At 36.5% G+C, this 72,089-nt stretch overlaps 1 protein-coding gene across 1 annotated transcript; it reads right to left on the reverse strand.

Moving 5' to 3' along the window:
* Positions 1-3,974: 3,974 nt before the first annotated feature.
* hcn4l (hyperpolarization activated cyclic nucleotide-gated potassium channel 4l) lies at positions 3,975-53,280 on the reverse strand. Its single transcript, XM_056451285.1, has 8 exons — positions 52,843-53,280; positions 42,291-42,452; positions 37,725-37,943; positions 24,293-24,439; positions 23,433-23,673; positions 11,705-11,869; positions 9,974-11,320; positions 3,975-4,120 (listed from the first exon to the last, which is right to left on the reverse strand). The coding sequence occupies exons 1-8, from the start codon at positions 53,278-53,280 to the stop codon at positions 3,975-3,977; spliced, it is 2,865 nt and encodes a 954-aa protein (XP_056307260.1).
* Between the last annotated feature and the right edge of the window lie 18,809 nt (positions 53,281-72,089).

Below are 72,089 nucleotides of genomic sequence, written 5' to 3' on the forward strand. Positions count from 1 at the left end.
CGCTGACCCTTCATACTGTTTCATTTAGATTATTTGCATATGGGGTCGCTGATTGGACAACCGCATGAACCCGGGTTTGGCACAAGAACATTTTGTGCCACTGCTGTTGAGTTTCTGCGAGTAGTTTAAGGAGTAGAAAGGTAAGAGTTAAACAGTCTCCACTCAATTTGACAAATTTGCTGTAAGTACTTAATCCTCAAACGATAGCACATTGTGACAATTATGATTGTAACTTCTGTTAAAACAGTCTAGATTTAAAATATGGGTACACTAAATTGTTATTTTCTTTTCACAGTTCAGCAAACGAAGCCATTGAAGTCATATTACAATGAACTAATCAGCAGACTCCCAAAACAGAATATCCATTGATGTCTGACAATGTTGTAAGTTTAAAATAATTTAATGAGAAATGCCTTGAATAACCCTTCTGGGAGGAAAACTGCTTAAACCAGGGGTTTAGCTGGTCGACCAGCCTGGTTTTAGAGGGGTTTTGCCATTTTCCGGCTGGTTTCAGTCATTTCCAGCCTGATTTCAGCTGGTCAGGCTTGGAAATTACCAGCTAAAACCACTTGGTTTAAGATGGACATTTTGGCTGCTCTCCCAGCCTGGATAGCTTTGTCAAGCTGGTTTCAGCTGGTCATCTCCCAGCCTGACCAGCTAAGACCAAGCTGGAAAGGGCTGAAACCGGCCTCAAAATGGCCCAAACCCCTCTAAAGCCAGGCTGGGCAACCAGCCAACTAGCTTAGGCTGGTTAAAGCTGTTTTTTTCACCAGGGAAAGAAGAAAAGAAAAGAAAATATCTTATTAAATCTCATCCTCATAAAATTATTATTTGTAGGATTTGTATTATTTTGTAAGTTCTCTAAACCGGAAGTGAAACCGAATTTAAAACATAAGACACTTCCAGAAAGATGGCTGATGTGCAAATAAGTATGCAATTGACTGTAATTGCTAAGCTGCTAGCCTAATAACCCAGGTTAAGAATAAAAATATATGTAATAACCCAAATTATCTTCAACTTCATTTAACCTGGGCTAAAGGGAACACATTTGTCATTTTTAAAGTACGTTTAGCTCTGCTTTATACCTTGGGGCGTTAAAACATCTTCTAAATTACAAATGAGAGACATTCCTTTTAGCCTGGCTTTAAAGCAGTGCTGAATGGCGAAAACCTGGGTTAAGTGCAATGTGAAAAGCCTCCTTGAGAGCCAAATAGTTTAATAATTTTTAATCAGTGACCACTAGGGGTCAGTGTGTAATTGAACATAATGCACTGCATTGCACATTATTAAAAACAAAGGCACATACTGCTGTTAATTTTTTTCTTTATTATATTCATTTAATTTATTTGGATAGTGATAAATAGCAAAACACATAATGAAAACACCTAGAGTGTTTCTCAGGGAGGAGTGTGCTGGACTTAAATAAAGTCTTCTCATCTTCTGTGCAGGATGCAGAGTGAGTCAGCAGTCCTGATGCGCAATTAAAATTCATAACATACTGGGTGACTTTTCAAAGTTTCACAAGGGCCCACGATTGGGGGGAACTTCACAGCATCAGGTTTCATTCCAGACTGGGATCCATTTGGCATTAATATACCGGGATCACGCTGTAATTAGCAGGGCTTGCAGTCTGGGTGTACCTTGGCTGCATTGTCAGAGTGACAGGGATCAGCTGGTCAATTTGTATGCAAATAGGGTGAGGCTTAGCCAGGCTTTGATTCGCCAGCAGGGCTCGCTGACATCAAGCCGCGATGAGTGGAATTCTTACGAAGCATCAGCAGCAGTGCGGGAATGAAGTATAATAGCTGTCATAAACATCATTTCACCCTTTGGTTTGTTCTGTCAACACTCTTTTAGAAGCCATCTCGGCTTGGTTTCATCCTAGGAAGGATAATACTCCAGTGAGCACCAGATCTGAGAGAAGCATACAGGTTTTAACGCTACGTTTCATGATGATACTGATATAAGGGTTAAACAGTCAAGCTCAGTGGTGGATGGAGAGAAAGACAGTGGGAGATTGATCCACTGCTGTCTCAGGGAAGTGGACGATGGTATCTCAGTTCACCACTGGAGCTACATCGTGTTAGAAATGCTGGAATCTAACGCACAATAAGTGGGAGAACAGTACATTGCATTCTCAAGGACATGACCTTGGCATTCTCTTCTTTCGAGGCAGTGTCAAAAAAAAATCTAATTTTGTCTAATTTTGTATATATATATATATATATATATATATATATATATATATATATATATATATATATATATATATATATATATATATATATATAAAGACATGAAAATCCTCTTCTTATCTTCTCTCTTCTTTTGTATCACGGATGACGTTTTTGAAGAATGTGTACTAACATGGAAGATGATACTCACTATTTACTTCCAAAGTCAATATAGTATATATATATATATATATATATATATATATATATATATATATATATATATATATATATATATATATATATATATATATATATATATATATATAGTATGCAATATAGTATAGTATATATATAGTATTGTTATATTGTTATGCTTCTTTTTCTTTTGCTAGTCAAATTAAGTCAATAGTAACATCAACTGTTGTCAACTGTTTAGATGCCAAGGTGTGAGGACCTAATTTAAAATGCTGGACTCTGCAGTTCTCATTTTCTATCAGGTAAGTTTGTGCTATGCTGAATCATACACTACTCTTTTTTTGATTGCAGCAATGATTTCAGCAAAAACAGTTAAATATGGTTAATTAAACTGTGGACACTGAATGCTTAGAATTAAATGTAAAAGTATAAGTCCACATACCCTGCCGTACAGGTGCAGTTCTCTGTCAGAATGCAGTTGTTTTACTTGATGATTACTCAAGCCTTGTACAGTTTCATCTTTTTTCCTTATGTTTGGCTAGACAGCACCATGGTTTTAGCACTACAAAGTGTTGAATCTGGTAATCATGGAACATTTCTTGCACATGACCACACAGAACTAAATTGTAGGCATTTAAAGACTTGTAGAACTTCAACTTTCTCTTGTAAAATCAATTGTACTTTAGTTAATTCTAGATGAGTTGTATATTTCAGGCTGGATGCTTAGCAATTTCGTCTTATCCAATATTCATTGGGAGGGTGCTATCGCAAATGGACCTGTCAGATGAACGCCGCTCACTTTAACATTAATTTTGCCCAATAACTGGGCTTATCACTGGGTGACAAGCTGTTATAATATGCTGAAAGCATTATGAAAATAATATTTATACATATAATATGTAATCAATATACTCAATCTCTAATAAGCTTATCTAATAAGCTCTGGCGTTTAGATCAATATAGAGTAAAAAAGTCCAATCACACAGCAAAAATGTACAACAATGGGAATCTAAAAGTGTGCTGATATTAGAGATGTACCACATTTTTGGCCACCAAAATTTTATCGTCCGAAATTTTTGTTATTGTATTTTGTTATTCAATTTTCTGTAAATTTGTATCTAAGTGAAAATGGTAAAAACTAAATCTTTCATGATCAAAGGTAGATTTAAATGCAGCGATTTAAAGGATTAATAAACATTTGCATGTTGCAATCATTTATAAATTAGGTTGTGTTGTTTGAATTGAGAGACCAATCTTTTAATGATTAATTAACAGCTATACACTGAATGCATTAATGCAGGCTAAAGAAGTACTGACAGAAAACACCTTTAATAACCTAAGAAAGCATTTAGGTGCCAGCACCACAACTTCTTCCATTATCGTTATAGTTTAAAGCATAGCCAAAAAGTTTTCACACATGTAATTTTAATGACAAGGGAGGTGATCCCCCATATCCTCATAATATGACAAATCAGGACACACAAGCTACAGTACAGTGCTCTTAAGAGTACTCTGTTTCTGCCGAGCACTCTTTGGTGAAGGTGCTCTGCAAAGTGTTTCTCATGGTTCAGGTCTCACTCATGCCAAGACTGAGCACTAGCTCTAATCTTGGGGTCTACAGATGGATCTGGAGGAGGGGATGGTGATGGGCTCTGCTCTTTCCCTTCCTTCACCCTCTAGATCCACTGCTTTTTTTGTCCGAAGCCTGCACTGTGGGTTCTTCCCATCTGGATGAAGCTCACTGCATCCTGAGGATTTGGACGAGCTGAGCATTGAAGCTGGTGAGTCGGAGAATAATAGACTTTGACGATGAGGAGGTCAGCCCAGACACTATTATAGAACTATGTCAGGTCACAGATTTGTCTCTATGAGCAGTGAAACAATTGGGCATCTCTGGCTCAATCTCTTGGACATAAATGAGAGGGGAAATCTGCCAGAAAGTTTTGGGAGGTAATCAGAGCTCCACAAGTTCCTTGTGCATAACCTTTGTTATAAATTCAAAATGATCATACTGAAAACCTATGTCTTGTTTCTGTGTCCCAAATCAAATCTGAAGATTGGACTCATACTTCCAAGTACCCATCCAGTACTTCCAACCCACCCCCTTGCTCCAGCTCAAAGTATCTTAGTGCTTTCTTACGTCTCCTGTCTGCATCTGTATTGTTAAAGAAAGAGTACCATGCAACTAAACAAAACTTGAGCAGTTGGATTGTTGAGACCTTTGCCTGCTTTCTGGATTACGCTTTGGATTTTTCCCTTTTGTTGCTGTTGCACCTGTTGACTCTTGCCTGTACTACCATCCCTTGTTTTCATAAAGCTGCGTTTGGAACTTACTCTGTTGTCCGCAACATTCAAAACCTGCATGTCTTCATGGACTTGCTTGGACATTCCAAGAAGCAATCTTTGCTTTGTGGGAGGCGGGCTTTATAGCTTCTTGGTTACAACACCACACATACTGCATCATGACATATTTGTGAAATCCCACCACACTAGTAGACTGATTTAACAAGTGCTTCAAAAGTTCACACTTAGATATTGCTTGATAATGATAGCAGGTTTGGCATGCTGTCCCTGGAGAGAACCCTGAGCTCGAAGATAACTGAGCCCAGGGCTCCCGCCTGGTCGATGAACATGTACAGGGAGTACGAGATCAGGTAGTTCTTGTAAGCTCCCCCTGGTAAAGGAGGAAAGGGGGAGATGGGGTGGATAGGGGGTTTCTTCGGAAAATGAAAATAAGGGAGTAGTTTTAGTTGGGCTACTTATAGTGAGTTTAGATTAATCTGATTGGCTAACTAATGATTGTAGCTGAGAGACCAGCTGCGGTCATCATAGCACGCGCTCCTCTCAAAATTAGTTTGTGAAACTTCACTTCATGATGCAATCACACAGAGGCATTTCCAAAGTGTTGTGTTCCCTCTCTGAACTATTGTTACATACACAATCTGAGATGTTATTGTCTCTGTGTAAACTACAAATATGCACATTTTTATAACACATAAGGGATAATGTATATCCAGCTGGTTGCTCTTGCAGAGGAATAAAGTCTGTCATGCTAGACTGAAGTGCTTTATTCTGTGCAAACAACCAACTGAATATACATTATCATGCTTACACATTGCCACAAAAATAAACAATTAGACATGAAACAGATCGGAGCTTTAGTAAAACTTCATTAGCCACTGTTGGTAAATTAATAAAAAACAAGCAAAGTGTAATGCTGCATTCACACCAGACGCAGATAAAGCATCAAGCACTAGTGATTTACATGTTAAGTCAATGCAAAAACATGAATAGACATCCTGCGGTGCGTGAGTTGAGCGTTTTGCTCACTCGAGTTGAAAAATTTGAACTTCAGCGGACATTTATGCCAAGTTAACCAATCAGGAGCTTTCTCTTGTAGGGGCGTGATTATGACGTATCGCCTGTTGTTGGTGTCCCGATGGGAAATCCTTTTGGCAACACTGGACAATAGTTCACCAAACTCGGCTCAACTCAGTTGGAAGCACTGCTGAAAGCCTTCATCATTCAGGTATAGTTTCTGGAAGAGTTGATGAACATACAAGATCTGGTAGTTTGAAGTGAATTTGACACACAAATGAAGCAAGTAAACCCAAAATGATTACACATCTATTTACACTTGAATAGCGTGATTTATTCGCACGTACCGTGTCTGGTGTGAACACAGCATAAGACCTCCTTTGGATCTTCTCTGTAAAGGGAATAAAAACTGCGGAATGATTTACCTGTAAGTAATATTTACTCTTACTTACTCCCACGGACATTTTAATCCAAGTTGAAATTTAGCCTCTCTATGTTGGTGTTTCGTAACATCTAATTTTTTTTCGAGGTGGGTCGTTAGCCCAGCACTCAACCACCAACCTGGAGTACCCTGCAAGTAATATAATATAATATAATATAATATAATATAATATAATATAATATAATATAATATAATATAATATAATATAATATAATATAATATAATATAATATAATTAATATAATTAATATAATATAATATAATATAGAAAAACAATAGTATAAAAAAGTGATTAAAATGGTTAATAACAAAACAGCAGTGTTTAAATAAATAGTCTTTTATTAGTTTGATGCCGAAAGAATTGTAATGCTGTATATGTATGTATATATATATATATATATATATATATATATAGTGTAATTCTAATTATTGTGAGGTCCAGGTCAAAAGAAAGGATAAATGCCTGTCAATGTGTTAAACAGTAAAATTTATTTATGTGCATTGCAAGCCAATGCGTATATGATAATGATAGAAATTTTGCAGCATAATGTAAACGATTGTATAAACTTTTAACAGCTAAAATAACTGCAACCACAAAACCATTTTCAACTAAAAACTGAAAAAATCTTCGTTTTCACAACATTTGGGTGTCTGAAAATCCAAAGATTGTGTAAACGTGTTTTTTTATTAGAAAAATTCCCTTGCCTGCTATCATGTTAAAATTGAGATTTTTATAGTTCTTCTTTTCAACATCACAGATAATTAAATGGTCATTGTAAAATCTGAAAAAACCTAAATCAGAAAGAACCTTTATCCTCAAGGTACTTGGTCAGGCAGCTAGAATAATAACAGAGACTTTACAAAGGAAAGCAATAAAATTTAATTTTTTACAAGTGTTTATCGATTAACATAGTTCAAATGAAATATCATATAGCTATACTCATGAATATTCGTACATACATGATTATTCAGTATTCATGATGAACATTATATTCTGTAGTATTTTGATTCTGAAGCATGTTAGTCATATTACATATTGTTACCATAATTATCATGATACAGTGAAACACTGACCAAATATGGCAAGACTGGTCATCTTCCAACTCAAAACAAACAAACAAACTAAAATTGTTCATATTTCATGTGAATATATTGCACTAATATGTGGGTTAGGGAGGAGACATATTCCAGGAGGAAGATGGTTAGGATGGAAGAACAATTTGTTTTTGCTTTTTTTTTTTTTTGTTCTGTTTTGTTTTTTGATGAATTGAAAGTGCACTGTAGACTGATGCATAATGACACAACTTGTCCATCGTCGATATGCCATATGGCTTAATTATTTTGCCATACATTGATCATAAATACTCTTTTGGACAATTTTTAAACCAAAAGGATTGAAAACCCTTTAGGAACTCATAGGTCACCAATACTTGACCACCTTTTAATGAAGTCAGGCTGTCGGTAATGACATTGGTGGGCTTAAAAATGCTACTGTAACACATTCATTAATATTACCTTACTTTGGTAATGATAAACAATAAATGCACAGAATATTGTAAAATGCTACAACATAAATGCACCGAAAAACACGCATACACACACACACACACACACACTCAGAGTCAAAAAAAAAAAAGAAATATTACACTATAATGCATTGTGTGCTCTGTAATACTAACAGAAAGCTCTTTGATGCTTTGATATTTTACCTCATTAATATTCAACATCACATATACCACTCTCATCTGCATTTTGCTTTGCAATTTTATCCGACTTCAATGCAGAGAACAATGCCAACTAGAAAAAAAACAGAGTCTGAAAATTAAAATAATGATATGATAATCAAATGCATATTGCAGGAATGGAACGGAATTGAAAGTGGAAGGACCAAGTGATGCATAATGACACTATCTGTAGACTGATGCTGACAGTATATAGATTAAATCATGAATATATAGATTAACAAAACAAACACATACACAATAAATAGATATATACATCGACATGTATTATAAAATCATAGAAATTATACAATATATAATAACCTGGGACAAATCAGGGGGTTTTCTTGGTCAACCTGTGTAAGATTTGCTCAAAAGGAAGGACACTTCGAAAAATACTATTCCTCCTTTTACCACCAGCCACATATGGCATATTATAGCAGGTGCTAAGATAGCTATTCTGTTAGCACTTTTGTTTTAAGTTAGTTTGCCGTACTTCTGCTCTAATACATCTCAAATGGGCAAAAATTTTAAACTTGTAGATACAAAATTTAATACAAACTAACCAATAATGTGTATTACATAATCAGAAAGCATATACAACCTCATGCAAATTGCAGGGTGTAGGCTTACTGCATTTTGCAAAATTAACCGTTGAACCATAGGTCTCAAACTGGATTCCTGGAGGGCCGCAGCTCTGCACAGTTTTGCTCCAACCCTAATCAAACACAGCTGATCCAACTAATAAAGGTGTTAAAGACTACTAGAGACTATTAGGCAGGTGGGAGTTGGAGCTAGTTGGATCTAAACTACGCAGAGCTGCGGCCCTCCAGGAATTGAGTTTGAGACCATTGCATTGAACGGATGCAAAACAGAAAATTAAAACATTAACCAAATTCAGACATGACTTTGCAATTGCAGGACTGAACTCAGAAGCTTTGGTAACTGCAGTGGGCTTTTTTTATAAATGCGTCTTATTATTAGTGTCATTGTCACAATCACCCAATATCTTTTGTTTGATTGGAAGAAAACTGCAATTTACAGTTCAACCTCTGTGCATGTACAAAAACCAAGCATACCTTTTATTGCTTAAGTACTGCACAAGTTGACATACAAAGCACATACAAAATGATTGCAAAACATTCTTAATATTCTCGGTTCTGTTGTGGAAGTGAAGGTGTCGTTCCCTGGTGTCCAGACACTAAGGCAGTATTGTTAGAAAAAGGAAAGGCCATAGATACTGAGCAGTACCTCTTTGTCAGCAAGGAGGGGTATGTATAGGGTCAAGGTCTAGCTGAAATATCCTACTAGGTCTACACTGTATAATTGGGATGTTAAGGGCTAGGTTTGATTGTGCATGTGTGTAGGTTTGTGTGCACCTGTGTGTTTGTTTTGTGTATATATCTGTGGCACCTGCCTGGAGAGACATGCACGGCGTGTTCTTTCACAGTGAGAGATGATGCCCGACTGATGAAGTGCGACAAATGTTGCTTTACCTCCCTGACCCAGCATAATTCCCTCCTTTGTAAAGAGCACACTTTTATAACATGACAAAAGCAATCACTCTCTTATGCGTACACACGACCACAAACATACAAACATCATACATCCTTTTATATTATTACTTTGAAGTAAAGTATTTTTTTATTAGTTGTTTTTTTTTGGAAGTCATAATTTGCATATCCCTTATCATCAGACAATAATATTGCAAAAATTACTGACAGAACTTGGAAGACAAATTTAAGTCACACCATTCTTCAGTCAGTTTTGTTTGTCCATTCCTTTTGGCATAACAAATAGGGAAGTCTCTAGACCAGTAGAAATCCAAGTAGATGAACGTACACCCTCCTTCTCTAGTGAGAAATGTCTTTGACGTACTTAAAAATGTTGCTCACTCGTTGTAGGAGGGTGCATACCTTTCTCACAAGTTTGATGGAAGTTTGGGGTGCAAGCTTGGTGTCCCAGGGGTGGACCTGTCACTTGACCCATGGGCTGGTGATCCACCTGAGGACCCAGTCTGAGTTATGGACAACTTGGAAGTTTGTCTTGATAAGACAACATGACCAGGTATTGAGCTAAATGGTTTCACAAGGGGAGGGGGGGATGGGAGTGGTGAGTAACCTGAAGTGGATCCTCGATGATGAGATAAGTCTGGTGGTTGTGGTCCTCTTCCCACAGCCCTGGATTTTTCAGCTAGTCCTGGAATAGGGAGGGACATGGAAATGGTGCTTAAGTCTTGTGAAGGTAGATCAACTAGAGATCCACCCCTTTCTCTTGGTTGAGGTGGTGGTGGAAAGAGTGTCTGAGGGGTCAGGAGTGATGTTTGGGATCCAGAGATGCTAGAAGGCTGGCTATGCACTGACATCCTCATTTTCTCTGCTGTTGGACTCTGGCACGTTGGGCTCCAAGCTGAAGGTGTGCTACATGGCGATGCATTTCCAGACCCATATTGTGCAAGGGAAGCAAGAGCAGATGGTTCTTGAGCAAGCTGGGAAAGAACATCCGGCTGTAAACCAATCTGTGGATGCTGGGACTGGACACTTGTTGGACTCGGTACTTGTTCAAGAATGCTCTTGGAGTGGACTGGGGACACTGTTACTGGAGACTGGGAGGCTGTCCTTCCAGTTTTATTTAAGTCTTGACTTGGTTTTGTTGGTTGAGGATTTGAATGAGCTGCATGTAGCTGGGTCAGAATGGGACTTACAGAGTGCGCTATCAAAGGAGTAAGGGTGGATGCAGGGGGAATCGCTAGATGAACAGCCTCTCCTCCAGCTGCTCCTTGTTGGAAGAATCCAGGAAGTGATGCAGCAATGCTTGAGAAAGAGGCCTGAGAAAGTTGGGGTTGAGAATGAAGTTGGGCAACGCTAAAGTCTTTGGATCCATGAGAGATAAGGGGTCTATGGTGGTAGACGGAAGACTCTGTGATGCTCGAAGTGGTAGTGGTGACAGTTGTTGTTATGGTGGATGGCAGAGAACTGGATGATGGTGGCGGTGTGGAGGTAGATGATCTCTCGGCCCTGAGTGTGTCCAGAATTGGGGTTTCTATACAAGAGCTGAACTGCGAGCTGGTTGATGAGGAGCCACCAAATGTATCAGCACCCGAAAGTGCTGTTGGGAACCTTTTAAAATACCCTGGCTGGTCTTTCAGTGAGCCAAGCAAAGGAACAGGAGGTCGGAAGAGGGTGTGGGGCAAATGGGGGTGACGAGTCAGGGCGATGGCAACTGAAGTGGTGGCCGCAGCAGCTTGCAGTGGAGCCTGAATAAGAGGTGCCCATATGACAGGGGTGTGGGAAGATGGAGTCGGTGCTGGATGAGGAGGTGGAGGAGGTGTCTGCATGAGGTGTGCACAGTGGGCCATATCCCTGTCATGCTGCACGATCTGCTGGATGATCTCATTTTCTTGGTAGTTCAAAGCTCCAGAATTAAGATCCCGTTGGACTTTGTGCTGGAGTACAGAGTTCCTCTTTCCTGCGAGGACAAAAAGGAAGACATAAAATCATGGAAAACAAACTCTGTGGGTAAAGTCAACATGAATGGCTAGAACAATGAATGGTCCTTTTATTTACATAAGATACAACTTCTAGGAGGTTGTTTTAAAGTGATATTAATAGAAATATGGCCTTCCAGGAGCAGCTTTAGACACTCCTAAATTAGCCATATGGCTTGTGGGATAAATGTTAATCAATGGCCAACAAGTATATAAGGGTTATGAATTGCAATTATTGTTGATTTAATAAATAACAAATAATTGAATAGAAGCATCAAGGAATGAGATTATTAAATTATCCACTTTTCAAGGACAATTCAGAGAAGCTGTGAGAAACATGGGTTTACTAAACTGACAGCTCTCACCTATGCGGTCAAGGCGATCGAGGGCTACGGTCTCAAATGCGCGTCGCATCATGGGGTACTCCTCCAACACCTCATTGAAATGGTCCACAGAGAGCGAGTACAGACGGCAGTATGTGTCCGCTCTCACACTGGCTGTTCTTCTGCCTCGAGTCAGCAAGCAGATCTCTGTGGATGTTGTGCAACATTAGCCAGTTGAAAACCGCATAGAAAAAAACATGTAGCCTACTTTTTTTGTAAGAGCAACAATGTGGAAGAACATACAATTTATAAACCATATATATGTACAATTATATATATATATATATATATATATATATATATATATATATATATATATATATATATATATATATATATATATATATACATACAGTGCATCCGGAAAGTATTCATAGCGCTTCACTTTTTCCACTTTTTTTTTATGTTACAGCCTTATTCTAAAATGGATTAAATTCATTTATTTCCTCAAGATTCTACAGACAGTACCCCACAATGATAATGTGAAAAAAGATTTTTGAAAGTTATTGCAAATTTATTAAAGATAAAAAACTGAAAAATGACATGTACATAAGTATTCACAGCCTTTGCTCAATACTTTGTTGATGCACCTTTGGCAGCAATTACAGCCTCAAGCCTTTTTGAATATGATGCCACAACCTTGGCACACCTGTCTTTGGGAATTTTTTGCCCATTCCTCTATGCAGTACATCTCAAGCTTTATCAGATTGGATGGGAAGCGAGTTGTTCACTCCATTGATATTTTGGTCATTGTCCTGCTGTAAGATGAACCGTTGCCCCAGTCTGAGGTCAAGAGCACTCTGAAGCAGGTTTTCATTCAGGATGTCTCAGTACATTGCTGCATTCATCTTTCCCTCTATGCCCATAGCATGATGCTGCCACCACCATACTTCACTGTAGAGATGGTATTAGCCTGGTGATGAGTGGAGCCTGGATTTTTTCAAACGTAACACCTGGCATTCACTCCAAAGAGTTCAATTTTAGTCCCATCAGACCAGAGAATTTAGTTTTTTATGGTTTGAGAGTCCTTCAGATTCCTTTTGGCAAATTCCAGGTGGGGCGTGGCTTCCGTCTGGCCACTCTACCATACAGGCCTGATTGGTGGATTGCTGAACAGATGTTTGTCCTTCTGTAAGGTCCTCCTCTCTCTACAGAAGAACGCTGGAGCTCAGACAGAGTGACCATCGGATTATTGATCACCTCCCTGACTAAGGCCCTTCTCCCCCAATCACTCAGCTTAGATGGCTGGCCAGCTCTAGGAAGAGTCCTTGTGGTTCCAAACATCTTCCACTTATGGAAGATGGAGGCAAGTGTGTTCCTTGGAGCTTTCAGAGCAGCAGAAAATTTTCTTTGATCTTCCCCAGCCTTGTGCCTCAAGACAATCCTGTCTCGGAGGTCTACAGACAATTCCTTTGTCTTCATGCTTGGTTTGTGCTTTGACATGCACTATCAACCCTGGGACCTTATATAGACAGGTGTATGCCTTTTCAAATGATGACCAATCAACTGAATTTACCACAGGTGAACTCCAATTAAGCTGCTGAAACATCTCAAGATTGATCAGTGGAAACAGAATGTACTAAAGCTCAATCAAGAGCTTCATAGCAAAGGCTGTGAATACTTAAGTACATGTGATTTTTCAGGTTTTTTATTTTTAATAAATTTGCAAAAATTTCAAAAAATATTTTTTCACATTGTCATTATGGGGTATTGTGTGTAGAATTTTGAGAAAATAAATGAATTTAATCCATCTTGGAATAAGGCTGTATGTGGAATGTGGAAAAATGTGGAAAAAGTGAAGCGCTATGAATACTTTCCAGATGCACTGTATATATTTAATATATAATAGAATGAATGAAGAGTAAATTCATTAATGTATGAATGGATATCTTCTACTATCCAGGCAACAACTGAGCATTAAACATAAATGTTTCTTCAGCCTAAGTTTAGAACACTCCAGCACTATTAATATGTGCATAAATTTACAATAGTGGGAATCATGAATTAAATATACATGCTGTAAATGCAGTGACTCAGGCTTTATATACTTTGAGTCTGCTTTTTTTGAATGGTCCTTTTTAATCTGCACCCAGAGCATTAAAATGCCATTTTGACAGCTTAGAGTTGTGCTCTGCCATCATCTGTCCAGTCAGATCACAGAGTAAAAGCTGTACTTCAAACACAGAGGAAATTTCTAAAGCGACAGACAAGCAGCTGGTTTGAAGGCAGGACCCAGGGGACTGTCAACACTAATGTGGTAATTGGGTGTTCCCAGTCAGTACAGTATTTCATCTTCGCACCTAAGAAATACAGTTTGGCTGTTTTCTCAAAAGTTCACTGACTAGATCATATCATATTTAATAGATGAAGAATGTCCATGATTCTTTATACACTTGTATGGAAATTGTAATGTTAAAGCTTCCATCAGAATTTGCCACTGAACTACTACAAGAATGAGATCACTGTTTGATTTAAACATGAATATAACAAAATTAAAGATATGCTTGAAACAATTGGTATGGAAATTCTAGCACAGGAGGCAGATTCACCAAAGATGCAAAGGGCAGCAGCATCTTGAGATCAGGTGAGTTAGAACCTTTTACAACTTCTACTTGGTGACTTAAATTACGCTCACCTTACTAAATCTCACTCTCAGTAAGGTCATGACACCAATGTAACCCCTCAAATTCTATTCGCCCTACTTCTAGCAAGATTTTTTTTTCAGTTGGCCGGCCCTGGCACGGTTGAAAGAGATGTGCCAAAGTGCAGTTCACTTATGCTTTGGTGCGCTACGCTTGTAGTGTGATTGCAAAGCACGTCTAAGCCCAAAACTGAAGATGAGACATGACTTTTAAGAGACTTATGGATTTATTAATCATTCTTACTTTTCAATGAACGTGAACTGTCATAGTTTATCAAAGATACAAACCCCTCACTGCACGACAGCTGCACCTTCAGCAAACCAGAAGCACGATGACCTTTATGATTACTTATGAGCATTAAAAGTGGCTGATCTGTTTTGCAAAATCTTTGACTGTATGTCACGGCATCCAAACGACTAAAATTATATAACCTAAGCAATCTCCACTGTGCTAAGTGAGAGCGCTTCTCTTCTCCTAAACTGAACAGCGCATCATTGATGATGTAAGCGTGCTCAGGCTCAGATGCAATGTGAGTGCAGGCCTTCGGCGCAGTTCAAGGCAACTGTACCTAATGAGAGTACGCCCGAAGATGCAGCAGGTTTGGCGTCTAGTGTCAAAAATCAAATTACATAATAATAAATTACTCATAATGACTTAATTCCTTTAATTCCAATTGTTAATCAGGGGCTGGATATGGATTGCAGAGGAAAAGCCACTAAAAATGGGAGCCAAACAGAACTGTCATACTATGCAATGGAAAAGCGCCTTTAGACCCCAAACATTCTAATAGCTCAAAAAAATAGAGAATGGCATTAATAATGTCAATGTTGTAGGTTCTATTTCTTATACCGGCGATTTTGACTCGCCGACAGGTTTTGAGAAATCACCAACAATTGCCTGAAATCACAGGCAATTCAGTGCTCGTTCACGCGAGTATCAATCACACAGTGTGAACTATCAAAGATGCGATCTAAGAGAATCCTCGATGAGTCACCGACACCTGTGAGATATTTGCCATAGTAAATATCTGGAGCTGTTGACGATTCAAATCATGCCGTGTGAAATGAGTTCTGATTGAAAATAACATTGGCGATTACCTACAGCCAATAAAAGAGCAGCATCCACTAGTGTGGGTATCTGCAGGCCAGCGGGAAGTTGGGGGAGAAGTTAAAAGTGCTTCTTTTCAGTCTATTTAGACCCAAGAAATGGAGGAAAAAACTAGTGGAAATTTGGCATGAGCACCTGTGCTGTGTTGATGTGTCATTTGAGCAACACCACAACCGGGTCGAAATGTAAAAAAGTCAAGGAGAAATTGCTAATTTCTTTCAAAACCCAGGTGAGCAAAATAAGTACATTTTCGATCCCACTAAAAACGTCTTACACATTATATAGTTAAAAACAATACTACATGACCTTGCATTGTTTTCATGTCACTTATTACATGTGTTTGGTTGTGAGACGTAGTTTGCAAACCGAGACAAAGTTGTCGACATTTCTTCTACTGTATTGTAAAGTCATGCAGTGTGAAACCCCCTGTTGTTGATCCATCTTGCAGTGTAAACACAGCAGCAACAAAACGCTACTCCAGATAGTCATGCAGTGTGAAAACAACTGCGACATGAGTACTTTAAAAATCGTGCAGTCTAAACTCGGCTTTACCCCCGTAAACCTCACTTCCATCTGGGTAATAGCGCCAATATAACCCCTGTGGTTCTACTTGCCCCAAACTCTAAGTGAAATTTAAACCAGTGATTTTATACGGGAGTTGAGCACCCTAACAAGAAAATTTGCAGCTGACAATTAAGGTAGATACTGAAAGATAAGAATAATACAGGCATAAATGAGGCGCTGTTGGACCTTCAGGAGTCTGAAAGAAGATGAAGTGCTGTTGTTTGGGTAGGATAGAAACTGTAGCGATTATTCTCACTCTCTTTGTTTTCTTTGTCTAGTCATCATGGCCAGAGCCATAAAGAACATGCTGCCAAGAGTCGCTGCATCAGAGCACACACTCACTAACACACAACCTGAGGTGGCGTGAGGGTTGGGGAGGATGGAGAAACAGAAATAAAGAATTAATGACATGGTGCATAAAAATAGGAAGACCATGTATTTCTTTGTCATTGTCGCTTTTTATAAATCACACTGTATTTATATTTCTTGATATAATATAGTATTATCTGACTGGAAGACTGGCAACATTTTCATACAAGCAAGTCTGTTAAATTATATTAGTTAAATTAAATATTGTACACAAAATAAAAATTAAAATTAAACAAAAACTAGGGATGTCCAGATTCAATCAAGTGAGCGGAAATCAGGTCCGATCACACTGTTTCAGACTCGATCGGAATTGGCCATTACCTCCCGATCAGGACTTGAATATATATATATATGTATATTTTCATTATTTTTTTATTTCACCCAGGCAGCATGACATCACTTTGTTGCAGAGACGCTATTGGTTAAATGCCGGCAAAGTAGAACACGGAAGCAGCTTCAGGTGGAAAACGTGGGAATGTCTGCGGTCTGGAGGCATTATAAAATTGATGACGACAACATTGCCATAGCAAACTGTGAGATATGTAAACTTGGGATTGCCGGCTGGGTATTTTGAGATGCTATTTGTTTTTATAATAGATTTTATAGAAGTCCAAAAGTGAAGAGTATGTTATTACTTGATTGTTCAAGCTACCTCACAGAAGTGCTCTGTTTGTTATCCGAGATGTTGAATGTTAAATTAAGGTGAATTAAATAAAAAATAAGGAACATCCTGGATCTGTATTTTCGCTCTTCTTTATTCTTTTTTTATTCAATTCAATTCAATTCACCTTTATTTGTATAGCGCTTATACAATGTAGATTGTGTCAAAGCAGCTTCACATAAAATTTATGTATTATAGAAGTATCGAACTGGGTTTCAGTATTGGTAGACACTCAAAAAAAGCAAAAAATATATAAAATAAATTAACAAAAAACTATATGAAATATATAAACTACTGTATGTTTGTTAAATAATAATAACAATTATTGTTATTATTATTATTACAAAAGTTCAAAAGAATATTTCAATTCAATTCACCTTTATTTGTATAGTGCTTTTACCATGTAGATTGTGTCAAAGCAGCTTCAAATAAAAGGTCATAGTAAATTGGAACAGTGTAGTTGTAACACGGGGAATGACACAGACAACTAAATTTTAGGATCCACTTGCAGGTTTATTCGAAGTCAGGGAATCAATGGTCAACACAGGTGCAAACAGATGTATAAAGGCAATCCAGAATCGCGGTCAAATGTAACAGGCGAGAGGTCCCTGACCCAGGCGGCAGACAATGAGAAAGTTAAACAAAGCAAAGATCAAAACACGGCGAAACAAGACTTGGAGAAACACATTGTAATGTCACTTTACAGATAACAAGACTCGGCAATAGAAATGCGAGTGTGTGTTTAAGTAGTGTCTGTAATCAGTCTTTGACAATGCTCAGGTGGTGCGAGTGTAATCAGTAGAGACTTGGAGCAGGTGTGAGTATGTGTGTGGCATGACTGAATATGTAGTCCATTAATGGAGGAACTGTAGTCCATGTGTGTGAGATCCAGCGATCTGGGAGTTATGATCGCTGATGATTGTGACAGTAGTTCAGTTTAGTGTTTAAGTTCAGTTCAGTTTAGCTCAGTTCAGTGTGGTTTAATAATCATTACTGAGAGTTCAAACACTGAAGAGCAAATTTCTATTTCTATTTATTTGAAATAGAAATATGTTGTATATTAGAATAGGTCGCATTTAATTTTAACAATTTGATTGAATTTTAAAAGAATCTTTTTGGAACAGCCCACCCAATTTTTTTTAAAAATAAAAAAATTGTAATCTATAGACACAATCATTCCGACCATTATATTTACCAATTTTTAAAAGTCCTTTTAAATAGTTTAAAATAAATACAAATTTTAAGTATAAATCGAATAATATACATATTTACATTTATGTTACCCATATTTACTAGTATAAAAAGTTATTTGAAATGTTAAATGAAACATTAAATGATGAAAATAGATGCTACTTGAATTAAATATGCTTTTTCTCTGTGTATATATATCCCTTCTGTCCATTTAATTTGATGCAAATTTAATGTTCTCTCAAATAAAACAAGTGAAATGGTAAAACAGTGGCCAGTAAACAGTATATTCATTGCTGTGTGTAAACTTAACCAGATCAAAATGCAAACAGAGTGGGAAAAAAAACAAAAAACAGATGACATATGGGGACTGGGTGAGCTCGGTACTAGGCTAGAATCCAAACCTCTCTTCCTTTTTGCACTTTCACACAGGGTTTATGGGAAAAGAGATTATGAGCGGCTTGTTGAACATGTAATGACCTCAAACGAGCCCGGGCAGAAGGAAAGGTTTTTTGGGGGAAAATATGATGCCATTTTTTTTTTCTTCACTAAATCTGCAGCTCACTGATAGCACAGACTACTTAGTTGTGATCCCAGAACCACACAGGAGACAGTAATAGAGTTTATAATGGCACGGAATACCAGGAAAAAGGCTCGCTTGCATTCAGAGACCAGGTGGTGTATAATTTATTTTTAAATATTTGCAGCACCCTCATTTTCTTCAGAAAATAGAACGTGTTGATTTGTTTGGTAGACCCAGTATTTGCATATAGGGTAACCTAGAATGTGAATAAATTGTCATTTTTGCAATTTAATAGGCAGTTAATTATGAACAAAATAATTCATGCCAGCATAAATGGCACAAAAACACACACACAAAAATCAGCGTGGGTTCGTACAATGGTGATTGCAAGAAGTGAAAAACTGCCTCTGATGACAAGGCTCAACTCAAACTGTTATCTTTTACTCCTTCCACAATCTTGTGAGGGGAAATTAATTTCATGAATGGTTAACTTATGCTGGATGAGGAATTTCCCCAGGCTCCGAAAGCGTGGCCATTCACTGATTTGGTTCCCTTTGGAGAACCAGCCGATAACACTGAAAACATGGTGGTACCAGCCTGAACATTAAGCACATAAACTCTCTCTCTCTCTCTTTCTTAACACAAACTTAATTTCTGCTACATAAAAGGACAGTTAAAAATGAAATTAAAATCTACTCATTTATTCCATATTTGTATGAGTTTATTCCTAGGATCGATGTCTAAGCATAGACGTCTTTGCTAAAAAGGCTAAATTGTTTGTGCTGTCTAAATCTAAATCTAAGACGAGCAAGGATAGTCCAAAATAGGATAGTCATCAAATACACAGGTGAATGATGTGAAAACAATTGATGCCTAGTTTAGACACCATTTTATAAAATGACACTATTTTATCTGAGAAAAACTATCGTCATCATATCATACACACACAAAGGGCCCAATTATACACCCGGTGCAATAAGGTGCGTTGTTGGCGCATTGCTATTTTGAGAAACTGAAATAGACTGCGCAATTGACCAACTGAAACTGGTCTAAAGTCTTTTTTTAAGTCTAAAGGAGGTTTTTTCTTCAGTTTATTCATGACATTTTGCATTTGTATAATGTTATTATTATTCATTCATTTTCTTTTCGGCTTAGTCCCTTTATTAATCTGGGGTCGCCACAGCGGAATTAACCGCCAACTTATCCAGCATTTGTTTTACGCAGCAGATGCCCTTCCAGCTGCAACGTATCACTGGGAAACCCATACACACATACATACACTATGGACAATTTAGCTTACCCAATTCACCTGTACCGCATATCTTTGGACTGTGGGGGAAACCGAAGCACCCGGAGGAAACCCACGCAAACGCAGGGAGAACATGCAAACTCCACACAGCAACGCCAACTGACCCAGGCGAGGCTCGAACCAGCGACCTTCTTGCTGTGAGGCGACAGCATTACCTACTGTGCCACTGCGTCGCCCATATGTTATTATTAGCAGTATTATTAATTATATGCATATTTATATCCACTTTAATTAAAACAAGTTTAGATTGGTCCACCTAATATATTAAGATAAGGACGTGTGCTTTAATATACAGTGTATCCGAAAAGTATTCAAAGCGCTTCACTTTTTCCACATTTTTTATGTTACAGCCTTAATAAATTAATTTATTTCCTCAAATTTCTACACAGAATACCCCATAATGACAGTGTGAAAAAAGATTACATATACAAAAAAATCACATGTACATAACTATTCACAGCCTTTGCTATGGAGCTCTAAAATGAGCTCAGGTACATTCTGTTTCCACTGATCATTCTTGAGATGTTTCAGCAGCTTAATTGGAGTTCACCTGAGGTATATTCAGTTGACTGAACATGATTTGAAAAGATATACACCTGTCTATATAAGTTTCCAAGGTTGACAGTGCATGTCAAAGCACAAACCAAGCATGAAGACAAAGGAATTGTCTGTAGACCTTCGAGACAAGATTCAAAGAAGGCTGGGGAAGGTCAAAGAAAAATTTCTGCTGCTCTGAAAGTTCCAGTGAGCACAGTGGCCTCCATCATCCGTAAGTGAAAGATGTTTGGAACAACCAGGACTCTTTCTTGAGCTGACCGGCCATCTAAGCTGAGTGATCGGGGGAGAAGGGCCTTAGTCAGGGAGGTAATCAATAATCTGATGGTCACTCTGTCTGAGCTCCAAAGTTCTTCTGTGGAGAGAGGAGAACCTTACAGAAGGACAACCATCTGTGCAGCAATCCACCAATCAGGCCTTTACTAATAAAAAAAAGCCCCTCCTTAGTAAAGTGCACATAGCAGCCCGTCTGGAATTTGCCAAAAGGCATCTAAAACAGAATTCTCTGGTCTGATAAGACTAAAATTGAACTCTTTGGGGTGAATGCCAGGCATCACCAAGCTAATACCGTCCCTACAGTGAATCATAGTGGTGTTAGCATCATGCTGTGGGGATGTTTTTCAGCAGCAGGATCTGGAAGACTAGTCAGGATAGAGGGAAAGATGAATGCAGCAATGTGACATCAGACATCCTAAATGAAAACCTGCTTCAGAGTACTCTTGACCTCAGACTGGGGCGACGGTTCTTCTTCCAGCAGGACAATGACCCAAATCACATTGCCAAAATATTAATGGAGTGGCTTTACAACAACTTGGTGAATGTCCTTGAGTGGCCCAGCCAGAGCCCAGACCTAAATCCTATTGAACATCTACCATCACTTCCCATCCAACCTGATAGAGCTTGAGAGGTACTGCAAAGAGGAATGGGCAAAAATTCCCAAAGACAGGTGTGCCAAGTTTGTGGCATCATATTCAAAAAGCATTGAGGCTGTAATTGCTGCCAAAGGTGCATCAACAAAGTATTGAGCAAAGGCTGTGAATACTTAAGCACATTTGATTTTTCAGGCTTTTTATTTGTTATAAATTTGCAATAATTTCAAAAAATCTTTTTTCACATTGTCATTATGGGGTATTGTGTGTAGAATTTTGAGGAAATAAATGAATTTAATCCATTTTGGAATAAGGCTAAACATAAACATGTTTATGTGGAAAAAGTGAAGCGCTATGAATACTTTCCGGATGCACTGTAACTCAGTTTTATGACCACACTTTGTTATTATTGTTCATTAATTCATATGCTGGAAATTAGAATTGAACTTAGAAAAAGTTTTGAAACAAATCTTTGCACTTAACAAACTAAATTAAATAATGGATGTCTTCAGTGGAGTGCGTTTACACCGTTTCCTTATCCATGAAAGTAAAGGAGTAAAGTAAAAAGTAAAAGTAAAGTAAAGAGAAAGTTAAGAGGCGGAATGGAGGAGGCTCGCTCTTTACTCTCGTGCTGCAGATGGTCTGTTTAACTGTTTTCTCGCTAGTCAAGCGTTCAGTTTTTCCTCTTACAAAGTCCGCGCTGTAAATAGCAAATGAGCCATGACATGATGCAACTGACTCTTAAAGGGAATGGGAGATGAGACTCTGATTGGTTTAATGTATGTTATGCTCAAAACCCACCCAGAACTTATTAAGATAATAAGCACAACCCTGTTAGATCGTTAAAGTAGAGCCCAAAGACACAGCATCTGCACTACAAGCCGTCAAAATAAAAGTAATTTCCAGAAACTGATATATTCTTTTTATACAGTAGAATAAGGACAATATTTTTAGAGTAATATTAATAATGTTTTAAAAACATTATTATGAAGCATATTTACACAGTTGTTATTCCATGCTTTCATTTTAACAGCAACAAAACTGATTTTATTTACAAGCCTGTTGTTATATTGTTGTTAAAATAAGTAATTAAAATAATTTTAATGAACTGGACGTGTTTTTTGAGGATTTGATGGCTAATTCATTTGAACCATCAAAACAAAATCCAAAGATAATAAAAACAATCTGGAGAAATTGACACAGGAAAAAATAAGGGGGAAAAAACATTTTATATGGAATTTTTTTTTAAACATTTTGTTTTGTTTAGGTTTTTTTTTTATCATTTTGGCTATGTTTGTGCAAACAACATAGATATTTGTTTGCCAAATATTTATTGATATTTGAATATTTCATTCTCTTTTCCTCATTTCATAAATCGATTTCATACTAGGTACATAAATAGTTACATTCATGACTAGGACAAAAATGTTCCCACTGAAACTGATTAAAACTGAAATATTTAATCTCCGCACTATTTAGGCACACATTGTTTATTAACACACATTCCTTTTGTTGGCAAGGCTGATGGCAATGTGAGAAATATGTGTAATTATGTGTGTCTAAGGTATTATTGCTACTGTAGATTTATGTTTTGCTTTCATTTGTTTGTGGCGTATAACATTTAGATTTAATACACTCTCACATTCACACACATTCATACATAACAGCCAATTTAGTTTATTCAATTCACCTATACCACATGTCTTTGGACTGTGTGAGAAACCGGAGCCCCCGGAGGAAACCGCGGACAAAATTCAATCTCCACACAGAAATGACAACTGGCCCAGCTGGAACTTGGACCAGCGACCTTCTTGCTGTGAGGTGACAGTGCTAACCAATCAGCATTACACCAAGTCAAATTTCAAAACCAAGAAACTGTTGCATGAAAACATTCAGTCAGTAATAATATCAGTGGTCTCTTACCTCCAAAATAAGACCCGTCCGAGATCTTTGTTTCTTTGCTGCCCTTCGTCAGGACAGTTAGTACACCGTGTTGTATAAAGTACATCTTCTTGCCGACGGTCCCTTCTCTGATAATGTAATCTCCTGGCTGGAACACCTCAAAACGCAGCTTGGTGAGCATGGAGGTCACAAAATTTGGATCCGCATTGGCGAACAACGGCATTGTGGCTACAAGCTTTCGACAGTTAAAGCTGATTATTTCCTGTATACAACATAGAGTATCAAAAAGTGAATGGTTAATAGTAGAATACAAGCTGCAGAATGAAATTAACCATGCTTTTATTATGTTACATGATGCTTTGTGTGAATTATGGCAGTAATTTACATGAAACTGTAAACAATCAGTTAAATGTTTTTAGAAATGGTACGAAGTGCCATTATTACAGTTCATCTATTGACTATTAAAATTCAACTTAATTGAAAATAACAAATCACTTTTAGTATAAATAACCCTAAAAACTCAAAATAGCCTTTCCACATCAATATTAAAGGCATTTGTTAAATATTACTGTACTGTAGGGAATACAAAGAAAAAATATTCAAACAAAACATTGAGCTTTGGCCACAGATACACATAAGATACTAATCTCATGTTAACATACCAAGCATTTAGCATTATTTTCATCAAGGTTATCCAAATTAGCCAAAAAAAAACTCTCTTTTCAAAAAGTACAGTATGTAAAATGAATTGTCTCCCAACATTATTGTTTTTAGTAATTTTTTTTCCAGTTCTTTTGAATTTAATAGTTTCCCAAAACATAAATTGCAAACCAAAATATTAAACGCATTCACTAACTTGCTTGCTAAACAATACTACTAACCTCTCTGAGTGGCTCGTTCAGTTCTCCTAGAATGCTCTCCTCATCAAACATCTTCCCTTGATAGCGATGCTCATAATAATCATGGATCCTTTGCCGCATGTCTGCTGGAAGTTTGTGGAAGGACATGTACTGCTCCACTTGTTTGTACTGTACAAATGACAAATACGCAACATTATAAGCATGACTATTTCAGAAATACTAATAAGATTTCTATAAATATTTGGGTCAATTCATTAAAGTAACATCAGCAAGATTTTAGCTAACTAAATAAATGGATAAATACAGGATAAAGCAACGTGTTTTATAACATTGTGTAGAAAACGATTTAGGACCTTTGTTGAGCAAACAAAACAAGTGAAGTTTCATTAACTAATTTCGAGAGGAGCACGTGATATGATTGAGCACATCTGGCCACTCATCTGTAATCAGTAATAATCCAATCAGCGTGATCATAGTTTACTATAAATGGATCATTTTCTCCCTACTGTTTCTATCTTCGTTTGGAAGAATCCCCCCTTCCACCCCATCTCCTCCTTTACAAAGACAACAATAAAAAAAGACAACAAAACAATCAAACAGAAAACATGAAACAACAAAGAAGTAAAACAAAATGTGGAGCAAAAATAAACGTGAAAAAAATAAAAACAAAAGGTTAACAAAGTGCAAAGAAAAAACAAAACAACAAAATGGAGAGCAAAAAAAAAAGCAATATCAGATATTTATGGTCTAAACATGTGCGTATACAAATGTTTAATAATTGAATCAATTGTTTTGAGTGTGATGGCTTAAACAATGAGAAATGATTAAGAAGTTGTGAAGAGTTTGACAGTTTCAATGAAAATCGATTCATCCGTCTTGATTAACAAGCCGTATGCAATTAGATTTTGTCCAAACTACAGACAATTATACTCACTTTTTGCACACATGTGCCAAAGCATTTACAATAGGCTTAAATCAGTAAGAAAGCACAATTTGTTGAGAACAATAAGCTAATTATTCAGAGATCCTAACTTATTGTTTTGAAAAATAAAAATTTTAACCGAGAATTGAGCCAAAGCAATTGAAAAAACTGTAAACACAAAACAATCTAACAGTTTTTACTGATGCCACTTTAACATCATAGGAACCTAAAAATCAGTTTGACGCAAACAAAACAAAAACAAGAAAAAAAAGTAGAATAAAAACACAAAAACAAAATAAAAATACAATAAAATTGAATTATAATGAAAATAAATGTCTTTTTAAATTTCTTGTTTAGTATCACTTACAAATGAAACATCTAATCTTTAATTAAATAACAAGCATCATCATCCTTCACATATTCATATGATAGTAAGATACGTCAATTATTTAGGACTACAGTATATGTAAATCATTATGAAATTGCCATCAGAAACCATCTCTTTACTATAGTAGCGGTTAAAGTAGAATATTTCACACTTAAAATGAAGCAGCTCGTAGTAACCCATTGTTGTTGCTTCCCCCCTAACCTTGTCATGTATAATATGGCCTACAATTTGGCACAAAAATCCTTTAAACTTCAGGTGTTTGCCTGCAACTACAGTACACTACTCCCCCTGATAAACAAATATCGACATAATGTCTCGCTAAACACTTCCTTGCTCTGAATAACTGTCTGCCTCCATATTTACGGCAGGCTCCATTTGCAAAGCTCGGCAGTATTTTCACATCTCCCCATTTATCACTGTCTCTCTGTTTGTCCCTCTCTTCATGCCTGTCTCTTTGACTTCAAGGTAGGACGTACAGTATTGATAGGGTTTATTTTACCCTTCTCTTTGTTATTACATTCGCCTCTTTGAGTTTGTCTGCAGCACTACGACGTTACACCGCACAGCTCTCCTGTCTTTTCGAATAAACTTTCTTCTGTCACTAGCCATTTTGCTTTCTCTCTCCCGCTTCTATGAACTCCTGTCTTGGCCGTCGACGGTCGCCAGTTCCAATGTGCCCTTCACCACATGCTAATTTTCCTGCCATGTCAGCTGCGGACATTTCACCGGTACAGGAACACTTCGAGTGGCTCTTCTATTATCATATTCAAGGGCAGCGGACAAAACCAACAGGATGAGTTCAAACTACAGGAATAATGCCGCGCAATACTGTTGTGCTACAAATGTGAGGGGATAAAGTCGCATAATGAATCATAACAATGTAACAAAACATAATGTAGATTAAGGAGAGAAAACGTACAAAAAACACACCCACATACAAAAAAAGCTAAAGGTAAAACAACCCAGCAAGCAAAGGATGTCATCATGATATCAGATTGACATTGTACTCCAACATCGTAGGGATGTTGCATTTTGAAATTGATTTGACGTCAGAACCCAACGTCAGGCTGACGTCAATGTCCAGTGTTGGACAGACGTTGTGGTCACTTTCCAACGCAACCTAAAAACCACCAAATATCAATGTCCAATGATGTTACAGCTTGACGTTGTGTGGATGTTATCATTATGACTTCTATCAGACGTTGGATTTTGGTTGAATAAATGTCAGTACTTGACATCAATATGTCGTTGGGTTAAGTTGTTGACGCAATGTTGGATTTTGGTCACTCGACATTACGATCGAAATCTAAACTAATTTTAATGTCTTATGATGTTGTGTGCCAGCTGGAAAATAACTAAAATCACAAAGCAAGAGATGTTTGTTTATCAGAAGTTTTTTTATGTAATGAAGATGACAATATTTATCACTTACAAACTACAAAAACAAAAATGTAAAAAGCAGAGCAAATCAAAAAACAAACAAACAACAAAGCAAGAAAGGCTTGTTTATTACTTTAAAAAAAATGTAATCCCAGCAGAGACACAACGTTATAAGACATTAATATTAGGTTAAATTTAGGTCGCCAGCATCTAAGGACAATGCTATTTTGACGTCCAATAACGACGTGAAATGTCGCTGATATTTTGTTGATTTTAGGTTGTGTTGGAAAGTGACCAAAACCCAACGTCGATCTAACATCTTAAACCAACGTCATATTGACGTCAAATACTGACATTTATTCGTCAGGTACAGCAACCAAAATGCAATGTCTGATAGACGTCATAGTTGTAACGTCCACATAACGTCAAGCTGTAAAATCATTAGGCAGTCATATTTTGTTGTTTTTAGGTTGTGTTGGAAAGTAACCAAAATGCAATCTCTGTTCGATGTTGGACATTGACCTGATTTTAATTTTCAAACAAAATACAACGTCCCCCGACACTGGGGTAAAACGTCAATCTGACATCATGTTGACGTCCTGTGCCTGCTAGGATGTTTTTAAGGCCACCATTGTACCATCTAATAACTTTTCTTTCACTTTATAAATAAAATATTTATAGATCTGAATAAATAGTTACCAAAAAAAATAAAAAATGGCAGAGGACAAAACAAACAGGATGAGTTCAAACTATAGGAATAATGTCACGCTATACTGTTATGAAGAGTGCAAAGTCACCTGTCGTAACATTAAAAGATAATGCAACAAAATGTAACCTAAAAACATTTAATGTATCAAAACAAAAAAGAAACAAAAAGATATTGCCAAATGAAAATGTATTGTAACAAAATGTAATAAAAACATGAACATTTAATTTTGCTATAAAAATATAACGTAACAAAATATATGACAAAAAATGAGACAAAATTCATACTCAAAATCAAATTATTAGCAAAACAATGCTATAAAAATCGTAACAAGAATAATAAACAAAATATAACCCTTAAACAAAAAAACTACGCAAAAATTATTGCCATATAAAAAGGTAGTTTCAAAAAAACTTCTTTCCCAAATAAAATGTAAAACATCATATTTTGTCTTATTGTATTGTAAAAAAACAAGACAAAAAGTTTATGTATAATGTATGTTATGTATAAAATGTTATAAAAAAATGTATAATACCCTATACAATGTAATATAAATAAACAAAATGCTGCATAAAATGTAATGCAACAAAATTGAACAAAAATACGAAACATAACATAATGCAAACACAAAAATAATACAAAGAAAGCAAAAAATAAAACAAATAAACAAATGCTTGCTTACATTTTGACTTACATTTGACACCACTGTAACATTGAATGACCTTTGTTTCACATACAGTATAATACAAAACAAAAACATGCAAAACACTGATAAAAACAAAATAAGAAATCAAATTAAACCCAAATAACAAAGAAAACTAAACAGAAATACACAAATAAACATAACACAAATATAAAAAGTGTTTACCAAACAAAAATTTGTCAACTGTATGAAAAATAAGTCTAATGTTCTTTCAAATACCACCATCATAACATGATAATCCTTCAAACACAGGAATAAGGAACACTTTGATTGGCTCATCTATCATTATCTGTCTGAAGCGAATGTAGCAAAACAAATGTAACAAAATGTAACCAAAAAAAACAGGATAAAACTTTTTTTGCCCAAAATCTAATGTAACAAAACGTGACAAAAAAAAAAAAAGACAAAGTTTTTCCATATAAAAATGTAATGTAACAAAAATCTAAATATAACATCATGTACAATGTAACTGCAAAAACAAATACTTTTTTTTTCCAGGAATCAGGAACACATTAAGTGGATTATCTATTATCATATTCAAGGGCAGAGGATTATTATTAGCAGCAATAATGTCTTGTTATACGGTTACAGGTTGCGACTGTGGGGCTGTGAAGTCAATCTGAAATGCCAGCGTAAGGCCAGCATGACTCATGGCGTCAGAAAAAAAAGTGTGTCATTGGAATTCGTCCTTTTTCTGGAAACGGATGCTGGTAATCATGTTGACACTGAGGAGAGACAGAGACAGAGATCCAGTCGAAGTGTGGAAGCCCAAATACTGCAGGTAATGAAATTGCCTGCTAAAAGTTAACGCGACAAATTGACAACTTCAGAGATTTTTTTTTAATCTCTGGTGAACTAACCTAATCTTCTTTCTTTCTTTCTTTCTTTCTTTCTTTCTTTCTTTCTTTCTTTCTTTCTTTCTCTCTCTCTCTCTCTCTCTCTCTCTCTCTCTCTCTCTCTCTCTCTCTCTCTCTCTCTCTCTCTCTCTCTCTCTCTCTCTCTCTCTCTCTCTCTCTCTCTCTCTCTCTCTCTCTCAGTCATGATAGTGTTTGTGTCTTCAAAAACATTGAGCAGATAGGGAGAGGGTCTTATAATTATAAATGCAATTTGTAATAATTATGTTATGTGGAACCATAATGGGTAAATAATAAGGAATGTTTATATACTGTCCACCCTATGCAAAACACCTTATTTTTTTAGATTTTGACAGTAATGTAATAATGTGCATCTTTTGTAAATCTGCTGTGGAATGAAACACGAATTTGATATGAAATTAATAAAAAGATAAGGCAGCAAAGATAGAGTTTAGAGTCTTGTGATTGTTTCTCAAAATTGCCTTACCATTCCATTAAAATGTATTTTACAGAAATCAGATACTGTTTGCAAAATTACATTAAATAAAGGAAAAAAACAGAAACAGAAAACCTATTAAAATTTTACGATTTAAAAAGGTTTTCAATCATTTGCTTAAAAAACAAAATAATATTTAGTTATTTAAACAAAACAACAACAACAAAAAAAAAAACTGCAAAAAAAAAACTGCAAAGAAAAAAGCAAAACATTAACAAACAAACTCAAAACAAACTACAAACCAAAACTGAAGCGACTAAGTAGTTTGTCATTAAAAAGGGCTTTTCACAATCAAACATTAAAAAAATATATAAACACACAAACACAAATGCAAAACAAACAAAAACACATCAAAGGTGTTAATGCTTAGGTAACAAAATTTAACAAGACATAAACCATAACAAAACAAGCAAAAATAAAAATCTAAAAAGCAAAACAAACCTTGATGCAAATTAAAATGTTACAAAAAAAAAAAAAAAAAAAACAAGACAAAAAGGAGAAATACACAAAAAACTAAATATAGAGCCCCAGTCAGATCACACCATTTTTATAGTCAGTTACGGAAGTCACAATTTCTTTTTGGCTCAGCTCATTTATCAATCTTAGTCTTAAAAAGGCTTAGTCCCTTTATTAATCTGGGGTCGCCACAGCGGAATGAACCGCCAACTTGTTTTATGCAGCAGATGCTCTTCCAGCTGCAACCCATCACCGGAAAACATCCATACACACTCATTCACACACATACACTGTAGACAATTTAGCTTACCCAATTCACCTATACCTGTTATACCTTCACCTGTTCCTTCACAATCAATCGTCCCGTGACGTCTGTGACAAGCGTTATTTCCCAAAGCAGTCAAACAAACTTGTTAATTCCTTTGATTCCTTTTTAATATTAAGATATTTTTTTTTAAATCTACATGTATATTTTTCTGCCAGGGTTGCTTATTAAACAGTCCCTCGCCTGAATTTGCCACAAGTGAGACGGAGAAAATTAAAGCATATCAGCACAGAAGAAAAATCAGACGCTCAAGACATAATCTTAAAATAATGACATATTTAAGAATTTGCAAATATATGACAGAGGTTTGTGATACAACAATTACAGTTAAGCATTCATTAAATCTTTATTTTCCACAGAGCAAAACAAATCATTCACCCGTATAGTTGAGTAGTGGAGGGGCACAAACAAAAATATAATTAATTTTATACTTTTTGTAACTAATTTTGTTTTGTATTATTTTAATCTTAATTTTTATGTATTTTTTGGTCAGTTATCTACTAGATAAACAATAATAACAAATAACATTTAAGGTGAAGCGCTTCAAAACAAGTCCGCTATATGTGCCAAAACACAAATTGCCGTGAGATTTTGTTGGTTTGTTAAATAAAACAATAATCTAAAATAAATCAAATTTAAGTAAAATATTCAGTTTCAGAAAAGCCTATATTAAACTGTTTTCACTATTAATGACAAATTTGAATAAGCAGGAAATGCTTTTGCAATGTATTCACAGCACTGAACATGTTCCCAGACTACCTCGGAAGAGCAAATTCTGTTGAATGGGTGAGAGAACTCAGAAACTCGTTGTGAGAATGAAGATGTCTGCATAATTGTGCCAGTCTGTCAGATAAAATCGCTTAAAACACGTTCATATTTAAGTTAGTTAGAGTTTGCATAACCAATGATCCCAAGACCCACTCATAAGTAAAGCAGCCATTTTTTTTTATTACCGTGCATTGACGACAGTATCCGCTGAGATAAACATGATTAAGTTAGACATTCTGCGATGGTGTCTTGAGGTGTCACAGACATGGTATCGGTTGTCGTTAACTATGCCAAATTACATGAGAAGAAATGATTGAATCTTGTGTCATGATGCCCATATGTCGTTTACGAATCCCCACGACACCCTATGTCAAGGAAATCGTACCAAAATCCTGACAAATTCGTGCGATCGGACCAGGGCTTAAAACAAAGCAAACGTTTTCCTCAAAGTGTTAGGAAAACTATGGATGGATGGATAGATAGATAGATAGATAGATAGATAGATAGATAGATAGATAGATAGATAGATAGATAGATAGATAGATAGATAGATAGATAGATAGATAGATAGATAGATAGATAGATAGATAGATAGATAGATAGATAGATAGATAGATAGATAGATAGATAGATAGATAGATAGATAGATAGATAGATAGACCAGGATAAATCTACAACTTCAGCAATTTTTATCCCTTTTGAACTCTATCCTAATCTTCTTGTCTCTGTCTCTCGCATTTCGTTCTCTCACTGTGTCTTCAAAGCCCTTTCAAACAGATGTGGAGAGGAACTCTAAATAATGTACTGCGAAACCATAATCATAAGCGCTGGCCTTCACGCAATCAAGAAAACAAAACATTTGCAGCACACAAGAAAGGACCGCATCTTTCCAAAAGGAAAGCGCACATCAATACAGGCTCCTGTATCAACAGTCGGGCTGAATTGACTCAAATCTTTTAACACAGCAGAGGTCAAAGCACTTGTTATTTTCATCTCATAGAAAATGACAACAGTTCAATTACCACTCCAGCACACTTACAGACACGAGAAAAGCGCGTATTGATCACCGCAGAGGTCAGAAACCTCCATGACTTGCGAACCACATTTCAGAACTCAGGAACTCTTGCCGTTTTCCATTTTTCTTTCCACTTGTCTTCTTGCGACCCTGGATTTTCTATTTTTAAACTGGACTTCAAAGACGTTTTCTGCTGGGAACTCTTTGCGATGCTCAACAAAGTAAGAAATGGCAGCTGTCTGCCTTTATTAAAATGATCTTTGCATTAATACCAACAAATATGATATTTTTGGAGGGTGTTCTATTAGCTTGTATTTTCTACAATAATAAAATGTAGGGGTATCTGTAAGATTTGTATCTAATTTTAACTTTTAACCAATGTACATTTAGCATGAGATATATGAAAGCAGACAGAAAAATATAATATAATATAATATAATATAATATAATATAATATAATATAATATAATATAATATAATATAATATAATATAATATAATATATGGAACTGTTAAATTCTTGATTCTAATTGGATGATGAATTTGATTAGAGTTGTATATCACTGTACTGGATGATTTCAGTTATTTCACAACCTACAACTGTGAAAATCTAATAAAAATACTAGGCATTTAATGATGTGTCCTCAAACAGAAGTTGTTTTAGGATAAAGACTGACAAATGTCTTAAAGTGCAACGTCTGAGCAGTGTCATTTGGTGTGGTATATCCTATGCAACTTTAGGGGCCCATTTTCAAATATCTCTTTAAAAAGGTTGCTGCTGTGCTAAGACATACAGTTATGTCCAGAAATATTAGGACTATGACATAACTCTAACATTATTGGCTCTACACACCAACACAATGGATTTGAAATGAAACTAACAAGATGTGCTTTAACTGCAGACTGTCACCATTAATTTGAGGGTCTTCATATTCAAATCAGTTGAATGCTGTAGGAATTAAAACAGTTTGCACAGGTGCCTCCCACTTGTTAAGCTGTTCCATGGCCAGGTGTGTGTTATTCCCTCATTATCCAAATTACAATGAGCAGAAAAAAGGTCCAGAGTTCATTTCAAGTGTGCTATTTGCATTTGGAATCTGTTACTGTCAACTCTCAAGATGAGATCCAAAGAGTTGGCACTATCAGTCAAGCAAGCCATCATTAGGCTGAAAAAACTAAACAAACCCATCAGAGAGATAGCAAAAACATTAAGCATGGCCAAAACAACTGTTTGGAACATTCTTAAAATAAAAAAAATGCACCAGTGAGCTCAGCAACAACAAAAGATCCGGTAGACCACGGAAAACAACTGTGGTGGATGACCAAAGAATTCTTTCCCTGGTGAAGAAAACACCCTTCAACTGTTGGCCAGATCAAGAACACTCTCCAGGAGGTAGGTGTATGTGTGTCAGAGTCAACAATCAAGAGCAGACTACACCAGAGTGAATAAAGAGGGTTCACCACAAGATGTAAACCATTGGTGAGCCTCAAAAACAGGAAGGCCAGATTAGAGTTCTAAAAAAGCCTTTACAGGGCTGGAACAACATCCTATGGACATATGAGATCAAGATCAACTTGTACCAGTGTAATGGGAAGAGTATGGAGAAGGAAAGGAACTGCTCATGATCCTAAGCAGTGAAGCATGGTGGTAGCAGTGACATGGCGTGGGCATGTATGGCTGTCAATGAAACTTCCTGGTTACGTCCGTAACCCACATTCCCCGAATAGGGAACTCCAACGTGTGTCTGGTAAACAGACTTTGGGAGTACGTCAGACGACCTATCACTCTGAAGAGTAGGAAAACGGGCCAATGAAATTCCAACTGAATTGGTGGCGCTTGGCTCCACAGCTAATCCTGATGAGTCATCAGTGCTATATCAGTCAGCTGTTAGAGTCAGCTCACCAGAATTTTAAACAGACTTTGGGAGACAGTATTGAAAACACCACAGCAGCTAAGCCTGTCACGCTCATGATGTGCAGTTTGCCAAGCAAAGCGTGAGCGCACTGACATCACCAAAAGCGCAACCTTCCAACATCCCCTAGGCCCAGAAAATTACCATTACATGGGAATAAAAAAGAATTTAGATCGGGGGTCATAAATGTGCTTTTACCTAGCTAATATAGACTAGCGATTTTTAGAATCACGACAGTACGTTGGGAAAGTGCTCCAGTCCCCAAAAGGGGAGGACACTGCGGGGACCATCTGCTACCCTAAAGGGGAGTCTTGATGGTAATAGAGCTTATGGACCAACCATAAAGAGGGGGGGTGCTACATATGATAAGCTGGTTAGCGGGTAGGGAAGACACGGGTTCGCCTGAAAGGGGGAACACACTGTGGTAAATATTGCGTATGGCGTTGCCAAAACAGTGGACTGCACATTGCTGGCACTGAACCTCAGTATGTGGGTAGACCAAAATGGGCATACCAGACATCACACCAAGCCAGGCACTTGACTCCTTTGCTTAGTTGGGTGTCGGGTACAATAGAAAAAGCGCAGTTTCTCTGGGTTAGGGAGCATGGCGCAGCAAGGGTTTTTAACACCGAGCTAATTTCGTACCAACTGACTGAGGTAACCAGTAATTGTGAGGAAACTGACTTCACTCGAGGATATAATCTTGAGAATGTGTTAGGTGTCGCCCAGCCCACAGCTCTACATGATCTGTTTAAGAGGCGCTGCGTACTCACGCTGAAAAGGAGGCACCGCTTATTATTATTATTATTATTATTATTATTATTATTATTATTATTATTATTATTATTATTATTATTATATAAGAGTGCTCTCTCTCCTAGGGCACACTGCTCACCCTGGCACATGAAGCGAGGGTGATGGCATATACTGAAAAATGGACCATCCTCTGCTTTGATACAGCACTTCCCTTCTGCTGATCACAACAGAAAAGAGCTGCTTAAGATGTATGCTCTCGTGTCACATTTAGTGCAGTGCGCGGACATAGCAATGAAAAGGCTGGGTCTGCTTCCACCACAGGCAGCGCTTGCAGGCTCACCACCTAATATTAAAAGGGGGTGGTAGGAACCTTGGCACAAGCTGAACCGAGGTCAGGTAAACATGAGAGTAGGTCCGAATTACTGGCACAATTCTCTGACCAAAAATGCCATTGGAATTCTAACCCTCCTGATACCAACGCGATCAGCAGAGCTGCCTAAGGACAGAAAACTTATAGATACTGATCGAGTGGCTCAACGGACCTAACCATAACCACTGAGGCTGGAGAGATCCCAAGAGGGCAAGAGAGGGGGCAGGGATGGAATTAACCATTTCGCGCCATGCGCCTCTGAGGAACCGGCTGATGAGGTTATGCTTTCCCAGCGTGCTTCCATCACCACAGAGAACGGGGATGCCGGCATGCCAAACCTTTAGTGTGGAGGGAGACAGTCTGTGCTCCAGCTATTCTGGAGGAGGAAAACACAACACTAATCTGGCATGTCCGGGGGGTTTCTCAGAGAGAATTCCCACACAAATAATAGACTCCACTGCAGTACATAGCCATGCCTAATAGACTGCTCTAGCCTGAGTGACGGTGTTAACCATGACACTGATAGGTCACCTAAGTCCACCGCGCTCTGTCTAGAAACCATCCAGAACCCTGCGCGGGTGCCAGAGGGTTTGCCCGTCCCAGAAAAAGGAAGTGCTTTTTCTGGAGAATTTGTCAGGGAGGGCCATCACGAGGAGTGGGGGTGGCTGATGCCACGATCTCAGCTGTGCAACAGCCACGCCCTCACAGTGAAAGCATGAGCTGTCCGCGGACACCGCATCGTCATGCTGGACTCCCAGACCTGTGATGCGATACCTGTGCCCATCATCCAGAGATAGGAACCACCGCATCCAGAAACTCCAACAGCTGACTGATATAGCACTGATGACTCATCAGGATCAGCTGTGGAGCCAAGCTCCCCAATTCAATTGGCATTTCATTGCTCCGTTTTCTTACTCTTCAGAGTGATAGGTTTTCCGGCGTACTCCCAGAGTCTGTTTACCAGACACACGTTGGAGTTCCCTTATAAGGGGAATTGGTTCTATTGTATTTATTGATAATGTGATTACTGACAAAAGCAGCAGGATGAAGTATGAAGATTCTGAAGTGTTTCAGAATGTTTCTTTAACAAGTGGGAGGCACATATGCAAACTGTTGTAATTCCTATAGTGTTTATCTGATTTGGATGTAAAAACCCTCAAATTAAAGCTGTCAGTCTGCAGTTAAAGCACATGTTCATTTTATTTAAAATCCACCGTGTTGGTGTATATAGCCAAAACGTTATAATTGTGCCAATGTCCCAATATTTATGGACCTAACTGTATGTCATTACATAGATTATTTCTATAGACATTACATAGATTAGCATAGATTTACTTGGAAGATTTTTGGCATAAAAGCTAAATCTATCACTTTGAACATGACAACCTGTTTCTGCTATTGACAAAAGTATACCCATGCAGCATATGACCAGGGTCACATTATCACATATATTTTTAAATAGGTTTTTAAATAGATTGCTACTGAGACATGACAAGTAGTATAGCTTTACTATACAATTGTACAATGTTTGTCAACCAATCAGAAGCGTTCAACAGCGATATACTATTGGGTCATTAAATCCTTAGGGGCTGTTCACAAATCACATCTGCTGTATGCTGAAATTTGTTATTTCAAATGGATATGCATGGCATGTCTACACAAATAAGGAGTTAGATGCACATGTGGTACGACATGCATGCTTTTTCCAGGCAACCCTACAGCTCAGAGAATTTAAAATATATCAACATTTCAGAATGCCACAAGTGTGCCACATGTCATGAGACAAGAACCCACCAATCAGCTTTACACTATCTTTGGATCTTGCACTTCTAAATAATAATGGTAGACTAATTACCTCAGAGTAACTAAAAGTACCCAAACACTGCGGCGCTGTTTAATTTTACTCCATAAATAAATCTTGTATCAGAGCTACAGTAACGGTCAGTGGCAGATCCTCCAAGAGCGTAGCTGATGGTTGCTAAGCAACAACAGCATCATGGAAGCGTAATAATAAAATTAGTGGTGACATATTTAGACTCTAATTATGAACAGCCCCTTAAACACTATAGTAACCCAGGATGTCATTTACTACCTTACCCCTTATACATATTTTTAAAGTTAGAAATCAATATTTTAGTATTTCTTTAATTCTCTTCAAATATAAAATAAATAAAATCAAGAATATCTGGTTTAATTTATTTTTTTTTAAAGAACTGAAAAATGAAAGGTGTCTGAATGTTTGACTGTTTTTGTTTGTGTTCCAGGTGGCTAAAACCCAAATATGTAATATTGATTGCCAAAACAATCATGCATATCAGAGTTAATAGCATATTTATAAGGGAACACATTTAGCTCACATCTTTGCATCTGAATAGACACACTTTTACAGTTTTTTTACTAACCTTCTCCTGGTACTGTCTACGTGAGGAGTCCAGTGACTGAATGAGGGCGGTGGCGTGGCCCACAAACATGGCATAGCAGGTTGCGCCCACAATCATGCTGAGGATGGTCAACCACACATCCGTCATGCCCACAGGAGGGTACATGCCATACCCGATACACAGCATGTGGCTCATAGCTTTAAACAGGGCATAAGAGTACTGCTGACCCCATGTGTCATTCTGGGAGGAAAGAGACAAAAGAACCCAAATTAAAGCAGTATGAGCATACAAGATGCTAATTGTGATAGAGGGCAAAAAAAGAGGAGAGATAAACTGTATTGTTAAGGGAGATGCTCATATAGTAAGAAAACATATTTGTGACCACTGACCACAAAACTAGTCATAAGTATCAGTTGAGATGTGATGTATACATTGTTGGGTGAGGATAATATTTGTTATATTGATAATATTTGAGATTTAGTTTGAAAATCTGGAATTTGAGGGTTCAAAAAAAAAAAAAAAAAAAAAAAAGAAAGAAAGAAAGAAAGAAAGAAAGAAAGAAAGAAAGAAAGAAAGAAAGAAAGAAAGAAAAAAAAACACATACAGAGAAAATCAGCTATAAAGTTTTTAAAAAATTTTTCAAAATGTTCTAAATTTTTTTTCTAAGTTAAGCACTGCTTATACCTAAACAAAAACTGAGTTTTATACACAACCACACATCAGAAAAAGTTGGGAAAGTATGGAAAACACAAATTAAAAAAAGAAAGTAGTGATTCTAAATTTACTTAGACAATACAACAAACATTATTTAATATGTTCGTCATGATTTTTATTCCTTTTTTTCAAAATAAACACATTCCAATTTTAGTTCTTGCAACACATTTCAAAAAAAGTTGAAAAAGTAAGGGGTCAATCACACCAAACGCACATTTACGTTCCAAAAAACGCGAGGCGCACCACACTGCCTTTTTTGTTGACAAGAAAAAAAGAAGCGCGGTGCACTTTTCATGTTGCTAGGCAACGACTGAATCAGCTGAGTTCTGTGTACGAGTGTTGTTGTTGATATTGGTATAATTTTAATATATAATAATATTGTGAAATTCAAGATTTGTGAGTCATACAGCTCCGGATAACTCAAAACAGCAACCACAAGTCTCTCCTCCATCTTCAAAAGTCTCCGTTGTTGTCTTGACAACACAAACACTACAGGCACCTCAACGGAAACCCCACCTCTGCTTTCATTTGATTGGAGAATGAAAAAGACGCGACTGACGTAACAACTCTTCCGCTCAAAGTTGACTTTTTTTCAACTGCGAGAGCAGAGCATGCAAGGGCAAAAACGCAAGGTTCAGCAGATGGTTAAAATGTGAAGCGCGCAGGGCACTTAAACAGCACGCAAAATGCTCGTGGCCAATAGTAAATCATTCAAAAAAGGCGCCTCTCAACGCAAAAAGTGCATTCTGTGTGATCAGTGTGATAAGCATTTACCACTTTGCAATGTTGCCATTCCTTTTCACAACACTTAAAAACCATTTAGGGACTAAGGACACCACGTCATGAAATGTTGCAGGTGTAATTTTGTCCCATTCTTCCTGCAAACACCTCTTAAAGTGGGCAACAGTACGTGGTCTTCGTTGGTGGATTTTGCACCACACATTCTATATTGGAGACAGGTCGGGACTGCAGACAGAATGTGGTTTTGCATTGGGAAGACAACATATTGTGCTCTAAAATCTCTATGTAAATTGCCAAGGACACTGAAACAACCACATTCCATGACAGACACTGGCTTTTGGACTTGTTGCTAGTAACAGTCTAGATGAGCCTTTTCTTCTTTGGTCCGGAGCACACAGCGTCTATTTCTCCCAAACAATACCTGAAATACTGATTCTTCTAACCACATTTCCACTGTGTGATGGCTTCTGGACACTGTCAACATAGGGCTTCCTTTTGGGTACAATACAGTTTTAACTAGGATTTGTGGATGTAACAACATATTGTGGTACTTGACAATAGTTTGCTAAAATAGTCCTGAGTCCATGTGGTGACATCGCTTATAGATGAATGACGATTCTTGGTGCAGTGCCGTCTGCGGGATCGGAGATCACGGTAGTTCAGATTTGGCTTGCGACCTTGTCCTTTACGGTCTGAAATTCCTCCAGAGTTCTTGAATCTTTTAATTTTTTCTTTTAATTTTAGTTACGCACTGTTGAAGGTGAAATATCCAAATGTCTTCCTATCTTTCTTTGAGGAACAACGTTTTTAAACATTTTAATAATGTTCTCAGGTATTTGTTGGCAAACTGGCAGATGTTGTTTCATCTTTGCTCCTAAAGAACTAGACCTTTCTTGCATGCTGCTTTTGTTATCAAATCATAATTACAATCACCTGTTGACATCATCTGTTTCAAATCACATCATTATTGAACCAATTCACCTGATTACTAGCCCTAAATTGCTCCTGTCCCAACTGTTTTGGAATGTGTTGCAGGTCTGAGTGACAGTAAAGGATGTGTATATATACAAATGAAATTAAGTTGACCAGACAAAACTTGAAATATTTTGTGTTTATAGTCTGCAACGAAATACAATCAAAGTACATTTGGAAATCACTAATTTTTTATTAGCTTTTTCCATACTGTCTCAACAGTATGGACATGGACATGATCTTTGATTTTTATATCTATTCAGCCAATCTTATTTCTTAGTGTAGGAAATACATAAACTAACATTAACTAACGGAACCTTAATGGGACATATATCTTCAACCACATGCCATTGTAAGGTTGTACTTTTTTCGTGAACCCCTGAAATACATTTTGAAATATGTTTTGGTTTATAAAGTTTAAACTATATATATATTACAGATTTAAAAAAATACTTTACTGAGCCTCACAGTCTCAAAATACATTTAGTATGTATATGTAAAATATATATTTAAGCCTTAAAAAACAGGTACAGACCAATAGGAGGGAGAGAAGACAATATAGTGTGGAGAATGACAGAGAGTGAGAGAGTGTGTGAGAGTGTTAGACTGGGAAAAAAAGTGACAGTGTTTCTATATATTTCTGACAGTTGTAAAAAGGCTAGAGACAGAAAAAGAAAGATAAATATCACATCCTTTAGCAGAAGGGTCATTGCGGACACTGCAGGTGCTTTTTTGATATCAGAAGATGGAGGAAAGCAGAAGGTACTGTTTTACAAATGCAAATGAGGTGTAGTCACAGACTGTATTCGTCTTTTGGTAAAATGAGACGCTAAGGTTTGGCACTTTTGGGTCAAATACTTTTCATGCAGGTCCAGGAAATGATGCAGATGGCCTTATTTTAGTCCAAAATATTAGCTTTAAAAAATGTTGTCAATGTTGTTAATATGGATGTTTTTGCCTCAGATAATTATGATTTTATATATTTCAAATGCAACATTCTTTAATTCATTTTTTACAATGTAGATTTTTATGGTGAAAACTGCAAAAGAATATTGGATCTATCTATCTTTTATTAATAGCGGCCTAAATAGCTCCTGTCGCTTCAAGACTATATAAGCACCACATTCTTACTCAACCATTTCTCCGTCCTGTGTCTCCACAGAGTGCATTACCAAGCATTTTCCTGTTCTTGTTTTTGGACTTTCTTCTGGAATATTGTTTGTTTGCCGCCTGCCCTGACCTTTACCTGCTCTATTGGATTACACTTTGGATTACCTCTGTTGTTGCTGTTTACTCCTGTTGACCCTTGCTTGCATGAACATCCCTATGTTTAATAAAGCTGCATTTGGAACTCCACCTTCTTTGTTGCATTAATCATGATAATATGATTGTTATAAATGTTTGTTGTGTTGTTATAACAGATCTGTGCACTTCATTATTTTATAAAACTGTATTCGCCCTCAGAATTTTTATTTATTTATTTATTTTTTATCAAATTTCACAACCTTTCCTCTCCCTAGAAACAACATTTCATGTCTGGTCACATGGAATGTCTTTCAGGAGGGGCTATCAAGTTGTCTTGTTTCTGTTCTGCCTTCGTCCATTCCTCAATCTTCTTTCATTTTGTTAGCAACACCCATATTGCAACAATCCAATTGGTTCCCAAAGGACAAAATCATGCACCACTCTTCATTTTTTTATTTCAGGACTGTTTCAAGTGGTGGTATGTCATGACCGCGGAATGATCGCATGATCGCATGAATGATCGCATCTTCACTCCCATTTTATGGTCATTTTAAAATTTGTATATTGGTATTAAACAAATAGTTCAGAAATTCTGTCATTATTTACTCATCTTCGGCTTGTTCAAAACTTTAAGGTTTGAAACTAAAAAAGAAGATATTTTGAAGAATGTTGGAACAAAACAGTTATTGACTTTATTGTATTACATTGTATTTTTGGTCTTACTTTGGTACAGAACAGAACTACTTGAATGAACTGCAAAAAATGCTTTTCTTGAGTTTTTGTCCTGTTTTTTTGTCCTGTTTAAAGAATGAGGACATGTTCATGTTGGGTGAAATGTCCATTTAATAAACCATGACAAGCTTTGCCTATTAAAAACAAAGTAAAAACACACATGGACTGGTTCGTAAAACTTACCACCATTTTGTTTTTGGCCACCCAGCAGTCTGAAGGGAAATCCTGCAACATGGGCACTAGAAACTGCAAGCACCCGTCCCAGTGGCACAGCAACAACATCATCCCAATGAGATTCACAATGCGTACCATGGCACTAGCCAGGTCATAGGTCATGTGAAAAATCTACAGGAAAAAAAAAGAAAAGAAAAAAAAGAGGTCAGAGATGCACCAACCATGACAGCAGAACTAGAATATGCCGCATTGGGTCACAATTAAGATTTAATCCTCACTCAGTTCTAGGCCACATTGTCCTTAAGCTGGTTTTTAGCAGTAAAACGTTTGGCATGCATTACATAAGGTACTGTATCTCTTCTGCTAATGTCACTAATAGTTCCTAAGAGATCAGTGGGAGGCCGAAAGAGAGGCTGATGTTTCCCACAATCCATAACAGCAATGATTTGCCAACTCCCCCATTGGACAAAAAGGCGACATTCCCAAATAGGTGTAATTAAAGCGTGGAATCCGATAGATTTCCGTTAACATGCCAGGGCCGATTGGGTTGAGCAATCGAAGCAATTAAAGGGTCAGGGTGCACGCTTTTAACTTTGTCATGGAAAAACAATGGTTAGGTTGCTGCCTGCAATTGTGGATAATTGCTGCTTGATTTAGAAGTAGCAATTCTTTAGTAGAGCTGAAATTAAATCCATGTGACGGAGAAACATCGCTGAATTTCCAGTGTGAAGTTAATTGGGCTTTCTGTCGATTCTTGCCGAGCGTGATTTGCAACTGGATGAACACCCTTGTTGGCCCTAGAACAATATTAGATTTGCTGATCTGTTTCAAGGGCTATTATCTCTTACCAATCATTTAACTGCAGTGTGCCAATTATGCATTGACTAACAACGGGGTCTGCATTTTTTAGTAGTTTGTGTAATAAATATGCATGCCTCATTGAAACAAAATATATTTAATTCGATTTTGTCTCATTTATTACTTATATATATATTGAAATTTTCAGTGTTTGTAGGGATAATGATTGGATTTTGTCTTACACTAATCTGTGATGAGCTATTTCAAAAGACCTTAATGTCAAAACGACATCAACGACATCAAAAACACATCCAAAATGAATATTGATGTGATGTCAAAACCTTTATGTCCATTTGACATCCACACATTACTGCACTTTTGACCACCAAAACACCAAAAAAAGTATTATTCTGTCATAACACTCTCAGGATTTAATATGCTAATGAAGATGTTTATGGCAGTGTTTGAAGCTATTTGAAAAATGTAGTGAGCTAAGCTATTATCTACTCTACTTAACATGTAGCTTAACTACACTAAAACCTACCCTCTGTGAAATGTAGCAAGCTAAGCTAAAAGCTACTTGGCAAAAATAGCTTAGCTACATCAAAGCTATTTTTGCAATTTTATTTTTTCAGTCGAAGCAACTTAAATCCAAATCAATCATATCTTAGTGATCACTAAAACTGAATGAAACACATGAGGCATAATTGTTCATTTTTGTTTATATTTTGCGCCATTCGCCGCCCCCTGACGACCACAGCAGCTGTGAGAAAGAGTTTTTCAAAGTCAACTGAATGATGTCTCGCTGAAACGTTCAGGTAAAATTATAAAACAGCATGGAAGGGTTGGGTGGGTAATAGTACACCACCTTTTTTTTAGGACTACACCACTAATATATATATATATATATACTAAAGTATTTTTTGAGTTGGTGACGTCGCTGACCAGAGGTGGCAGTAATGCACCAAAAACTTTGTTGTTGAACACCGTAAAACAGCTAGAAGAAGAAATCATCCTTCTCACAATCATATGGATTTACTTTCATCGGCTAGACACCTACCTCACAGCTCTGTGAATGTCGGTGGCGTCACTTATTGATCCCGGATCGGTAAATGTAGCTTTGTGGACGATACTGCGCTACTTGACTAATAAAATAGCTTCGCTACTGAAAAGCTATTTGATTTAGAAAGTAGCAATGCTACAGCCACGCTACTGACTTGTAGCGACGCTACTGCCCAAAACTGCTTATGAAAATCTTATACTTCCAGTAAGTTAGTCTTTGATGCTTTCTGTGTTTTATATTTAATTTTGTACTTCCGCCTTTTTATTTTTATCTTTTTTTTCTATTTCTTATTTGTTACTTATTGTTCTTATCAATCTGTACCTGTATGTACTTGTATTCCAGTCTCTTACAGATTACTTCCTGATTTATATGGTACATTTCTTCTTTTCTAAATAAAAGTTTATTAGAAAAAAAAGCTACTGAGAAATGTAATTAAACTAATATCGTCACTACTTGTAGCGACGCTACTGACCAACACTGGTATATGGCAATGTTGATGTATTTGGTCTTGGTGGTATATATCTGCTACGCTGCTGCTGCTGCTTTGATTATTATGGCAGAACAAGTACCGAGACCTGCTACTGCCAGTATATACGAAGACATGCCGTCTGAGAATATAACATGATGCTGCTGCAAATATAATATACATGTAACCCCGTAGCAGATCTAAACACAGGTGGAGCTGGGGTGGAGAAGGGTTTTCAAAAAAGCGCCGCAGCTTAAACAGCGTAGAATGACACAGAGCTTTTAAACTGATGAGGAGCAAGCTCGTTGGCTGCTGAGGTGACAGCAATCAATCTCCTTCATGTAGTTAATGACGCAGGAGCAGATTAGGTGACCTATCAGCCTGCGCGCGCATTGAGTTTCATGCCAGAAATTTCACTAATACAAAAAGGTTTTATTCATCTGAAAGCTTCAGTTACAAATGACACTGGATTTTGTATCCCTACAATGCATCATAAAACAATAAAAGGAAAGTCCTGTAACCAATTTTGACTTGTTTTTTTGCAGCCTGATCTCACAAGGAAACTAACTATTTTATGTTTTGTCAGTTTAGTGGCTAATTCATACAAATTCGAATATTTAATAAGAATTTTAAAAAGGATCAACCATTATTGGGGTCAAGCAAATTGTTCTAAATTGTACAAATTAGATTCTACTAATTCATACGAATTGGCAACTTAATCAAAAAGTTACAAATTGCCGTGAGATTATTTCAACTGGATGTTATTTTCCTCATCAAGGTAGTCCATTCACATCAAACTGAGCTGTATTTTTTATTTATTTTTTGATTTTGTGGACATCAAGGTGTCCACTGGGTATTTTGGATATAAAATGGATGACTATAAAAGATTGTGCTTACTATTTTACTATTTAATTTCCATGTATGAGTATAGGTGTCTAATAAAATACACACTATGGGCCAGATTTACCAAACAGGAAAGTTGCGTGAAAGCGCAATTACAAAAAATTTTAAATGGGTGTGGAATTTTCTGCAGATGATTTACAGACAATTAGCAAATTAAAATAAAGGTGAAGGTGATCTACTATGCCCAGACATCCAGTAGCACATTTTCTTTTTCTCTACTTGTGAGACTTGTGGGGGTGAGAAAATGCTGAGAAAATAATCAATATTCATGATGTCAAAGTTAGCCTAATTCATAAAAATGTAGTTCTTTAATAAAAGCACCTATGATACACTTATTAAATAAAAGACTATTTTATTTTATTAGGGCCAATTTATTTATTTATATAATCTCAAGAAAGGGCAGCACGGTGGCGCAGTGGGTAGCACAATCGCCTCACAGCTAGAAGGTCTTTGGTTTGAGCCCCGGCTGGGTCAGTTGGCACTTCTTTGTGGGGCGCTTCTTTGTGGAGTTTGCATGTTCTCCCCGGGTTGGGTTTCCCCCACAAGTCCAAAAACGTGGTATAGGTGAATTGGGTGAGCTAAATTGTCCATTGTGTATGTGTGTGAATGAGTGTGTATGAATGTTTCCCAGTGATGGGTTGCAGTTTGAAGGGCATCTCTGCGTAAAACATATGCTGGATAAATTGGTGGTTTAATCTGCTGTGGCGACCCCAGATTAATAAAGGGACTAAGCTGAAAAGACAAATAATAATGTCAAGAATATAATAACAAAATAGGCAAGCTTAATAAAAGGTAACACAAGACAATGACAAAAACTCTTTACATACCAAAGTGAAAGCCTTCAGAATTTAACGGCAGCTTTCAGTAATCCCTATCCGCCTATATGTTAGATAGTCCAGAGGTTCCCAAACCTTTCAGCCCGCAACCCCTAAAATAACAATGCCAGTGACTCGCGACCCCCCAAACTCCTCGGAGGTGGTTATAAATATACAAACGCTGCGCACCCAATAATAGGCCTATATAAACATGAGCATATTGACAACGCAAAAAAGTGGAGCAAGCATATAAATCATATAATTTTCATAGTCATTTATTAATTTGTTTAATTTAATATTAACCTCAGCTAATGAGAGTGGTGGACACAATGTTTTCAGCACAAGTCTATTCTTGGTTTAATTTTGGAGCATGATTTATGTATTTGATTGCCATAAAGGTGTCAGAAAGTTTAACCTGGTGCTATAAAATCAATCTGCTGCTGCTGACGCTATTCCTGTGTTGTTAATCTAACGTAAACAGACCAATCCTATGAAAAAAAAATCATTTAAAGGCTGATGGCATCTTTTTTATTTGCATGTTGTTGTTTTTTACTATTGAAAACTGTTTAAAACAATTTGAGAATGGTTAAAATGGCAACTCTAATAGTTTAATAAAATTTTTTGACTTTTGGAAATCACCAAGCGACCTCCTGTCATTGTCCCGCAATCCCGGGACCCAACCCTCACCTTGGAACCACTGAGATAGTCCACAAAGGGGAACATTTTGACAACTGTTTGTGCTTTTGACCATTCAAGTGAAAGAAGAACAGATTGCATACTCTCTGATGGAACTAAGATCACACTGCGTGATTACACGTGTTACAACGTGTTACAAGTTGTCTTTTATTTCCTGAAGCCAATTAAAAAATATATCTGGCAAACAAATATACCACAAAAAGTGCTGTGACCATGACTTTTCAATATTGTCATGTTTAGTTAATACAAACAGTACTGTTTTAACACCATAAAAACAGATTAAGTCTAATTCGGTTTTACTTTCAGACTATACTATATGTAGACACAAAACTTATTTTACAAGAAAAGTATCTGTTGCAGATCTTCCAGTTTCTGACTCAATATTTTCCTTCATAGCCTGCTGGATGTGATCCTACATTGACAGCGGAACCATTAAAGGGCCACAATGTTGGGCAATATATGTACAAACACAACCATTGGGTTAAACAGTGTAATTCAAATTTTATTAATAAAATGTACCCAATGTTGGGTTTGTTCAGTTTTGTGATTAAACAACCCACATTTGTTAAAGTGCAGCAGCCATTTCTTTAGTCTTTCTGAAATTGTTATCTTGATTTGCTGATGAAAAAACATTTGTATTATTATTTTTAATCCTGAATACAGAGCCATTTTTAGATTCTTTATTGAGTAGATAATTAAAATAAGCATTTATTTTAAAGGTCCCATGAAATTAAAATAACGTTTTTTAGATGTTAGTATCAGTATTGTTAATTCTTAAGATATCTATAAGACAGTGTGCTCCAAAACAGTAATAAAATTCATGTTTAGAAAATATAAAACTGATATAAACATGTAAACCTTGTAGTTTGTCACTTCCACCTAAATGGAGCACTGATTTTTTCATACTTTTCATACAGTTTCTCATCAAATCATAACCAATCAAATGCTCTCCAGTATCTAGCATACCCCGCCCTCTTCAAGACCCTTCTCGTTTGCGTTTTATTTGATGCACCTGAGCTCAACCTCTCTTACTGGCAGAGCTGTGATAAAAACCCAAAACGATATTCAGTGTTTTTTAAAAAGTGGAGGGGCTACACTATGTCCCACCCTCTCTTCGTGTTTCAGTTGAGATTATGTCAAACACTGAATAAAAATGCATATTTCAAAGCACTTCATGGTACCTTTAAATATAAATCTCTACACTCTAAATAATGCTGGGTTGTTATAAACCAGTGTCAGGTCAAATGTGGACAAGCCTAACATTGGATTAATTTTAATTCAATTTTGACTACTTTCTATACCAATGGTTGGATTGTTCATATTTGACCCAATGTTGGGTAACGGCAACCCTGCAGTTTTTAAAACATAAAATTGTCACATTTGGTCAATTTGATGCGCACTTAATTTATTGCCTTAAAAAGATTGCATAGTGGTTAGTATATTTTAGTACCTCTAATAAACTCATTCCCCATTCATCTGGAACACTGTAAAAACTGCAGGGTTCCACACAATACATTCATGTTGTCCCAACACAAACTGATTAAGTTAACTTAACACTTTTAATAAATTTATGTGGATTGAACATAAAAAAATTAAGTTGTCCCAATAAAATCTCAAGAATTGTGTTGTTTCAGCTCATTTTAAATAAGTAGTTTGAACAAGTTAAAACATTTTTTTTGAGTGAACTTTAGAGCAACAAGAAATAGAGTAAACAATTGCAGAAATTTCATTTCATGCTGAAATTTCAAGTACCCTATTTTGGTTTATATTATGTTGTTTTTGTGTTTGGGGAATGAAGAATGAGCACACTGTTTGGCAGAAATATTACTTCAGGACCACCAAAAGAACTTTTGCCATCTCCATTATTCAATATCAAACAAGGTTTATATAACAGTTATTTTTCTTTCCAACACCTACAATCCACAATACAAGGTCAAAAATCTTCCTTCCTTCCCACTTGGTTTTGAATCTCATAAAGGCCACTTTTATTCCACATAATATATGTATACATCATAACATGTTTTTTTATGATAAAGATTGACTTCATATCTCTCAGCTACAGTTTTTTCTTTATTTATCAGTGACTATATACCTCATAGTCTGGCTTTATATTTCACAACATCTAAAAATTGTGACTACAGTGCATCCGTAAAGTATTCATAGCGCTTCACTTTTTCCACATTTTATTTTTGTTACAGCCTCATTCCAAAATTCATTTATTTCCTCAAAATTCTTCACACAATAGCCCATAATGACAATGTGAAAAAAGATTTTTTTTTTTATTGTTGCAAATTTATTAAAAATAAAAAAACTGAAAAATCACATGGACATAAGTACATTATGTACTGAAGCAGTAATATTAATTGTGAGCAAATGATGAGAGAATTCATTTTTGGGTGAACTATCCCTTTAAACTGTGACTAGATCTACCATTTTTAACTCAGTATTTCCCAAAGTGACTCCTCATCTCGCAGTTGTGACTTTTTCTTCATTTAATTGCAACTTTATTCTTCATAATGTGGCTTTATGTTGTTAAATCTGACTTTTTGGCTTTTAACTGACATTTTTTGTCTTACAATGTGACACTTACACACAGTACCTCGTAATTGGCACTTCAAAAGTGGCAATAATTTCAACTTTATATCTGATAATGTGTTTTTTATATCTTACATGACTTATATCTCTCAACTGTGGCTTCACACCTACAATTTGTGACTTGTAATTGGCAATTTATGTCATAAAATGTCATTTATGTTACATACCTCACCTTTTGACATTATAAGGCACATTACAGGTTCATAAAACAGTTCTAATCTAATTTTCAACATTTATAGATGACAAGAAAATCTTAAAATACATTACAATAAAAAGAATTGCCTATCAGCTTTCTTGTATCTATGACTTTATTTTTAACAAAGAAGCTAATATTTAAAGAATAATAATAATAAAATAAAACTTTTACTCTATATCTCACAGTCTGATGTTTTACCTCAAATTGTGGATCTATTCTCCAGTTGTGGCTCTGTATTTCACAAAGTGACTTTTGATCTTGGAATTGTGAATTCTTTCTCATAATATTGACTTTTTTATTGACTTCATATTAGATAATGAAGCTTTATATTACAAAACAAAAAGTATTAATCGCATAACTGCTACATCAGTTCCTTTTTAAATGTTCATTTTATGTCTCATCATTTTTCTTTTTTCTTATAATTTGACTTTCATTTATTTATTAGCAGCCGTGACTTTTATATCTCATAGTTCTTATCTTGAAATCATGATTTTGTTTCTCATAATTGTAAATTGTAATTGTAATACACATTATGTAACTTTCAGTTTCATAACAGACAAGTAATATCTCATCACATGATTTCTTGTTACATGCAATATGATGGTAATACTAGCAACTTTATAAGTCAGAATGTAGCTGATCATTTAATTTACCATACAGTATCTCTCAATTGTGGCTTTGCATTTAGCAATTGTGACTTTATTTGACACAATGTGGGTTCATTTCTACTATTTCTACTCTTTTTGTACTATATTAACATTTGTTTCCATCCAAAGATGCAAATTAGATTTATGTGCAATACTGGAATATCGCATAAAATATTAGCGAATTAAGCAGCATCCAAAAAGATGAGAACACAACCGCCACTTCTTCATACCTTTTTTCTCACCCGCTTCGAATGTTATCACTCAATTGAATGGGCATTATCAGTGGTTATCAGCTGATAGATATGGGCCAGTAGGGACCTTCTGTGCCAACTAGTAGGTTTATAAGACTGTTATCATCCATCCACATGGTTAATAAGCTATACTAATAGAGAAGACACCAGATCCAGATCTGTTTTTACATTACTGTGATGATTGGGTTTAGGGTTGGGGTAGACGTTAATAAAATACAATCATTGGGAAATTTAATAAATAATATAAATAATTCTTGTTAATTTCCGGCCGCAGTCGTATGGGATTTATAGCTGATTAACCATGTGGATGGATGATAAAAGTTTTCTGAGCCTGCTAGTAGGTGCAGAAGGCCCCTACTGGCCCATATCCATCAGCTGATAACCACTGATAACGCCCATTCAATCAAGAGATAACATTCGAATCGGCTGTTTTTTCTTATTTAATACATTACTTGCGCTTCTTGAAGACACAAAATTCACGTGACTTTTTTGATGAAAATGCTGGAATTTATTTAATAAGTTAGTAAATGTGTTTCCATTGTAGTTTATGTGCCTTTTTTATTTCAGGATAAAATGTTTATGCTTGTTATGCTCTTTTTCGAAAAAGTATGCACATATTGGCGTTTCCATTAAGCATTGTTTATTCTATATTACAAAATAGAGGAAATAGATGGAAACATAGCAACTGATACATATCCTACTGTACCCATGTCAGTTGCGTCATTTCAATCCCATCTATAAATTCTCTCATGTGGCCTCATGGGATAGTAAAATGTCTATTGAATGCACACCACAGAAAGTAGAAGGACATCCGGGTACTTTTCACCTTTTTTTTTTTGCTATTTTTACTACTGTTTTTAATACTATTCGAATGTTCTACTTGGCTTACTACTGTTTTTATTAGGGGTATTTAACCTTTAATGGATAGGACAGAGAGTATTGGCAGGAAATTGTGGGGCAGAGAGAGAGAGGGGATGGATCGCCAAAGAAGCCCGAGTCGGGAATCGAACTCGGGTCACCATGAGTACCCCAGTGCTGTATGTCGATACACTTAAGGCTGATTTATTAACGACAAGGGGCAGTCAAAAGAAACTGACCGTAAAATCAGTCGAATAAACATAGAAGTAGGAAGTTTCCAGAACTACGTCATACAGTTAATATCATTTAAGATTTTTAAACAAATTATTTTTAACTATTTTTAAAAATTATTTTAATGATTATAAAGATTTTTAGAACCATGCAAGTTTTTTTTTAAATCAAACTTCGATGCATCACTCGCTTTTGTTCATATCTTAGACAGTTCTACCAATTAAAGTTTATTAAAATATTAATAATAAGAGAACATGGGTTGTTGTACAAATATATTTTTGAAAAGAATAAAAGCAAAAGTACTAAAAAATACTGACGTTTTTTTTAGATTTAGCTCACTCCACAATTGACACATTACTGTCTGGCTAGTTTGTGTCCTCTACTATATGCTAAAAAGGCAATAATGGTTCAAAATTCATGACCATTGTCATTAATAAAGGCCAGAAAAACATGGCATCAGTATATTGTAAACCGATAGGTTCAAATATTCTTTTTTTAGTTATCAAAGAAATAGTTTGTTACTTCATTTCAGTTTTGTAACTATTAAATTGTTTTCAGTTCAAAATTGTAATACATACATCAGCGTAAAATGAATGGTGTACAACCTACGAATGGTAGAAAAACATTCTGTAATTGTTTATTAAAACCACATGGGTCTCCACGATTGCCATGGCCTCTCTTTTTGGTTTTGTCAAACTTATCTCTCAGGTTTTCCAAACTTTTACAAAAACTTTCTTCTTTCCCAGTGCTGTTGCAATTTCTATCCAAGAATATTCAGCTCCGCGCAAACTATTCGCTCGAGTCTCAAAAAATTTTGTGCGCTCCGCCAGCCGAAATAATGTCGCACATACCCCAAGCGAACCTCTGCAAACACCGCGATGACATTACATTCGCCGCGCGCACTTAAGTGAATGCATTGTGTATAAACCAGGCTTTAACCACTAGGGTACTGGCACCGACTACATGCTGTTTTTCACATACTATATAGTAGAAATGTATGCGAGTTTGGTTGAACCACAAGTCTAAAAAACAACCTTCTTACCTCCTCCCATTGGTGGATGTATCTAATGAGCCTGGACAATCTCAACAACCGAAGCAGACTCAGTATTTTGGTGAAACGCACAATCCTCAACGCTCGCGCCGTCTTGTAGAAATCCGAGTCGATGCGTGTCTCCACAATGAGGAAGATGTAATCCACAGGGATGGAGGAGAGGAAATCCACGGCAAACCAGCTGCGCAAGTATCTGACCTTGATCTGCTGAGGGTCCAGGATGATTTCTGTACTGTCCTCTTTCACAATCCCTGTGCGGAAGTTCAGCACCAGGTCAACCAGGAAGAAAGTGTCGGAGACCACGTTAAACACTATCCAGGCGGGTGTGTGTTCGTCTTTGAAGAAGGTGATGCCCACGGGGATGATGATCAGGTTGCCCACCATTAGAAGAAGCATGATCAGGTCCCAGTAAAACCTGGAGGAGGACATAAAGTAGTTTTTTAATGGCTTAAGGATGGAGGGTTATGTATTGATCTTAGGAGGCATAAATGATTAGAGGGAATTAAAGATAAAAAAAAGATTATAAGTAGCGGAACATTTTTAAGAGCAGATCATTTTATTTGCAGAAACAAAACATTCATTCAGGGCATCACAGTGGCGCAGTGGATCGCACGATCGCCTTACAGCTGCTGGTTCGAGCCTCGGCTAGGTCAGTTGGCATTTCTGTGTGGAGTTTGCATGTGGGTAAGCTAAAATTGTCCGTAGTTTATGTGTGTGTATGAGAGTGTATGGGTGTTTCCCAGAGATGGGTTTTAGCTGAAAGGGCATTCGCTCCATAAAACATATGCTGGATAAGTTGTCGGTTCATTCCGTTTTGGTGACCCCTGATGAACAAAGGGACTAAGCTGAAAAAAAAAAGAAAAGAACATTTATTCATTTTCCTTCAGCCTAGTCCCTGATTTATCAGGGGCCACCACAGCGCAATGAACTGCTGATGCCCATCCAGCTGCAACCCAGTACTGGAAAACACCCAGACACTCTCACATTCACACCCACACTACGGCCAATTTAGCTTATTCAATGAACCTAGAGCACATGTCGTTGGACTGTGGGGTAAACTGGAGCTCTCGGAGAAAACCCACGCCAAAGAAGCCAAACAACACTAAAAATTAGTAATAATCAGTAAAATTAATAAGTTACAATTATTAATAATGAATATCAATATTAGCAATAAAATAAAAATAAAACTATTAAAAATAGTTTATTTGTATAACATATTTAATTACATAAAATATTGCACACAATATATTTACTGTTGTTAATGATATTTAAGTGCTCATTAGTGTTAATTATTTCATTCACAAAAGTAATAATCATAATTGTTTTGTAAAAGAGAACTAAAAACATGTTAAATAAACAGCAACACTTCACTTGAAGGGGTGTCCATAAGATCATAAAACCTTTATAATCATGAATGTCATATGTCATGAAGGTGAACGACATTTTGTGCATGCTTTTCTATAACAAACAATGTCATCTTTGCATTTGAAATGACATACTTGAGCAAATAACAGTTGTCATAGGCATGAATCTCATTCACATTCATGTCATGTCATGACTATATGATCTTATGAACACCCCCTTCAAGTTAAATGTTACCAAATAAACTTAAATGAAAAATCCAAATGTGGCACTTTCAGGACTATAAGTTAATTTAAAATGATTACAAATATAATAATGCTACGGTGCTCAGCATATACAAGTACACCCCTCACAAAACTATCTTTTAAATTAATATTTGTAATAGGAAGCTATACAATATTATATCTGTGCATATACATTAAATTAGTCAGTTTTGACTGGAGCTTATCTAACAAAGTAACTTATGATAACGGTCCAAAAACTAGTACACATAAATTTCTATGTTATAGAAAAATATTAAATACAAATTAAAAAAAGAGGAAAAATCAAGAGAAGCAAAAACATTGAAATATTTAGTTGAAATTTTGTAGGGTTTTTTTTGGCAATATTTTGCTTGAGTTTCATGGTATTATCTTACAATATCTAAATATGTTTGGTGACTAAAATATCATTTTGATAAATATATCTGTTCAATAAATCTGTTTTGTTTAAATGCACCAAAATACATTGCCAATAGTCACTGAGAAATGGAGAAAAATATTCTTTTTCAAAATGGGGTGTACTCAATTATGCTGAGCACTGTATATAAAATATGTAAAGAAACCTACAAAAGATGAAGCAAAATGGCTACAGCTTAACCAAAAATAAAACAAAATAGAAAACTAATCATTTATCAATAAATATATATTTACAATATTATAAATAATTAAATGAATAAGTAAATTAAATGATACATACAGTACTAATATATGTATAGGGACTTTTTGTACTTCAAAAATAAAACTTTATACTTCAATATACTCATAAATCATGTTTTAAATCTTTGTTGGTGTGTAGGATGATAAAGAACCATAGCAGTATTTTAAACCAATCCCACGCAGAACTGGAAAGCGTGTTGTTCTACAGCTAAACTGATGCGCTGGCAACACCAAGGTCATGAGTTCAATTTACAAGGAAAATAACTGATAAGATACAAGCCTTGAAAACACTGTTAAACACATCTGCCATCATTTCCTCAAAATAACTGTAGCATGAAACACTATTATAAAGCCTTTTATATTCAGATTTGCCAATCATACTCATTTAAAAAAAACTTCTTATCTTGGAATTGTGAGGTGAAACCTGAGTTTTTGTCTCATTAATGCCATTTTGTGTCTTATGAAGTTGCTTTTTATTTCTAAAATGTATTTATATACCTCGTAAGATGTCATATTTGCCAGTTTCTTTTCCATAATTCCAAACTAATGTGAATTTGTCTCCTGTGATTTAACTTTATATCTCTCAACTGCAGCTTTGCATTAAGCAATTTTGACTTTTTATCTAGCTTTATATCTAGCAATAGCTTTTAAAAAGCCCTACATTTCTCTTACATTTTATAAAATGACTCCATATTTTGCAATTGTGTTTTTTATAATTATAGAACCGGAAAGGTCATTGGTTCAATTCCCAGGGCATAACTGATAAGACGCAAGCCTTAAAAGCACTGATAAACGCAAATGCAATCATCTGCCATCATTTCCTCAAAATAAGTATTACGATGTCAGTAATCACAAACAGTAATCTAAAACCCGTCCTCAGGATTCCCGATGAAGGCTTCATGAGCTCAGGCCCCCAGACCGATGCTGGAAAATGTCTGGCTGTCTGGCTATTACTTCTTGTTTATGGATGAGTTCCCTGTTTGGTAATTGGATGTGTCGTATGTATGTAAATGAAAGGGGCTGGAAGGCATCCAGGAGACCTCTGGCAACACCGCCATTTCATCAATAAAGGATCTGCTGGGTGAGACGTTTACACAAAAACAAGCCGCCATAATTGCTGAACGCCGCATTAATTACCCCATTGGCCTCGCCAAGCCAAAATGAGCCTTTTCTGGTTGTGTGAAACATTCAATAATGCTACTAAAATTTCATGGCACTTTATGATATTTGTCTGGTTCTCCCCACAGTGTACTAATAATTATTTACATATTTGAGATACACTCTCTGGCCTTTTTATAGGGTACATCTTGATAGTATTATTTAGATGCCTTTTTGACATCAGAACTGCTTAAATATGATTTAAGGCTCTGATATACTTCAAACAAAGGTCTTTTTTGTTCTTCATTGTGTGTGATTGTACAGTTTATGTAATGTAATGTGAATTTATGTAGCGCATTTATTGGCCATACACCCAAAGCGCTTCATAGTCATGAGTTGGGTCTCTCCACACCACCACCAGTGTGCAGCATCCACTTGAATGTTGCGATGGCAGGCACAGGACAACGGCGCCAATGCGTTCACCACATACCAGCTATAGGTGGAGTGGAGAAAGAGTGATGGAGCCAATTCAGTGGATGGGGATGATAGGGAGGCCATGATGGGTAAGGGCCAATGGAGGGAATTTGGCCAGGACACTGGGGTTACACCCCTACTATTTATGAGAAGTGTCATGGGATTTTTAATGACCATAGAAAATCAAGACCTCTGTTTAACATCTCGTTTGAAAGATAGTGCTCACTGACAGTATAGCATCCCTTTCAATATACTGGGGCATTAGGACTCAAACTCAACTGCAGGTTGAGTGCCCCCTGCTGGCCTCACTAACACCACTTCCAACAGCAACCAAGTGTTCCAAGTGTTTTCCCATGTGGTTTTTATTTTTGGCGCTATTTGCTTTATGTAGGGTGTTGTGGGGATTTGTCAACAACAAATGGGCAACAGGATGCACGTTTTAATCTCGTCATGTGTCCTAGAGCACAACAAACAATTCCATGTCTGCAAAACTTCACAACATTCAACACAGAAAAAAACATGTTTTATTTTTTGGCCATTGACCACAATGCGTTCCCTCGAATAGGTGATGTTGACCAATAGAAGCACCGAATCTCTTCCATACACAGATTTTAAAGGGCATCTATGATAAAATGTATCTTTTTAAAGCTGTTTGTACAGAACTGTGTTTAGATATAGGGCTCTATTTTAACGATCTAGGCACAAAGTCCAAAGCGCAGGGCGCAAAAGCATTAAGGGACGGTCAGAATCCACTTTTGCTATTTTAAAGACAGAAAAATCTGCTCTGCGCTGCGGCGCATGGTCTAACGGGGTTGAGCTTATTCTCTTAATGAGTTATAGGTGTGTTTTGAGAATAAACCAATCAGAGTCTCATCTCCCATTACCTTTAAGAGTCAGCTGCGTCACGCCATGGGGCATTTGCTATTTACATGGAGGACTTTGCAAGTGGAAAAACTGAGCGCTTCACTAGCGAGAAAACAGTTAAACAGACCATCTGCAGCGCGAGAATGAGAGATGAGCCTCCTCATTATTTACTTTGACTTTCATTCTCTTTCGTAGATAAGGAAAGATGTTGTACGCACAGACATCCATTACCCTACATAATTAATTTCATTTGTTAAGCACAAAGATTTGTTTCAAAACTATTTCTAAATTCAGTTCTAATTTCCAGCAAATGAATAAATAAACAATAATAACGAAGTGTGTTCAAAAACCTGAGTTATATCCTAATACACATGCTATGCCCCATATGGTCCAAAACCTGACAGGTGGGCAAATCTAAGCTTGTTTTTAACAAAACAAATATAAATATGCATAAAATAAATAACACAACTACTAATAATAACATTATACAAAAGCAAATTGTCATGAATAAACTAAAAAGGCAGTGGTTTTTATTTTTATGTAGAAAAAAATAATTTTTGTAATATTTTATTCCTTTAATTCTTTTTCATTTGTAAAGATATTTGTGTATTGATGTACATCCTGTGTGTATTAAGCAATAAAGTGAGTGCACACAACTAACGCGCTTTGCGCTGGACTTTAGGCCTGCTCTCAGCTTGTCTATTGCGCAGTCTATTTAATTCCTCAAAATAGCAACGTGTCAACAATGCGCCTTAACACGCCTCTTATCTAGACCAAAACACCCATGAGTCTACAAAGTGGCGCAAATGGATTTGCTATTTATACAACGTGGTGGAAAATGGGAAAATTATTAAATGAGCTGCGTATTAACATGTCTCCGTAGTAAAGCGTTTAATCATCATCAAATGTGATCAAGAATGAGTTTTACAAGTTTAAAATGTTTTTAAAACAGTGCATGTGTGTAATGAATTACATAGATTTTACCATCTTTATTACCACAGCTGCATGTCAGTACAATTATAAAAGCAGACGCTTTAATCCTCGGTTTGTGAACGATAAATCAGGTTTATTTTGTACATTAACATAACAGATATCCATTCAGCAGTGGATATTAACGTGTATCCTGTCACATTTATCATGCAAAAAAAAATGTCAAAGTTATGTGTGTGACTCATCATTGCAGAAAGGCTTGACTGAACTCCACAACAAATACATCAAATAATAATTGGGAAAGTTCCTACTGTATTTCTCACAAACCTTCTGAGAGATCTGCTTCCTTTATGTCTGTCACTGTGCTGTTTATCTGATGAAGCCAGAAATTGAGGCACACTCTGACAGGCACGTGGGAACGGTGGGCGGGGAGAACTAGCATTAAAGCTTTGTTTACAGCTGTTGCTCGAAGACCACTTCTGCTACCTCTTGCTAGCACAGACTGAATCTCATCTACTATTTACAATTAGAAAACACACCAACTCACACGTATTCTTATGGTTTTGATTCTCTTTTCTTCATCTACGTTAAGTTGCTTTGACACAATCTATATTATAAAAAAAGCTCTATAGGAATAAAGATTAATTCAATTTAATAAGAAAATATATTATAAATAATATAATTTAATATATGGGGGAAACTGACATCTGTGTGAAACACTTGATAGACAATGCGATAGAGACATTTGTTATATATGCAGCTTCTTGCTGATGGAATGTGCATCATAATGTGCAATAAAAATAACAAGAAAAATGGGGCTTTAGATTCAACAAGGTCCATATTAAGTTGGCTTCACACCAATGATGCAAATCTCCCATTCCAGCTCAACCCAAAGGTGCTCTACTGGATTGAAATCTGATGACAGTGGTGGCCATTAGATATAGTGGACTCGTCCTCATGTTCACAAGCCAGCTGAGAGGATTTGAGCTTTGTGACATGGCACATTATCCTGCTGGAAGTAGTAGCTATCAGCAGATGACTACACTGTGGTCATGGAGGATGGAGACATTGTCTTCATGCTCAGATAGGTTGCGGCCTTTAAACAATTCTCAACAGGTACTAAAGGGCATCCCCAGCAGCCTCAGCTGTTGATATGCCAAACTCTGACTCCGCCATCCAAACGTTGCAGCAAAAATTGAGACACATCAGACCAAGCAACCTTGATCCAATGTAATTTAGCATAATCGTGATGATCCCATGTGAAGTGTAGGCTCAGTTTGCTGTTCTTAGCAAACAGGAGTGACAGCAGTGTGAGTTTTTGCTGCTGTGGGCTCTTCAATGACTTTGTTTACATTGACATCAGTAATCTAATTCATTCATTCATTTTCCTTTAGCTTAGTACCTTTAATCATGAGGGGTCACTACAGTGGAATGAACTGCCAAAAAAACTATGGTAAAAGGTAAAAAAAGGTAAAAAAAAATTAAAAAAAAACCATGCACTCTCACATTCACACACATACACTACAGCCAATTTAGTTTATTCAGTTCACCTATAGCACATATATTTGGACTGTAGGAGAAACCGGAGCATCCGGAGGAAACCCACGCAAACACGGGAAGAACATGCAAACTCCACACAGAAATGCCAACTAACCCAGCTGGGACTTGAACCAGTGACCTTCTTGATCTGAACCACCGTGCCACCTCAGTAATTAAATAATTTGCCTTAATAAGACAATAATATGATTGAGGTGTTTACATGAGTTACTTTTCGAATGTTCCTTTCATGCTCTCTTTTTACATGTTATAGTACATAGTTCGATTAACGCCATTACATCACTATTAGATGCTAGTTTCCTGTGGCGTTTTATACAACAACAGTTCTTGTTTGTCATGGCACCATATGTGATTTTTGATGTTTCATTTTTAATATTGCCACAAGTTCAAATGCAGTTAATTTCTCACACTATGGGCTCTATTTTATTAATATAAGCACAGAGTCTAAAGCGCATGGTGCAAAAGCATTAATGGTGTGTCTGAATCCACTTTTGCTGTTTAAGGAGGAAAAATACGCTCTGCGCCCCGGCGCATGGTCTAACAGGGTTGTGCTTATTCTCTTAATAATTTGTGGGTGTGTCTAAGAATAACATGCATTAAACCAATCAGAGTCTCATCTCCCTTTCCCTTTAAGAGTCAGTTGCGCATTTGCTATTTACATGGTGGACTTTGTAAGTAAAAGAACTGAACTTCCAAGAAAACAGTAAAACAGACCATCTGCAGCGCGAGGATAAAGAACGAGCCTCCTCCATTCGGCCTCTTTATTCTCTATTTACTTTACTTTTACTCTTTACTATACTCCTTTACTTTCGTGGAGTAAGGAAGCGGTGTTGTACGCACTCTACTGAAGACATCCATTAGCCTACATATTTAATTTTGTTTATTAAGTGCAAAGATTTGTTTCAAAACTATTTCTAAATTCAGTTCTAATTTCCAGCAAACAGATGATGGCAGATACAAATTCTCCAGCTCAGGTCACTTTTGCAATTTAATTCACTAACTTCTCATTCAAACCACCCTCGACAAACTGAGGCACTGGATGAGAACATAGTCATTGTTTCTCGCAAGCACCAAAAATGTGCTCTTTCGCTTGAAGCCATCTCATTTGTTTGTCATCTGACAACGTCCATGAGTGTGTCCTGTCACAAAATATAGCAAAAGTACTACAAAACTGTAGTAGTTTGATTAAGATGTTTGTATGTCTGTACTGCACTTAAATAATGCAACTAAAATAGGAACACTCTGTCTTAATTCGATTTCTGTTAAGTTCGGTTATGACTATAGTCAGATTGAGGTTATCAAAAATCTATGTTTACAGGGTAGACTCTTAATCAGAGTATTGTCTTAATCATATTCAAGTCAGAGTAGTGGTGTCTGTAAACTTTCTCAATGTTTGTTATGTTGTGAATTTAGAGATGATTTTCTGCAAACATAAGACTTTTGGCATCTTCTGACATTTTCAGCCTCTCTTTGGATCTTTTTTAGGCCATTTTCTCTAAACCCATCATTTGTTTTTCTGTTTAAAAAACTTCTAATAGACATCAAAACATAGATGTGTTGGTTAAAACAAGGCTAAATTTGGGCTGTCGGTGAAAAATTCATAAACAATTTTAATTGATTGATTATTTAGCCGCTCTAATTTGAAGTGTACATCCTCAGTGAAGTGCCATTTTCCAAAATCCAGCCCAAGGCTGTTATAGGGCTTAAAAGAAATATGGCAGATCATGACATTAGAGGGGCAATGTATTCAGTTTACACTACATTTACCTCAGGAGTCAGCTGGAGGTCACTGCCTAAAAATCAAGGGAATATATAATGTTCAAAATTGTTTTGTCATTAATAATTTGTAATTTTCAATTCTATGATAATATAATGAAAAGAAAGTGTGCATTTCTCATTCAAATGCACACATGCAATCTTTGAAGCAGATGAGACTCCTTCAATGTTTGTTTTCACTGCTGTAAAGCTTCTGTGAATGTATAACAAGCCCATGTTTTGTAATAAAGCAGGCAAGAAGCAATGAGTTATTGATTTCGCTGCCATAAAACATATTGAAATGTAAGTTTTCGCATACTTGTTTTGACACACAGCCATTGCTTAGAATGAAGCTGATAAGGTTGAGGGTTGAATCTGTGTTTGTAACTGTCAAACAAAGTCATTTGGTTTCTAAACTTGGATTAAAGTAGTACATTTCATAAGATTTTCTTATCTCCCAATGAGGGGTAGGTTTAAGGGCAAGGTTTTTGGGCCATGCCTTCTTTTTAAAAGGCATACATTTTCATACGAATGAACTAGATTCGGACGAATTAGCCATTTTTCTGTTTTGTTTCCTCATGACATCGGGCTGGTTAAGTAGTGAATGTTATTTCATTTCAGATCAGTAACTGAATCAGTCCAGTTAACCTCTACATCTACATGTTTTACATAAGTTAAGTGGGTTTCCTTTGGGTGCTCCGGTTTCCCCCACAGCCCAAAGACATGCACTATAGGTGAATTGAATGAACTAAATTGACTGCTGAGTATGAGTTTGCGTATGTATGAGTGTGTATGTATGGGTGTTTCGCAATACTGGGTTGCAGCTGGAAGGGCATCTGCTTTGTAAAACATATGCTGGATTAGTTGGTGGTTCATTCCGCTGTGGTGACCTCTGAAATACAGTGTCCCTCGTTAATTGTGGGAGTTACGTTCTGAAAAATAACTCGCAATAAATCTGCAAAGTAGTTCACTTTATTTTTTACAATTACTATAGATGTTTTAAAACCCCTCACTACACTCTATACACTTTTCTCAGACAGGTTTTTCACACATTACATAACTTCTACTTTGGTTACGATGATTAGCTTCTTCTGCCTTTTGGGTGCTACCGCAAGTGTCTTTGACGGTGCAGAATATTTCGTCGACATTATGGGGTTTGTTGGGAAGAAAACTTGCAAACATACAGTACAACACTTCAGAGTCCAAGATTAATGTAAATTTGGCAAGCTGAATGCATTTTGTACTGTACAGGAGACGACGTTCTGGGCCAGGTCAACTACGTAATGGACGATCACCTACACCTCCCCCTACCCTAAACCAAAGAGCTTAGAATCACCAAGAGGTGACACTCAATAGGGCGTTCCATTGCAACAGCAGCACCCAGCAACAGCCCAGTGATTCCGTCATTTTGGAGTGAAAGTGATTGGCCGTCCATTGGATCTCATAGCTGTCGCGATGGCAAGCAGCTGCTTTGTTGTTTATTTATTTATTCAAAAAGCGCATTAAAGCTGAAACACAACCTGAAAGACGACAATACAACAAGTCCAATGAGAAGACTGGTGATCATCAGCACTACTAATAGCTTATTTTACAGACCTAATGTTTAATATATTAACCATACTTAATACTGACATGTTAAATTAAATTAACATGACTTTCAAAATGAGATGTTGATAACAGACTGGCAGTACACGTTTTGTATTTTTGAAGAATAGAAAAGATAGATGTTGCAAAATGTGGCCTTGTTCATTCAATGCATAGAAGTTTTGCTGCTGTCATGGTAATATATTTGAACTCACATTTAACTCAATATTTTGATTCATTCTGTCTAACATTAATTATCTGTGCTGTTGTCTTATTGAAATTTTTATTCCAAAATGGCCGCCACCTGACACTAGCGGCATCTAGTGGCTGTTTCCCAAATAGCAAGTGAGTGTTGCCTCTTAGTGATTCTATGCTCTTTGCCTAAACCCACCCTTCCCAGTAGCATGGGCATTACCTTAGTGGGCGGTACAATGTCCACTATGTAATGGACCTGGTCCAGTACGTCACTGTGGTTACAGACTGCATCAAGGACATCTTGGACACGGCACAGAGGAGATTGATTGACAATGGTCTACAGCAAGTCAGGATGCAGAACACAACGCTCTAATCAGGACGCAGAACACAATGAGCTGTAAAAAAGAATGCCAAATTGCACAAAAAAAAAAAAATCAGTGAGACCGCAAAAGGTGAACCACATTATAGCAAGGGACCACTGTCGAGACTAAGCCGAAGAACAATGAAAGAACGAATGAATGAATACGTAAAATATTCTTTGTTGGGTTCCACACAAATGATTTTCTGTTTGGACAACATAAAGAAATTAAGTGAACTCATTAGTTTTAACAAATGTAAGTGGATTGAACGTAAAACAATTAAGTTGTCACAAAAAACCCTGAAGAATTGTGTTGTTTTAGCTCATTTTAAATAAGTAATTTAAACAAACAGCAAACTCAAAATCTTTTCTGAGTGTACTTTGATTCCCCTGTGAGATCAGGCTGGGTATTTTTGATACTTTTTTTTGCTACAACAACCCATTCATTTCTGACCCTGATTTACGGCACAAACATTAATCGCCTTTATTTCTAGTGTGGCGAAGAGCTGGTTGGATAATAAAATCCAGTCCTTTGCTGCTGAGTTCTAATTAAGCAGGAATCGATCATACAGAGGCTTGATAAACCGCATGGATTGAAAAGAAAGAATGAGGCTCTCAGCATTTCAGAGTGCTCCAGTGGGATTAGATGTTGTTTCACACCAAAGACAAGAAATAAAAAAAACATTCTGTTCGATTTTAGACTCTTCTCTTATTTTTTAAATCTATAAATAGGTCATATGTTTTCTTCTAAAAATAACTTAGTAAAACAATCGGATAAATTATTAAAAGCAAATTAACGATGATCTCAGAGTATCGCATCATGGCTAAAAGTTACTGTTAGCTGGGGAAAAAAAAAATTCATTCATTCATTTTCTTTTCAGCTTAGTCCCTTTATTAATGGGGTCGCCACAGCAAAATGTTTTACTTATCCAGCACATGTTTTACGCAGCGGATGCCCTTCCAGCTGCAACCCATCTCTGGGAAACATCCATACACACTCATTGAATGGATCACCAGGGGTGTCCAAACTCGGTCCTGGAGGGCCGGTGTCCTGCAGATTTTAGCTCCAACTTGCCTCAACACACCTGCACGGATGTTTCTGGAAAGACTAGTAAGTGCTTGATTAGCTAGCCCAGGTGTGTCTAATTGGGGTTGGAACTAAACTTTGCAGGACACCGGCCCTCCAGGACCGAGCTTGGACATGCCTGACCTACACCATACACACTCATTGTATCACACACATACACTATGGACAATTTAGCCTACCCAATTCACCTGTGCCGCATGTCTTTGGACTGTGCGGTAAGCCGAAGCACCCGGAGGAAACCCACACGAACGCAGGGAGAACATGCAAACTCCACACAGAAACACCAACTGACCCAGCCAAGGCTCGAACCAGAGACCTTCTTGCTGTGAGGTGACAGCACTACCTACTGCGCCACTGCGTCGCCCTTTATATATATATATATATATATATATTGCATATATATATATTTTTGACAGGAATGCAAAAACATCAACAGTTTTAGCTGTAATACTATTAAAACCAAAGTAGTAATAATTGGTTTTTTTCACATTCTATATTATGAAAAATTTTATGTAGTTTACTAACAATTACTAAAACAAACTCTAATAATACTGTAATATCACTGTCATTATTTTGGTCAAACATGTTTTTACTAAAATTTATTAGATATAAGTAGAACTATTTAATAAAACTAATTTAAAAAATGACAAAAACAAATGCTATGTAATGGTACTAATGGTAAAAAGCTAAACGTTTTAATAATAATAAAATATCATCTGTTTAATTACTGAACTACCAATTATTTAAAATGAACACTAATAATATAACCTATTACTACAACTATTCAAAATTAATATTAAAACTACTTTTAAAAGGCACCTATTTGACCCTTTTTTCAAGAATTAAGATAATTATTTTGTGTCTCCCGAGTGTAAAGTGTAAAGTTTCAGCTCAAAACACCCATCAGATTTTTTATTATACTTTTTTGCATTTTAGAAATTTGAGCTGTTATGACATTGTAGCTGTTTTTGTTGCCTGTGCCTTTAATGCAAAATGAGCTGGTTCTCCCTGCCCACCATTCCCACGTGCGTGTCAGAGCCACAGGAATCTCTCACTATGATGGGTGTAGTTTTTCCTGCTGCGTCTCATGCATAAGCAGCACAGTGACAGACAAGAATAAAGCAGATCTCCCTTACTAGTAAGAACTTTCCCAATGATTATTTGACATGCACTTTTTAAGTGAAACCGCACTCCTGCGTCATATTGCAGTGTCCCTCAAAATGGGATGGATTTGAATCCTATTTTTAACATCAGAAAAAAAAGAGACTTATTGTGTTTATATTACTCCAGTATGACTGTGGACACACTATACTTACACACAGTTCTGTTAAAACAGCTTACAAAAGAGGATTTTCATCATAGGTGCCCTTTAAAACTAAACTAAATACTTAAATAAACACCATGTAAAAACTATTACAAAATTATTCCTTCTGTATATATTGAATATATATAGTTTGTGTTTACAAGCAAAAAGAAACGATGATGTTTTAAACGTGTAAAATAAGCAAATATAAAATATACAAAATGTTAATAATGTATTAGACAGATTTTTGATCAATTAAATACTCACAAAAAACAGTCTGGCCCCAAACCTTCAAATGAGAATGGGAAAACTTTCCCCTGAGGTTTTTCTCTTTCTTTCTTTCTTTGAAAAATAATTCAAAAATACTGTAAAAAAACTGTAAATATCATATTATCTGGCATTTTTTAGCATTTGTTTGACAGCAAATACATACACAAAGCAAAAAAAAAAGCACTTTGCTTGTAAATATAGTTCATGAGGCTTTAAAATAACTCAGATTCCACTCAAAACAGAACAAAGTGTCTGAATAATGCTAATATTATATGCAGTTTTTCTGGGAAGCTAATACCATAATCACATGTATGTTAAATACCCACTTTTAATGTAATATTAAATCTGGGTTTATACAAATGGAAAAATACTACAGCATGTCTACACTTCCACAACGCAGGGCTCTATTTTACATTGCTTGAAATGAGCTTTAGGGAGATTAAACAAGAACAAACCATCTATAGGAAGTGTCACTAAATCTGGCAGATTATTCTCAGGCAGTTTTCAGATTATAAAGGATTTGCCATTGACATTTACCCTTGGACAGATGCTCCAGTGGTCAAAGCAGGCAAAAGAATAAGTTATACAGCAACATGTGCTGACCTGTTTGTACCGTACACTTATGCAAGGGCTGTGGATGTGACAATTCAATATGATGACAAGGTCAAACATATTAAATCACCTAAAAATGAACCCTTACTCAAAGTGGTTTTAAACTTTTAGGATTTTCTTTCTTTTGTTGAACATAAAACAAAATATTCTGAAGAATGTTGTAAAAAACAAACAGCCATTGATGGCCATATAGGAACAAAAAAGTTCTATGCGAGTCAATGGTTGATTTTCCAATGTTATTCAGTATATTATCCTTTGTGTTCAACAGAAGAAAGAAACTCAAACAGGTTTGGAATCACCTGAGAGTAAATAAATAATGACAGAGTTTTCATTTTTAGATAAAATACCCCTTTAAAATGTGCTTTACTTCAGAGGATGTGAAAATTGTCTGTACTTCGCTTCTCGTCCTGAAGATGTCTCCGTCTTTGAGTTGCTCAAAAAAAAAAAAAAAAAAAAAAATTCACAGCTTTTGCTCAATACTTTTTTGATGCGTCTTTGGCAGCAATTACAGCCTCAAGTCTTTTTGAATATGATGCCACAAGCTTGGCACACCTGTCTTTGGGAATTTTTGCCCATTCCTCTTTGCAGTATCTCTCAAGCTCTATCAGGTTGGATGGGCAGCAACGGTGTACAGCCATTTTCAGATCTCTCCAGAGATGTTTCAAAAGGATTTAGGTCTGGGCTCTAGCTGAGCCACTCAAGGACATTCACCGAGTTGTTGATATTTTTGTTGACATTCACTCTGTTGATATTTTGGCAGTGTGTTTTGAGTTATTGTCCAGCTGGAAGATGAAGCGTCTGAGGTCAAGAGTACTCTGAAGTAGGTTTTCATTCAGGATGTCTCTGCGTTCATCTTTCCCTCTATCCTGTCTAGTCTTCCAGTTCCTGCTGCTAAAAAACATCCCCACAGCATGATGCTGCCACCACCATGCTTCAATTTTAGTCTCATCTGACCAGGCCTGATTGGTGAATTGCTGCAGAGATGGTTGTCCTTCTGTAAGGTTCTCCTCTCTCCACAGAAGAACACTGGAGCTCAGACAGAGTGATCATCGGGTTATTGATCACCTCCCTGACTAAGGCCCTTCTCCCAGATCACTCAGCCCCAATCATTCCTGTCTACAGACAATTCTTTTGTCTTCATGCTTGGTTTGTGCTTTGACATGCACTGTCAACCCTGTGACCATATATAGACAGGTGTATGCCTTTTCAAATCATGTCTAATCAACTGAATTTACCACAGGTGAACTCCAATTAAGCTGCTGAAACATCTCAAAAATGATCAGTGGATTCAGAATGTACCTGAGCTCATTTTAGAGCTTCACGTCAAAGGCTGTAAATACTTATGTACATGGGATTTTTCAGTTTTTCTTATTTTTAATACATTTTGCAACAATTTCAAAAAATCTTTTTTCGCATTGTCATTATGGGGTATTGTGTGAGGAAAAAGTGAAGCGCTATGAATACTTTCCGGATACACTGTAAGATCCTGAAAGAAATGCTCATTTTAGAAGACAATTTCAGATGCAACTCAGAGGTTGTTTTTTTGTGTTGTCAAAAAGAAATGAGTGAAAATAATCCTTTATTCTTCCATAATATCATTGTAAATATCATTAATGTGAATAGAAACAAAGGGTTCTGCATAAAAAACATCTTATTCATTTTACCAAGAAACTGCTGTCAAATGTATGCTTACCAGTGCTAGAAAGAGTACTGGAAAATTATACTCAAATAAAAGTACCATTATTTGCCTAAAAATGTGTAAGTTGAGTAAAAGTATCTGTTGTAAATATTACTCAAAGTATGAGTAAAAAGTAGCCCTTTCAAAAGTACTCAAGAGTATTGAGTATTACGCTGTGAATAGCTGATGCATTTTTATGTAATTTGTGGATGTGTGTCAACGTAACATTCTGTAGTGCTAAAGGCACTAGAAAATGTTATGTTATTGCCCAGCAGGCACATAACATCATAAGACGTTATATTTAGGTTAGATTTAGGTTGTGACATCAGGTGACCAAAATTCAAGGTCTAACCAGCATCTAAGGACAACATTATTTTGACGTCCAATAATGACATCAAATGACATTGATATTTGGTCGATTTTAGGTTGGGTTAGAAAGTGACCAAAATCCAACGTCGAGCCAACATCTTAAACCGTCATATTGACGTCAAATACTGACATTTATTCATCAGGTATGGCAATCAAAAATCCAGCATCTGATAGACATTTTGGTAACGTCAACACAACGTCAAGCTATATCATCATTAGACATTGAGATTTGGTTGGTTTTAGGTTTGACGTTGGCCTGATGTTGAGTTCTGACGTCAACACGATTTTCATATTCAAACAAAATGCAATGTCACCATGACGTGGGGGTACAATGTAAATTTGGCCATTTCGGTCATCATACAGTAAGCATACGTCATTTTCTCATCAGTGACATGCATCTCTGGGTCAATGCGTTTAAAGATTTTGGACATCTTCTTGGACACTTTTAATGCTTCCAAATAGTTTGCTGCAATTATAAATCGCCAGTCTTGAGGTTGTTCAGTATGATGCGATTTACCTTCTATGTGCGATTTGATTGGACAGGAATCACATGACTGAACTTTCTAACCCCCATAGACAAGAAAAAATAAAGTAGTGACTGCAGGTTGAAGGAAAGTAGTGGAGTTAAAGTACAGATACAGTACTAAAAATGTACTCAAGAGAGAGTCAAAGTACACATTTTTAAAACTACTTAAAAAATTACAATTCCTGAGAAAAACTACTCAATCACAGTAATTTGAGTATTTGTAATTAGTAATTAAATACGTATTCCAATAAGCTTAATTGTGTAGGATTTTTCTTGACTAACTTGTGCAACTCATAGTATCTATAACATTTTGTTCTTTTAATGCTTTGTTCGATTACTTCCATTGTCCTCATCTGTAAGTTGCTTTAGATGAAAGTATAATTAATGTAAATTAAACCAACCACCCTCGCTGTTACTAAATCCATTATTGTATTGGGAATATCCAACATCTATGCCATGAACAGCATGTCAGTAGTATCACCGTAACCATATTATAGACATTTTCTCATCTCAATTTACATGTGTAGCATGAGATATATCATAAAAGCCTTGACTATGAACAACCAGAAAACCACAAGAGCCATTCTCCAATGTCATTTGCTAGCAATGTGAATCTAAATTAGCTTTAAAAAGTGAAAACAGATTTAGCGTCGTTTTGTGGTTTGTGTGGCCTTCATTTTGACTTTGTATGGATCCTTAACAACCCTATTTAGGCTAAAAATCAACTACCAGACGAAAGCCACTGTTAAACGACAGCAGAGGGAACACATTTGATCCAAACAAAAGCCTCTGCAATAATCAGCTTTCTGTAACAATCTGCCAAAAATACACTCACCATTCTCCTTCTCTATCTGTTGCTGCTTAGCATATTATGAGTCCTAATTGTCTTTCCCAATCCCCATCCGTCCAATTGTGCTGATCTCTCGGTGGAATCTGTGTCAACTCTACTCTCAATATCTAGCCATCATCCCCAACGCTCGGCACCAGAGCTCAACCAGTCGCTCTGGCCGCTGGAGCTCCCTGCAGAAAGCTAATGTGTTGGCTACATAATAATATGGTTTATGCAAGACTATTGCTATGATTCTCTTGGGTGGCTGTCATGCTGCCGTCTTGTGAAAGAATCAAATGAAGTCAGCCTGAAGGGGGGGTTTTCAACTAAGGCTACTTTTGGCATTCTAAACCCTAAAGGAAGCTTGAAACTGAAGTTAAAGGGATAGTTCACCCATAGGTGACTAGGCCTGTCATGATATCTATTTTTTGTTGTACGATATATCACATCATAATATACTGCGATAAATGATGTTATTGTCATTTTAAGTCCATTTTATGCCACTTATTAATATATAATTCCAGAATGACTATATAATATCATCACAATGCAAGTACACTCTTCCAAAAAACACACAGTATTTTATTCTTAAGAATATTTAATATAATTAAAGTCATTTGAACTATTGAATAATTAGGCGTTGGAATCAGAAAGTGAAAATGCATTTCCTAAATACATAATAATAAATGTTACCAAATTTATTTTCAGTGGTCAAACACCCACATGAAAATTTAGTAAAGTAATATATATTATATATTATAGTGTTTTTTTAACCATACTGACACTGACACCTCCAAACAGTACTGGATTAGACCCCCCTTTGTCTATAGAAATGACTTAAACCTTCAACAAAAATATTCTGGTACTGGAAATATTCCTCAGAGATTTTGGTCCATATTGACATGACAGCATCACACAGTTGCTGCAGATTTGTCAGCTGCACATCAATGAAGCGCATCTCCAGATCCACCACATCCCAAAGGTGCTCTATTGGATTGAGATCTGGTGACTGTGGAGGCCATTTGAGTACAGTGAACACATTGTCATGGTCAAGAAACCAGTTTGAGATGATTCACGCTTTATGACATGATGCTTTATCCTGCTGGATGTAGCCATCAGAAGATCCTATTTCATAGGTCTTGAATACTACTCCTAGAGACCTGCAAGAGACCAGTTTTTATCCAACCTGCTTCAGCACATCTTTGTGTATGTTATATGATCCTGGAAAGCTTAATTAGGCATCCAGGAGCAAGGATAAAGAACTCTCAATTTAAATTGTATACATGTATTTCGCATTGCAGAATAAGGTCAATAGAGAGTCAATTAGCAAGCAGAAAAATGTTAAATATAAAAATATATGTGTTTTGTTCAGTTTTCACTTTGCTTTCCATCACGTCAGAGTGATGGAACATTGTGAAAACATTCTATTCCAACTGATTCAGACAGTAATAATGTATTTTAAATAACATG

This window comes from Danio aesculapii, chromosome 25 (genome assembly GCF_903798145.1).
Source record: "Danio aesculapii chromosome 25, fDanAes4.1, whole genome shotgun sequence".
NCBI lineage: Eukaryota > Metazoa > Chordata > Actinopteri > Cypriniformes > Danionidae > Danio > Danio aesculapii.

Coding starts and splice junctions, on each gene's coding strand:
- hcn4l (XM_056451285.1), bottom strand. CDS start 53,280: ATGTCCTCCTCCAGGTTTTACTGGGACCTGATCATGCTTCTTCTAATG. Junction 24,440..37,724: donor GTAGACAGTACCAGGAGAAG/GTTAGTAAAAAA, acceptor TCATTTGTACAG/TACAAACAAGTGGAGCAGTA. Junction 11,870..23,432: donor GGACGGGTCTTATTTTGGAG/GTAAGAGACCAC, acceptor CAACATCCACAG/AGATCTGCTTGCTGACTCGA.